This window comes from Garra rufa, chromosome 1, assembly GCF_049309525.1.
Source record: "Garra rufa chromosome 1, GarRuf1.0, whole genome shotgun sequence".
NCBI classification, from domain to species: domain Eukaryota; kingdom Metazoa; phylum Chordata; class Actinopteri; order Cypriniformes; family Cyprinidae; genus Garra; species Garra rufa.
In genome coordinates this window covers 4,819,395-4,891,483 of record NC_133361.1, presented here as the reverse complement: position 1 = coordinate 4,891,483, position 72,089 = coordinate 4,819,395, and the positions used below count along the sequence as shown (strand labels likewise).

General features: G+C 40.4%; 3 protein-coding genes across 3 annotated transcripts; 2 read left to right on the top strand and 1 right to left on the bottom strand.

The window, feature by feature from the left end:
- Nucleotides 1-4,089: 4,089 nt before the first annotated feature.
- LOC141333109 (uncharacterized) lies at nt 4,090-5,171 on the top strand. Its single transcript, XM_073838076.1, has 3 exons — nt 4,090-4,150; nt 4,407-4,724; nt 4,828-5,171. Exons 1-3 carry the CDS (start codon nt 4,090-4,092, stop codon nt 5,169-5,171), a joined length of 723 nt encoding a protein of 240 aa, XP_073694177.1.
- A 22,946-nt stretch (nt 5,172-28,117) lies between these two features.
- Nucleotides 28,118-28,858, bottom strand: LOC141333007 (uncharacterized). The gene has a single exon (XM_073837983.1). The coding sequence runs from the start codon at nt 28,856-28,858 to the stop codon at nt 28,247-28,249; it is 612 nt and encodes a 203-aa protein (XP_073694084.1). The 3' UTR covers nt 28,118-28,246.
- Nucleotides 28,859-33,191: 4,333 nt separating this feature from the next.
- Nucleotides 33,192-52,179, top strand: LOC141332919 (uncharacterized). The gene is made up of 9 exons (XM_073837908.1): nt 33,192-33,252; nt 33,701-34,018; nt 35,381-35,698; nt 35,803-35,889; nt 46,733-46,752; nt 46,906-47,065; nt 47,213-47,365; nt 51,818-52,057; nt 52,145-52,179. Exons 1-9 carry the CDS (start codon nt 33,192-33,194, stop codon nt 52,177-52,179), a joined length of 1,392 nt encoding a protein of 463 aa, XP_073694009.1.
- Nucleotides 52,180-72,089: the final 19,910 nt, after the last annotated feature.

Here is a 72,089-nt window from a genome sequence, read left to right as displayed (position 1 = left end):
ATGAGCACACAGTGAGTGAGCAGTGACCTCACAGTGACCACAGTATGAGCACACAGTGAGTGAGCAGTGACCTCACAGTGACCACAGTATGAGCACACAGTGAGTGCGCATTGACCTCACAGTGATCACAGTATGAGCACACAGTGAGTGAGCAGTGAACTCACAGTGACCACAGTATGAGCACACAGTGAGTGAGCAGTGACCTCACAGTGACCACAGTATGAGCACACAGTGAACACATTATGAGCACACAGTGAGTGAGCAGTGACCTCACAGTGACCACAGTATGAGCACACAGTGAGTGCGCAGTGACCTCACAGTGACCACAGTATGAGCACACAGTGAGTGCGCAGTGACCTCACAGTGACCACAGTATGAGCACACAGTGAGTGCGCATTGACCTCACAGTGATCACAGTATGAGCACACAGTGAGTGTGCAGTGACCTCACAGTGACCACAGTATGAGCACACAGTGAGTGAGCAGTGACCTCACAGTGACCACAGTATGAGCACACAGTGAGTGAGCAGTGACCTCACAGTGACCACAGTATGAGCACACAGTGAGTGTGCAGTGACCTCACAGTGACCACAGTATGAGCACACAGTGAGTGAGCAGTGACCTCACAGTGACCACAGTATGAGCACACAGTGAGTGAGCAGTGACCTCACAGTGACCACAGTATGAGCACACAGTGAGTGCGCAGTGACCTCACAGTGACCACAGTATGAGCACACAGTGAGTGCGCATTGACCTCACAGTGATCACAGTATGAGCACACAGTGAGTGTGCAGTGACCTCACAGTGACCACAGTATGAGCACACAGTGAGTGAGCAGTGACCTCACAGTGACCACAGTATGAGCACACAGTGAGTGCGCAGTGACCACAGTATGAGCACACAGTGATCACAGTATGAGCACACAGTGAGTGCGCATTGACCTCACAGTGATCACAGTATGAGCACACAGTGAGTGAGCAGTGACCTCACAGTGACCACAGTATGAGCACACAGTGAGTGAGCAGTGACCTCACAGTGACCACAGTATGAGCACACAGTGAGTGAGCAGTGACCTCACAGTGACCACAGTATGAGCACACAGTGAGTGAGCAGTGACCTCACAGTGACCACAGTATGAGCACACAGTGAGTGAGCAGTGACCTCACAGTGACCACAGTATGAGCACACAGTGAGTGAGCAGTGACCTCACAGTGACCACAGTATGAGCACACAGTGAGTGAGCAGTGACCTCACAGTGACCACAGTATGAGCACACAGTGAGTGAGCAGTGACCTCACAGTGACCACAGTATGAGCACACAGTGAGTGAGCAGTGACCTCACAGTGACCACAGTATGAGCACACAGTGATCACAGTATGAGCACACAGTGAGTGCGCAGTGACCACAGTATGAGCACACAGTGATCACAGTATGAGCACACAGTGAGTGCGCATTGACCTCACAGTGATCACAGTATGAGCACACAGTGAGTGAGCAGTGACCTCACAGTGACCACAGTATGAGCACACAGTGAGTGAGCAGTGACCTCACAGTGACCACAGTATGAGCACACAGTGAGTGAGCAGTGACCTCACAGTGACCACAGTATGAGCACACAGTGAGTGAGCAGTGACCTCACAGTGACCACAGTATGAGCACACAGTGAGTGAGCAGTGACCTCACAGTGACCACAGTATGAGCACACAGTGAGTGAGCAGTGACCTCACAGTGACCACAGTATGAGCACACAGTGAGTGAGCAGTGACCTCACAGTGATCACATTATGAGCACACAGTGAGTGAGCAGTGACCTCACAGTGACCACAGTATGAGCACACAGTGAGTGAGCAGTGACCTCACAGTGACCACAGTATGAGCACACAGTGAGTGCGCATTGACCTCACAGTGATCACAGTATGAGCACACAGTGATCACAGTATGAGCACACAGTGAGTGTAATGTGACCTCATATTTTGACCACAGTATGAGTGCACTGTGATTGTGCAGTGACCTCATGTTGTGAACAAAGTATGAGCACACAGTGAGAGCTCTGTGTGGTTACACTTTTAGTTCACTGTGACACACAAATCGTGACCGCACCATGAGAATATTGTGAGCTCGTAGTGACATCATTGTGAGATCAAATTGTTGACTGGGTTGTGTCATTTGAGCATGAATGCCCCTATCTGCACTGCAAAAAATGCTTTTCTAGCTTAGAATTTTTTTTGTGTTGTTTCCAGACAAAATATCTAAGAATTCTTAAATCAAGAAGAATTTTCTAGACGGGTAAAAATTATTGTCTTGTTTTCAGAAAATAAATAAATCAAATAAATAAAAATAAAAAAAATCTAAATTAAGTGCATTTTTGCTTGAAACAAGCAGATAATCTTTCAATAGGCTAAGACAAATGATCTTGTTTTCAGTTTGAAATAAGATTTTTTTGCTTACCCCATTGGCAGATTATTTTTCTAATTTTGTCCTGTTTTTTCTGAAGACAAGAAAATAAATTATACTCGTCTAGAAAATCCTTTTTGATGTAAGAATTTTTAGATATTTTGGCTGGAAAAATCTAAGCTAGAAAAGCATTTTTTTTTTTTTTTTTAGAATGGCCCTTTCTGTGGCAGATCTTGATTTGTCTTATCTCAACTCTCCAAAGCATTTGACCAATGCTGATAGATGCAAGATCACAGTAGATAGCCATTGTATTTCTCTCTAATCAAACACACCTGATTCAGACATCAGTTCTGAAACATTGTTGAGGAGACCACAGGAACTGGTTTGGGAACCACTGGTCATTGGAAACGTGCAACAATATATATATGTGTGCTATATCAAGTTCCTCCAGAGAGACTCTTTTCAACTAACTAAACTAAACTAAAACTAATTAAACTCACCTAAATCAACTAATTGAGGTCTTTGACTTTTGACTTCCAGTGAGTTGGATTGCAGCTAACATTTACACAAAGGAAAAAGTTTTAGGTCAAGAAAACCAAAAAAAGAAGAGGAACTTCGATCTGGCTGTGTGAAAATTCACAGCTATCTGTCCAAACTTGTGTGGGTTTAACCCAGTGTGGTCAAACTAACTGAGTTCCCACACCCAGCAGAAACACGCTTCTGAAAACACTAGCACACAAACCACAAGACAACGAGACAAAAGATGAACTTTAGTGCTAAGATTTGTATCGTGAAAAGTGTTATACAAATATTTAATATACTCCAATTGAGTTAAGAGGAGAAAAAAGCTTAAAGTGCTGTAAAATTGCACGTTTACACACAACGTCATTTACACATTTTGATTTTAAGCATTTTGCACTTGCAGATACATGTCTGTTATATAACTGTGTTTAGTAATTCTGGTGCTTCTAATATAGTGATTGAACAAAATGCATACATTCCATGCACTTTATACATCTTACATATTCAGTACATCTGTGCACCAATATATATATTAAGTTTTGCTACTTATTTATATGTCATCTTCTATTGAAATGAACGTAAAACGGCAATGTTTTACTTCCTGTCACATACACATGCTCTCAAGGGCTCATGACCACAAGTGCTGATGTTGAGACAGACACTAGTTTGGTGTCAACTGCAGAGATGAAATCATTTTGACATCATGCCATTCAAATTGTTATTGTGTTAAATGGTTTTCACGAATATCTATGGCAGGATTTTGGGTGCAGGAGCACCACTTGCGCTTCGCCGCGTCCCGTTTGGAAAGGCCTGAAGGAATTTGTGCTGTTTTGGGAAAGACATTGGTCACATTCAATTTCATTAAAAATAAACAAACCATAACAGAAATTTATTATATGTGTTCTTCTATTTATATTCTTCTATCTATATATAACAGCCCACGCTCAGCTCTCGAGGGAATTTAACTGATCGAGGCGTTTAGAGAACAAACACAGCTTAAAACTGCCTGAGCTGATCTCAGTTCTTCCACTTCTCCATTATGACTCACATTGTGACACTACAGCATTCAAACACTCAGCCAGAGATCAGTGGATGTTAAACACAGGAAGAGCTGCTAGTATTTAAAGACAGAGTTGTGAGCATATAATGAAGAGGAAGACTGACAGAAAGAGAAAATGGCTGATAAGTGTCATCTGTGTCTGCTGGGACTGATCTTTCTCTCTTCACTTCTCACAGGTAAACACAGCTGTACTTTCTCAGTAAGAAACATTTAGTGGAATTAGTCTTGGAAACACATAAAGTTTATTTTATTCTGGTGTTACATACAGAACATACTAGATTATCCCTGGATGCATTAAAACAGTTTTACACACATCTGATGCTGAATTATCTTCATATTAAGAGCGTGCTTGTGATTTAAACAGCTTTCTCTCGTTCTATATATAATAATGAATGTATAAATAATAATCACTCAAATGTTCTTGTGTTTCAGATACCAGTGGAGAGGATGATGTTCATGTGTTCATCAGTTCTGGTGAAGATGTCCGTCTGCCCTGTAATAATGCTCTTCCTGACTGTAAATCAACTACATGGATCTATAATAGCAGACATTCAGCAGCAGTTGAACTGATTGGTTTAGGGATAAAGAAGAATGACACAGAGAGACATGAGAGACTGAGTCTGGGGTCTGACTGCTCTCTGAACATCAAGAACATCACAAAAGAAGATTATGGATTATACAGCTGCCGACAATATGTGAATGGACAAAAACAAGGAGATGATACACGTGTTTATCTGCATGTTATTCGCGGTAATTTTATGATTATGTGGTCAATTTAAAAAGAGCAAATTCTCCATTTAATTTCCCATAAAGATTGAAAAGTGTGTGTTTTGTGTGTTATTTTGTGTTTCAGTCTCTTCATCATCCTCACAGACTGAGATCAGTCCAGGCAGCTCTGTGACTCTCTCCTGTCAGTTGTATTCATCATATGGAGTCTCTTGTGATGATTGGATACGTTTTCAGAGAATTGATCTGTTCTGGGTGAATCAGACTGGTGTTAAACGGACAATATCAGACTCCAGATATCAGGAATCAGCTCCAAGACGCTGTATCATCACTCTGACTACAACACTCCTGAATGAAGATGACAACAGAGAGTGGAGATGCAATGTCACTCACGGAGATCAAGTCAAGACCTCAGCCACATATACTGTCAAGAGTTCAGGTAAGAAAACAAACTCATCAATCAGTTTTTGACCCATATAATGCCAGTAACACTAAGGTCTATTAATATTGCTAAAGTAGAACAAGCTGAGATACAAAAGCTTATTTTAGTCTGAGAGAAGAGAAACTCAAAGCACTGCTGCAAACTCATGAACTGCAGTAAAGTTAATCAGCTGCTGTGTTTTGGTTTCTCCCTCATTGTCTGCACCTGTGTGTGTTACTCAGTCTGTCTGTTTAATGTGTGTTTTTACCCTCCTGCCTTGTCGGACCTTAACCTTACCTCCCTGTGTTTCCTGTGGATAATTAAAGACTGTTCGTTTCACCACGTCGTTGTTCGTCTGCTCCTGCCTGAAGTGTGACAAAAATATGATGGTCATATTCTACAGCAGGGGTTATAACAGCGATTTAAGCTAAACATAATGTGGCTGTGAGTGTTGATCCTTTTTAAGTAATAACTTTAAATGTATGCAATGATATAAATCCATTAAATGACAACACCATTTGATCTAAAGGATCAGATTTACTGTAAAATATTTAGAATTTAATGTCCTATAATGCAAAAGGCTTTTTTATTATATCTGTATTATTTTTACATGTGGTACTGAAACCATATTTTTATGTTTTATTGAACTGAACCCACTTAAATTAATTCAACTCTGCCACTGTTTGAGGTAAAGAAATCAAACCAACTGTAAAATGTGCAGAATATTATTCCCTAAAATGCACCAAGAGTGTTATGTTTTTTATATATCTTTATTATTTTTATATATGTGGTACTGAAACCATATTTTTGATATGTTTACTATACTGGACCACTTAAATCCATTCAACTCTGCCACCATTTAAGGTAGTTATCAAACAACTGCAAATTATGGAAAATATTATTCCTTATGCACAGGGCTAATTCATCGGATTATGACATTTAGTATTTTTCTATATTAAAAGCATGTGAATAGTTGAAATGGGAAAACACTTTTGTAAAATTTTAAACGTTCTTCTTAAATAACCATTTGTGTCACGCTCCGATGTTTAGATCCATTACTTTCACATTAATGGCCATCAATATTTTATTTCCTTTGCCATTAAAATGAAAGAGCTGAATTTAAACATACATTCTCAGAAACAAAAGTAACAATGCTGTCACCGAGGTGCAAAAGTAAAAATGCATTTTTGAACCTTATTTACCTTAAATGGTACAAATTAAAGAGTACAAGGCAAATACAGAGCAATTTCATACAGTTTAAAACATCTAAAACAGAATATATATATATATATATATATATATATATATATATACTGTGTAAAATAAAATATCGTAAATCTCATAAGATAAAAATAGGATAAAAAATACTATTATTAGGTCAGTTAATTATATTTCTGTTTATCAGAAAACAAAACATGGGTTTTAAAACAAAGTGAAACATGAAGGGATTTTTTATTTTTTAATTCATTAACTTATTGTTATTATTATTATTATTTTTATTTTTAAATGATTCAATATATTTAACTGATAGAGTTAAATATAACTGATAACTGATAAAGTTGATTTGATTACTTTAGCTGAAGTTGTGTTCATAATAAATGGTTTTAAATGTGTTCCAGGAGTGTCAACAACCCAAAAAATATAATGTATCATGTACAATAATATTCAGAAAAAAATATATATTTTCTGAATATTACAATAATATTCAGAAAAAAAAAATATTTTCTGAATATTACAATAATATTCAGAAAAAAAAAAATCTGAAAAAAAAAAGCTTGTGCATTATAGGGAATAATATTCTGGGATTTGTACAATAGGTTTGATACCTATTATATCATTATATCAAACAGTGGCAAAGTTAAAATAATTTAAGTAGGTACAGTATGTTAAAAAATATCAAAAATATGGTTTATGTACCACATATAAAAACAAAGGCATAATCAGAAAAAAAAAAGCCTTGTGCATGATAGGGAATAATATTCTGAATATTTTACAGTTGTATTTTAGGTGTTGTTGTTTAATGGATGCATATCATTGCATTCACTAAACGTTGTGTAAAGTTATTACAAAACACATAGACGGCTAATTCCAAGAACAGAGCCTTGTGCACCAAAAGGCGGACGCGAACTCGGGTATCCAGCATCAAAAACAATAAGTTATTCGTTTTATCACTTACGGCAGTGTTTCCCAAACTTTTTTTCTGGGGACCCACATTTTAAAGTCGATAAATCCTTGTGACCCAATAAACATTAGGCCCATATAGTTCATATATCACGAAGATAATTTATGCATTAACAAAATATGTATGACCATTTTTAAGGTCATGCTTCCACTTAACTATTTAAAAAAGATACAGATATTTGACAAAGCACATTTTTTTTTATTTAAGTAAAATGCAGATTTGCAGAAAATGCTGTTTACCACAAACACAATATTTATCTGTTATTTTGATTTCAAATCCAAAAGTGCTTTTTCAGCATTGTGATCGTCTTTTATCACAGTAAACTAATACAATAACAGACATATTCACGTTTAAATTCAATAAAAACAACGTATTATTCAATGCACTTGACTTCTAGATTTGTATATTAAGTTGCTCAAGCAAGTTGCAACACATTTAAACACAACATAGGGAAGCTTTAGCTTCCTTTTCTAATTGAAATTGGACTTTCAAAAATATTTTAATTAAAACTTACCACAGACAGAAACAGTCGGCTCTCATGCTTTTCTTTCGCACTAAATCTTTGTTAAAAACAATCCTTAAAAGAACTTTTCTACCTGGACAAGTGCACGTATTATGTTGCCTTTTTCTTTAAAACTGCACTTTTCCTTATTTTAAACCTAGCCAAAAAGCCACGTGTTGACTGTGAAACAGTGGACTTCATTTATATGCATTTTCGTGTCAATACATTTTTACAGCGAACAATGCGCTGTCACTTTAATTCAGCGCTTGCAGCACAGCAAAAAATAGACTCTGCCGAAACTATCGCTGCTCTGCTGCAAACGCACTGCTTCTGAGACGCACTGCTGGACAGCAACCGCGTGCAGTGTGAACGCTCTAATCCATTAACATGGGTGGGGGGGGAAATACGCAACGCATACGCACTGCAGACGGAGTATGAAACAGGCGATGCAGAGCGCAGCTAAAGAACAACAACAAAAAAAGAAAGCAGAAGAAAACGACGAGCTCCCTCGTGCGGCTTATAGGTGAACTACACATATAAATTTTAATCAAGAGTATATAGCGCACTGAAAAATAGTGCTCGACTTGGCGACCCATACAAAATCTCCCGCGACCCACTTGTGGGTCGGGACCCCGCCTTTGGGAATGACTGACTTACGGCACTGAAAATGTTGTAACATTTGTAAAGATGGCCTTTTTGCATTGTGTAAAAAGACACATTAAATGAAAGGCTCCAGACTATTTAAATTTACTTTAAGAAGTTTGATTGCATTGCAACACTCACTGGCCGCTTTATTAGGTACACCTTACTAGTATCGGGTTGGAACTTCTTGCCTTCAGAACTGCCTTAATCCTTCGTGGCATAGATTCAACAAGGTACTGGAAATATTCCTCAGAGATTTTGGTCCATATTGACTTTGTTGTTGCTGCAGATTTGTCAGCTGCACATCCATGATGCGAATCTCCCGTTCCACCACATCCCAAAGGTGCTCTATTGGATTGAGATCTGCTGACCGTGGAGGCCATTTGAGAATCACATTTGATTGAGATTCTTCAAGCCGTCGAGAGCTTCAGCCTGAGCCTCCCCACACTCCCCTTTCCTTCCCATGGCCGGCAGCGCCGCCATCTCACTCCAGCGCCAGTACCCCTTCACAGCCGGCGCAAGCCCCAGCGCCCGCCACTCCGCCCTCCCTCACTCTTTACAGGATTCGCGTCTGACGCGCGCATGCCGCCGTCAATGACGCAAGCCCCAGCGCCCCCTATCCCCCCCCTCCTTCTTTCTCTGCCATCAGTCCCAGTAATCGCCCCAAGCGTGAGCATGCCTCCGCAAACAGCCACTTTTTCTCACGCCCAAGCCCGCCCTTCTTTCACGCTCGCCTCAGCAACACCCTTGCCCGTTCCCCCAAACGCCTTAGCCCTGGAACCACCCCTAGTGCCAACCTCCATCAGGAACCAGATCCTATCAGGTGCGGATATCGACCTTTTTTGTCTACTTTCTCCTATCTCTCCTCCAACTTCCGATCGCCAAATCAATTGCGGCGATTTTTCAGTCACTCTCAAAAATTCCACTAACAATCCGTCACGCATCTTATCTTTTGCCGAATTCACCATCGCATTCACCCGCTACTTAGAAGTAATCTGCACCGTTTTTCCACACAGAAGGCGCGAGCTCGGCGATTACCTCACCATAATCGCTGAGCTCGCATTATCATAAGGGGGATCCCATTTCTACACCTACCATAAGCTTTTCGCCGCAAAATGTGCCATCCGGATTTCACAGTGGAATCAGTGCCCTTACTGGGGGGCTCTAGACACCGAATTACACAGCAGGGTATTTTTAGGCTGTCGCAACATTTCCTGCGCTGTCTGTCGTTCATTCAACCACTCCACTGTCATTTGCCCTTTCATAAATCCATCTATTCCCCCCTGCCCTGAACCTTCCCAGCCCAAATCCACCAGCTATGTCCCGCGGCTCATGGACAATCTCACTACGCCCTCTCACTCATTCCGCCGCCGCCCCCCCCCCCCATGCGGAATGCGCCAGCTTCAACAGCGGCAGATGCACAAGGCAACGCTGCCGGTTCATGCATGTGTGTAATTTTTGCGGCGGGGCCCATGCAAAGAATTAGAAGCGAACTTCATGATCGGCCCCTTCCCCACTCCTCCCTTCACCGTCTTTCGGGTCAGCCCCATTGGCGTAGCTACTAGAAAATTTTCTGGTAAGAAACGTCTTATAATCAATCTGTCGTCCCCGCATAATTCCCAGTTTCCGAGCATTAACAGCCTCATCCCGCTCGGCGAATTTTCTCTTCACTACCACGACATTGACCAAGCCATTACCCTGATCAAAAAAGCAGGCCGCGGTGCTTGGCTGGCCAAAGTCGACATCACCTCCGCCTTTAAAGTCATGCCCATCCACCCAGATTTTTGGCATCTATTCGGCATTTGCTGGCAGAATAAATACTATTTTGCCGTCCGCCTCACCTTCGGCTGCAGAAGCAGGCCAAAAATTTTCGACATGCTTTCAGAGGCAATTTGCTGGATTCTCTCCAACAATTACGGCATACCGTCGTTAGTCCATCTCCTAGACGACTTTTTGATAATCTCGCCCCCCGACTCCGTCCCAGTAGCTCATCTTCTGACCACCCAAAAAGTTTTCTCAGAGCTCGGGATTCCCCTCGCCCAAGACAAAACCTTAGGCCCAAGCACTTCCATTGAATTTTTGGGCATCAACCTGGATTCCCAAAAATTCCAGGCCTCGCTACCCAAAGAAAAAATTGATAGAACCATACTGGTTTGTTCCTCTCTCCTAGCCAATCCAAGCTGCTCGAAGCGCGAGCTTCTGTCCATTCTAGGTCATTTAACCTTCGCTATGCGCATCATCCCGCAAGGCTGCCCCTTCATCTCCCACCTCCTTTCACTTGCATCTTCCGCCCACGCCCTAGAAGATCAAATATCCCTAACAGACCCATGCCAAAACGAGCTCAGTCTGTGGATATCCTTCCTCCAGCAATGGAACGGATTATCTTTTTTCTATAATAATCTAATTTCTTCCCCGATCGACATCCAACTGTTTACAGACGCCGCCCCCTCTATCGGTTTTGGCGGTTTTTTCAAAGGCCGCTGGTTCGCATCCACATGGCCCCCCCAGATGGCCAACTTGCCGCCCCAGCTATCATCCTCAGCACTATTCGAGCTATATCCACTAGTCGTTGCGGCCTCTCTATGGGGTAAAGAGTGGTCTGCCACTAGCATCCTCGTCCACTGTGACAACGAAGCTACCGTGCATTGCGTCAATAAAGGCCGTTCCCACTCCCCTACCCTAATGCCTTTGCTAAGACGCCTAATTTGGATTTCGGCTCGCGACCAATTCATTATCACCGCTAAACACATCCCTGGGTCAAAAAACCAAATAGATGACTCTCTTTCTCGTTTTTCCTTCCAGAAATTCAGATCCTTGGCGCCGGAGGCAGACCCACTCCCGACCCCAGTACCTCCCTATTCAGAGCTGATATTCCCATAAACCACCCCCTGAGACCCCTCCTCGAAGCTTCCCTCAATTCCATTCTCCAAGCCGTTTCCCCCAGAACCCTTCAGTCCTACCTTACAGCTTGGAAATGTTTCAAAACATTTCACGCGGCTTACAAGCTATCGTTCCCCGACTTCTCCTTGCTAGCCATCACCTCCTTCATCTCCTATCTTAACGCCATCAAAAACCTCCAAGTCAGCTCCATTAAAGGATACCTTAGCGGCATCCAATTCTTCCACAAACTTCTATACGGCTCACCTTCCACCCAAATTTCCAATTCCCAGACAGCCCTACTCATTAAAGGTATACAAAAAACCCACCCCACCCGCCCAGACACCCGCCAACCGATAACACTCAAAGTGCTATCAAAGTGCATTTCCACCCTCCGAAAAGGCTATCAATCCATCCACACCGCCCGCACGCTAGACGCCATGTTTATCCTGGCTTTTTTCAGCTTCCTCAGGTGCTCTGAGCTCGCCATCACATCTAGCTTCAACCCAGCCATCCACCCAACCATTTCTGACCTAGCAGTACTAGGCAGTGAAGCTATTTCCTATTTTATCAAACAAAGCAAAACAGACCAATCCAAGAGAGGCCACTTCATTTACATTTTCAACCTCCAGTCGCCCATCCAACCCTTCCAAACCCTCCTAGCCTTTTTGCAGATCATGAAATCTAAATCAAAAAACCCATCTGACCCCCTCTTTACAGACGACTCCAACCGTCCTGTCACCCGTTTCTGGTTTCAGAAACACCTTAAGTCTGTATTACTCTTATCCGGCATCCCAGCCGACAACTTCTCCAGCCATTCCTTTCGAATCGGCGCAGCAACAACAGCAGCCCAAAAAGGCCTCTCCCAGCAGCAAATCCAAACACTCGGTCGCTGGTCGTCAGAAGCTTTCAAGAGCTACATCCGATCAGACCGCTCCCACATCAAAGAAGCCCACCAAACACTGCTAAGCTAAAGCAATCATCCCAGTCCAGTCCTACTCACCCCCACTATTTCGTACCCCGCAACACAAGCCCGCTTCCGCAGAAGCCTCTCGGGAATGGTTACCGAGCTCGAGGCCCTCTCCCGGACAGCACGCCAAATACGCTCAACCTTTCATTCAGTTCATTATCTGTAAGAGCGAACTCGTTAAGTGATGTTTTCTGAACAAATTTAGGGAGGAGCTCGCTCAGATAATTAACACGGCTGGTTCACCATCAGCAATCATTCCCCTTATCCAATCAACCCAGGAAATCCCTATAAATATCACAACATTCCTACCTTCACTATCTCTTGTTTCATCAAAGGCCCTCCTCCACCCCGTCTCCTCACCTTTTTCCCAAAAAGGGGGGAGCGCTTATAGGGTTCGGGCCAATGCTGAGCTCGGACCCCTCCCCCTGGGCGGGGGAGAGCCCTGGGCTCGGGAATGGCTACCGAGCTCGAGGCCCTCTCCCGGACAGCACGCCAAATACGCTCAACCTTTCACTCAGTTCATTATCTGTAAGAGGGAACTCGTTAAACACTTTCCACATAAATGACATAAATGTGGTTTCTCATTTTTATGAGATCTCAGGTGCTTTGTCAGGACTGAAGCCCACAAAAATATTTTATCACATTGATCACATGCGTACAGTTTCTCTCTACACTGAAAAAAGTTTTTCAAGCAGTTCCTCAATCAATTAATAATTTGTCTTTCAATTCAGTTTATAATTATTTGTTTTATTTTTCAAGTAATATTTTTTTAGTTTAAAACATTGCTCAATCTAAATATTTCTCATTATAAACTCAATCAAGAAATTTTTGTTTTGACGAATGTACAATTTTTAGGTTAGACATGCGCATGCGCTTTAAACACAAAGCTCCACCGCACCGTCATCACCAGAATGCACAAGCCAACGGTCAGTGGATTGCCGACGACGCACCAGTCACTCATTTATACGGTTTTGAAGGTTAGTAAAATACTTCCAAATCAAATATTCAGCTGATAATGGATGTAAATGCTTAATGTTTTAACGTTGTCTGTGTCAAAACACTACCGTTAGGCTAATATGAAAATGCATTGCCTTTTACTGCAGTAGTAATGGCGCCGGGAGACCACATGTGTAATGGCGGACAATTTACGCATAGTTTAGAAAAAGTTCTCGCTCCGAGTCAGTAAGGAGAACCAATCTAGACGTTTTTATGACTTTATGTAAAGCGTTAGACCCGCTCTCTATTCTCCGTGTTACACACACATAAGTTGCATTATGTGCAGCGTGCCCAACTAGAGTGGTTCTCGTTAGTGAGTCGGTTGCAATAGTTTTCGGTTCACCAGTAACGTTACACTGAACAGAGAATGGTTTCTTTGGGACACGTCTGAGCGTGTTTAAAACTGTTAAAGTCATAATAAATAATTTAAGATTTGGTTAATTTAAATGTTCTTTAATGAAAGTGTTTACTTAAAATGATCAAGATGATGATAATACACACAGCACTTTATGATATAGTAATATAAATCTTACGCTGTATTGTGAGACTGTTAAAATGGATTAATGTGTGTTGATTTAAATATAATCTTTTTCTCTCTGTCTTGTACTCTCTCACTTATCTCACTCTTATGCAGGATATTGGAGTTCTCAGGTGGAAACAAAAAAGGTATATAGTTTGAATAATGTATAACACATATGTATATGACCAAAATTGAGTATTTGGAGTCTCCTTTGCACTGTTATGAAAAAAAAAAATGTGAAGGCCAGTGTTAATTTTTACTATCTTGATGCAGGATACTGGCACCAATACAAAGAGGGAGATTGCACTTAAATGTCTCAACCTTAACATGGGAGAAGCAGTGGAGGACCTCTTGAAGGATTTCCTGGTAAGGCAGGATTACCTTACAGATGTAAAAATGCTAGCTAAGGCTGTCCACTTCAAAATTAGCCATGATCTTAGACATACGTCTGAACTAGTGTTGTCAAATGTACAGACATTCTTTATTCTTTATTTGTCACTATGCTGATTTGCACTGCGCCTGGTATACAGGTCCTTTTCCAAAAATTAGCATATTGTGATAAAGTTCATTATTTTCTGTAATGTACTGATAAACATTAGACTTTCATATATTTTAGATTCATTAAACACAACTGAAGTAGTTCAAGCCTTTTATTGTTTTAATATTGATAATTTTGGGCATACAGCTCATGAAAACCCAAAATTCCTATCTCAAAAAATTAGCATATCATGAAAAGGTTCTCTAAATGAGCTATTAATCAGCCGCAACACACAGATACATTGTTTTCTTTCAAACAAAACTTAAATGTAAAAAGCGTATCTGTGTGATTCGGCTGATACAAAACAGCGTAAACTCTTTGTGGTCAGTGGATACTCTCCAAAATGGTGCTAGGGTGATGCGGAAGAGATGAATTGTTGAATAAAATCATTATTTTAATTGTCTTTGCGTACAAAAAGTATTCTAGTAGCTTTGTAAAATTACTGTAAATTGATTAGTTTATCAATATTCTTGATATGTTTCTTAATTTTGTTAGCTGTCTATGGGGGGCCAGAGAGCTGAAAAATATCTTAATTTGTGTTCCGAGTAATGCCACACAAAATATAACGATGTGGATTTTTAAATAATGCAAGTATTTTATGGGTTTTATACTACATATTTCAGAAGGATACTTTTTTTACACCATATTAAGCCATACAAGTCCTAATACCCAGGGTTCTCTTTAGATTAAGAGGTTATTCTGGGGGGGACTCAAGCTCACTGTAAGAAATGATTCTGTGGTCATGTAGATTTGAATTAATGTTTTTGGTTAAAATGTATTCAATATAATTGTGTTTTGGATTTTAAGGGAAATATTTAATTAAATTTCAAATAAAAATGTTTGGAATAAAATCTACCTATTGTAGTTAAATAAAACTTAAGCATTATATTTATCTAATTCCAAATGGAGAGAATATTGAGTGAATTCAAATTAATGTAATCAGGCAAATTTTAATTGAAAAGCACTTCCTGTCAAGGCTCGACTTTTTAAAAAAAAAGAAAAAAAAAAAATGCAGCCGGCTAACGTTACCTAGCCACAAGGCATTTGAAGAGACAGTGAATGTTCGTCTTCTTCCACATTGCTTATCTTGCAAAATTTAACTGGTTGACTAAGGTAAGAAAACTTCTTTTGTTATCACTGGGCTAGTGAAGAACGCATGTAGTGGTATATTACAATATAAAATGAGTTATCACAGAAAAAGAGACTCAGCAGCAACACAAAGTTGGCTTCTGTTGAAAGGCTATATAACTAATGTAACGTAGAAACTTAGTGTGATTTTGCTGCGCTATAATATGAACACAGGATTATACATTTTGTAAGAATTCTTATGTATTGAAGTCAAACTTTTATATTGAAGGATGTGGGTTAGCATTTCCACTAACTTATCATGGTTCCTAGGTCCTTTGCGTGTTAATATCAAGAGCAGAGGTCAATTATCTGCCACCCTACCCAGCTGGTGAAAATGAGCAGAGCTTGGAGAAAGTAAGGGAAGAGCTGGTTACAGAGTCAAAAAAGAAGAACAATGAAAATGTAGTCAAAGATCAAATGAGCAAAACATTTGCCCTCAGACGGCATGAAATCATCAATCTGTGTCCAACTGTTCGAGCCATGAAGGACCGCTGGCCTGCCCTTTTTGACCCTTATCAAGTAAGTTGGAATTTGTAATTCCAGTTAAGAAATAATGAAAATGTGAAACTGACGACCCTGTATGGGATTGCTTCCAAATAATTTTGTCAAATTGACTTCAAGATGTAAAAAAAAATATTCTTACTTTGGTATTGAATGTTAGACAATTTATATGAAAGAGGTTTAAGAGGCTAAGAACTGATGTGATACCTTTGTGTTTCAGATCAATGCAGAATTTCAAAGAACAACTACTGTACTTCTGGAACCGAAATTTATGTCTGCGTTAGACCGTCACACTCCCAAGCTACTGACGCTATTTCGTGCCAAAGGTGGAGCACTTGGAAGAAGACTGGAGATCATAATGGAACTGCTGCAGGTACAGTAATTTTCAAAATTAGAAGTAGCTTTGTTCCATAAGATTTCCAAATTATATGAATAAGGACATCAAACTGAAAGATAGACCATTGTCCTTCAGAGCTGCTGCCCTATTTTAGAAAAGGAAAAACTAATAACAGCTCATGCCTTTAAGATGCTGTGTTTTGTTTTGTTTTGTTTTTTTGTTTTACAAATTGATCAGAGGCAAGGCAATTTTATTTGTATTTGTTTATTTAGTTTTTAGTGATTGACTTATCAGTTGTTGCATTTCTCCCCAGGACTCTTCGATTGAGAGGACCAGAGAGGTTGTTCTTCGGTGTCTTATAGAATACCTTGGAGAACAAGGGGGACATCTTATCAAAGAATTCAACGTAGGTGAACTTAATTTACATTAACTTAGTTCAAGGACCATATTTCCTTAAATCCTCTAGTAGGTGCATGATCTAGATATGTGACCTTTGTTTTTTGTAGTATCTTTTTTTTTTAATAGCTTCAGTGCTTCTTGTCATATATTCTCTAAATCTCTGAACTCCACTAGAGGGATGAAGATACTGTACATAGAGAGGGATATAATAGTAGAACAGCATAAATCCCTCATTACAATGGAAGAACATTTGTAGACTACAAAACATCAAAATAGAGAAGAAAACAAAGCAAAGAACAATTTGAACCCAAGGCCTGCGAGAAAATAAAATAAAAATTAAAAAAATAAAATAGATTTATAAGCTATGAAAACAAAAATGAATGTATTTTCTAGTAATGTGAAATGCTTGAAATATATTTCTGACAGTTTTATACTAAGACAATAACAGTTTCATGTTGCAGGACACTGAGAACTTAGAGGAACTTGAACGGGTCATAATGGCCATTACTGTGACCCCAAAGCCTGGAGCTTCTACAAGCAACAGCTCAAAGAACATTGGGATCGTCATAGAGGGTGTGGAAGTCATCACAGGACTTGGAGATATTGCAAGGGCTTGCTCTCTCCTCCTTGGCTTGACCAACGTGCTGAATCTCGATTATCCCAGACAGCTGAAGTACACCTTTGAGGTGTTCCAAAAACTCTTCTTGGAACTGGATGATTCAAAGCTTTCAAACAAAGTCCAGTCCCTCAAGAGCAAACTTCTGGCTTGAAATGAGACTGTATTACAGTGCAGACTTTGTGCTACACAATGTCCATCTTCTACAGAGCTTGAGAATTGCACATTTGAAAGTGCCATGTTTGTAAGTTGGCACTGATTTGTCCCACAAATGTCGAGACATTTCGATTGTTCTAAGTTCCAAGTACAAATGTATTTTACTCTCGTTCAATTTGCACTTTTATGATTTGTTTTGGCACATTCCATTATGGAGTATTTTTCTTTAAGATCAATATTGCTCTTTTTTTTAAATAGCTGAAGTTAGCATTTTGTCCTTTTCATAGTTCTGGTTTTAAATGCGTGAGCAAACTTCTGGCTTGAAAATGAGACTGTAGTTGCAGTGTACATGTTTAGCTACACAATGTTTAGCTTCTACAGAGCTTGGGAATTGCTATGTTATAGTGCTATGTTTGTAAGTTAGCACTGATTTGGACTCTTATCCCACGAATATCTTTGAGATTTCTAGTTACGAAAGGTACGAAATGTTTTTTACTCCGTACAAATTACACTTTTCTGCTTTTGTTTTGATACATGCACCTCTGGAGGATTTTTCTTTAAGATCATTATTGACCCAATTTAGTGGCTAAGTGAGGTGAGAAAGCATGGAAACAGGTTTATGGACACATCACCATTCTGTAATATGGCTTTTATTTTTGTTTTTACAAAATATTTTGAAGTTAGCATTCTGTCCTTTTCAAATATCTGGTTTGAAATGCAAGATCCAACTTCTGGCTTGAAATGAGACTGTGGTTACAGTGTACAATGATATGCTACAATGTGTTGAAAGCACAAAAGTGAATTGTTAATAAAATTCTTATTTGACTATTTAAGTTGTGTACTTTCTGGGCCATATTATTCATAAGAAAGGAATGTTTAGATTTAATTCATTGCATTGATTAAATTTAAATCAATGTGCAGATTAATGTAGATGATGATTACTCAATTATGATATGTAGAATTAAATTAATTTTTATTAGTACTATTTACACATTAGGGAGTTTATCTTTTAAATCAAATCAATATTTTTGTTTAGGTTTTAATTAATTCTGTACTGTTTTCTATTCAAATCTACTCATATTAAATGGATAACTATTAAGGGTCTCATTTAATTAATTTTTACTCAATACCAAACCTTGTGAAATTTAATTAATAATATTGCTTGTAATCTGTTGCCTCATTTTTATTAATTAGATATGGTGTATCTTTTCTTACAGTGTGTATCAGTTCTTGATTCTTTTTTTTATTTTTTTTCTCATTCCTAAATTCTTTTCCAGGTATCACAGAAGGGCTGAACAGATTCTCCAACGGTAAATCATGGCAGTCTTCATCATCAGAGATGCACAAGCTATACCCAAAGAAATTCATCATGGAGCTGGACCCAAAATGCATGACCAATAAAGTCAAGAGGCTCTATGACCAGGTCTACAATAGTTTAATTCAGCATCCCCAGCTCTACAAAGTTAAAAATCTGACATTTAAGTACTGAAATTGTTGATTTGTGGAAGTAATGTGTAAGCTGTTAATAAATATTGATGTAATAAATTATTGATGTCTCTTTTTTTATTGATTTAGTATAGTATATAATAATTTTTAGTCTTTTTATTTCAAACTAATAATTTATATTTATTTGTATTTTTAAAAAGAGAAATAATTGTTTAATTCAATCTATATCTGTTTGATTGATTAAAACAAATAAATTCTAATACATATTTCTTAAATAAGAATTTTTGTTTTGATCAAATCTATATATTTTTGTTTATATCAAAAATATAATTTAAATATATTGACTTTATTCAACTAGAAAAATATACTTTGTGCCAGGTTATATAAAATTGTTTTCTTCGACTTAGAAAATATTGTTTAGGTCAAGTTAATTATTTTTCATTGGCTAAAGTAAAAAAATATAGATGTGAACCATTACCCTAAAATTTTTTAGTTATATGAATGAAAATATTTTTTCAGTGTAGTGTGGATGTTCATGTGCTCCTTAAGATGTGACGATTGTGAGAAACTCTTCCCGCACTGATCACAAGTGAACGGTTTTTCTCCAGTGTGAATCCTCATGTGACGCTCACGATTATGTTTGTTTGTCAAACTCTTTCCACACTGAGTGCAGGTGAAAGATTTCCTGGCTCTGCTTTTCTTTAAATCTTTGTGTTTGGTTTGAGAGCGACTCATTTTGACACGATTTCTCTCATCAGCTTCACTCAATTCTTTGTTCTCCTCATTTTCATCAATAAACTCTGAAATAAAAGTAAAACAGTTCATTTTCAGAAACTCGTTAAAAGATAAAAGTGAGAACCGTGAACTTGATGTAACAGCAGAAAGTAGGCAATTGCCAAACAAAAGTTTGATCTTCAAATATGACTATTAAATATGTTTAATCAACTACATGGTTATCTAACATACTTTTTACATTATTGACTCACTATTTTACTAATTAATACTGTAAATCTGCTTTGACACAATCTGTATTGTTAATAGTCCTATATAAATAAAGGTGACTTGACAGACATTTTGTTTAAAGAAAAAAGTACCCAGTTCATAGAAAGTCTCTTATTATTTGCTGGTTCGTCGAGATTATTCAACAACTCTCAAGATGTTTCATATTACAAAAGAAGTTTAAAGAAAAAAGTAGGCTACCCAGTTCATAGAAAGACTTCATCTGTGAAACTATTGGTCCTAAACAACTCCGTCATCAAATAATCATTAGACACAACGATTGTTTTTGCCGGTTGAATGAGGAACATTTTTTTCCAAGTAAAAGACTCCTCTCTGCACTGAATGCACGTTATAAATAAAATTACACAGTTATTCATAAGCAAATCTGACATTTACCTCAAATTCCTGCTACACTCAAACCTATTGCGCAAAATAACATACGCAGGACAGCAAAAAGCAAATAATAGAGAAGAAAAAGAGGACTCACCGGACAACTCTCTCTCTCTCACGCAGCTCCGCTCTCTAACTCGCGCATGCGCACATCGAGTGATCCTCACGAGCGCTGAAGATGAAGAAAGAGCGTCTCGATCGCCCCCAGGAGACTGGAATCAGTATAGGTCACAAACCCCACTCTCTCCATCTAATCTAATGGAATGAAAGACAAAACTAATTTATTTACACTTTAACCTTTAAAAAATATGTTTAGAAAGATGTGTTTTGACATTGTATGTAGTTTTTATTGGGTATGTTGTTTTCTTAAGTCGAAGTTGAAACTGGTGTATTGGGGACGATATCAGAAAACTGCTGGGAACATGAATGTAAATATGAATACTTTTGGATGGAAAGCAAATAACGAGGCTCATCAAATTGTATTAAGTAAATGTGCTGTGGTTATTCCCAATGTCTGTCGTTGATTTTCGGCTTCAAGTCTTAAATCTTCAACTAGAACTAGACATTTTATCAGACATCTTGCAAAGTTTGTTCAGAATATAAACAAAAACCATTATCTCTTTTGTATGGATGCCTGCACATATACAAACAGAAGGAAATTAAGTGGTGGATCAAATAGTGAGAAAAAACAACAACAAAAACAACTTTAAAATAGCCAGACAGAGAGTTTAATGTTCATGGCTCAGTTTTTCAAAAAGTTTAATCTGGATCAAATTGGTCCGTATTTGGAAATTCTTATGTTTTGCTATCCAGGATTAACGGATCTCTCTTACTTTTATAACAGTTCTTTTTTGAAGGAACATTGAGTTGGATCACTGTGATCCAGATACCAAATTTTAGGATTACCAAATGCTGTTTACCAGGGGTCCGTTCTTCGTACCTCGCTAACTAAATTAGCTGGATTTGATTGTTGACGATTTGGCATGATCTTGGATTGTTTGGTTCTTCGAAGCTCATCCTGGACTTGCTATCATAGCAACAGCTCTGCAAGCTTAAACCTGCTCTGGAGCAGGTTTATTTCATGTAAACAGGATTTAGGCTGCGCTCCTGGCGGGTTATGATTGGTTGAAATGGCGAGGTCACATCTGATTGGTTAAAGAGCACGACTGACACGGACTGACTCACGTGGGAAAAGAAAAGTATCTTGCAAGAAAGTGTATATGACAGGTTCCAAAAAATATTTGGCAGCACAACTGTTGATATTATCCAACATTGATCATTCTAATAATAAATCAGCATATTAGAATGATTCCTGAAGGATCGTGTGACACTTAAGACTGGAGTAACAGCTGATAAAAATTCAGCTTTTCATCACAGGAATAAATTCTATATAAATTTCAAAGTATGATATATAAAATATATAAAAAAACAAAAACATTATTTTATTTTGTAAAAACAATTTGCAATATTACTGTTTTTTCTGTATTTTTAATCAAATAAATGCAGTCTTGATGAGCATAAGAGACTTCTTTAAAGACTATTACAAGTCTTACTGACCCCAAACTTTTGAACGGTAGTGTATAAAAAAATAAAAATATAAATAAAATAACATATCAAGGAAAAAACATGTAACATGGGCAGCATTAACGCGTTTAATTTGTTCACTACTTTTGCCAGCCCTCTCTCCTTGCTTTTCCAGCCTTTGCAGTGTTCCCTTGCGTTTTAATCAAACTCTGAAACTCCTGAAATCCCTCAATCAAGAGTTCTTGCTCTGCTGCAGAAAAATACTGAGCGCGCTCCTTCGTCATGTTCGCCGACCAATCAAAGCGTTGCCGATCAATGTTTCTACTATCGATACGTAGCCCCTTTTAAGCCACCCAGTGATCTCAAATAACTTCATCCAGCTATACTAATCATCAACAACAGGTGCGTTCGGAGAACCGGAATAGCGAGCTCATAGTTAGCGCGATCTTGGATGTGTCATTTGATCCTGGATGTAGTAAGCGAGGTACGAAGAACGGACCCCCGAGCCTTAAATGAAACCAACAGTGTAGCCTACTGGTTTAGCAAAGAACAACAGGTAGACAAGTGGCCACAAATTTTACAGAAGGATATTCAGTTTTTGGAGAAAGGTCTTGTAGTTAATAATGAGAGAGTACATAGTAATGTTTTAAATAAGAAAAAAACAAGAGTTAAGCTCCCTTTTAATGGAGCAAGCAAAAGGAGCATTGATAAGGGCTAAGTTTTGCTCTATTAAAGATATGGATGCCCCAAGTTCATTCTTTTTTAATCTTGAAAGAAAGTGTGTATATCAAAAACAAATGTCATCTTCGTCGTCAGGACGGGTCAGTAACATCAAACCCAAGCGAAATGAGAAAAATTGCAAGAGACTTTTATAAACAGTTATATAGTGCTGAGGACCTGTTCAAAGATCTGCCTCAGTTTAGGGATGAACAGAAAAGGACACTGGACACTTTAATTACTTTTAAAGAACTTACAGTTGCAGTGCATCAGTTAAATATTGGACGTAGTCCTGGAATTGATGGTTTACCTGTTGACTTTAATCAATGGTTTTGGGATGTAATTGGACAAGATTTTTATGAAGTGTTGTTGGACTGCATTAGAAACAAAAGCCTTCCGACAAGTTGTCGCCGAGCAGTTCTTTCTTTGCTCCCAAAGAAAGGGGATTTAGGATTACTTAAGAATTCGAGGCCAGTTTCTTTGTTATGTTCTGATTATAAAATATTTTCAAAGTGTTTAGCCAATAGAATTAAACACTGTCTAGACTTATTGGTTCATAATGATCAAACTTAATGTTTACCTGAAAGATCTATAATGGACAATATTTTTTTATTGCGGGATGTAATTTGTTTTAATCAGTCTAATCATGTCAACATTGGAATTCTGTCACTGGATCAGGAAAAAGCGTTTGACAGGGTTGATCATGAATATCTTTTTAATGTTTTGAAGAATTTCGGGTTTGGTGATCATTTTATATCTTACATTCGGTTGTTGTATAGTAATGTCTTTGCTATGGTTAAAGCAGGTGGTGGATTAAGTGCACCAATACCTGTCACGAGGGGGATTAGACAAGGTTGTCCACTTTCGGGGCAGTTATATAGTCTGATGATTGAACCTTTGTTGTGTAGATTGAGGAGGGTTCTCAAAGGATTTGCCATTCCTAACATAAATGATCATTTTAAATTGTATGTATCAGCATATGCTGATGATATTACAGTTTTTATTACTGGTCAGGATGATATTAAAGTTTTAACTCAAACTATTGAAATATATGAAAAAGCCTCCTCTGCAAGTGTTAACTGGGCTAAAAGTGAAGGATATATTATTGGTAGGTGGGAAGAAACTGGGTTTCCTAAACTTCCGGGTGGTTTACATTGGAGACAAGATGGTTTGAAAGCATTAGGTGTTTTTTTGGGTAATGACCATTTTCAAAAGAAAAATTGGGAGGGTCTGCTGGAGAAGGTGTCTGCTAAATTGTCGAAATGGAATTGGCTATTACCACAATTGTACCATAGAGGAAGAGTTCTGGGCCCGTTTCCATAAATATTCTGAGAATCCTCTCAGAGAGCTCCTAACTTAACCTAAACATTCCTTGCCAGGAGTTTTAGCTTAGAAGTGATTCCAGAACATTTTCAGTGAACTCTGAGCAAGGAATGGATGGGAAATCCTATCTTAGTGAGGAGGTGTGGTTGACCCCGTTGCTAGGTATGAGTCATCATTTCAAAAGCTGTGATTGGTTGATCCGACAAGTTTGATGAAAATGAACTTTTGGTGATAATGAGCAAAGGATGTACCCTCAAATCAATAAACATAATTATACACTCTAATCTTATGCAGATTGTAATTGTAAATAATATTTCACATTCAAGAAAATATCTGGAAAATGAATAGTAAGCTGTAGGGGTTATAGCCTAACATTAGAGTCTAAAATATGTGAAAACTTAAGCTCATTAAACCCTGTTCAAATAATGATTTGTGTCTTATTTGCTCATATTAATATCCTAGCTGGCATATTTTGTACTTTCACTCCCATATGGACCCCATTGAAAACAAGATGGGCTGTCCTTAATGAAGTAGAAATTGCAACGTTACAACTCAGTGTGGTCTTAACCAGGGTAACACGGCTCAGCTTTTATCAATGTCTGTGATTGCTGGCTGGTCTATTTATGAAGGCTTGTTAACAAATATCCTACAAACACAGAAAATGGCCATTTTGTGCAGCTGCTTAGAAGAACTCCTAAGCCACTAAAAGTCCTCTTCCCTGCTTTATATTAACTGGGATTTTCGTGTCACTTTTAGGGGAAATTCTAAGAAAACGTCATGACTCTGAGAATTTTCTTAGAATTTGGCCGCTAGGAACCACTTTTTGCACAACAATTATTTAAGGATACGAGCCCTGGTTATTAATACGGTCATCAATGTTGTGGCACAGGACCATTGTTTTGAAGCCACCTGAGGAACTAATTTCCAATATACAAAGGATGTTTGTTAATTTCTTTTGGAGTGGACAGCACTGGATTCGTGCAGCAGCTCTCTGTTTACCTGTTCGAGAAGGTGGTCAAGGCTTGGTGGATGTGAAGAGTCGGATCCGGGCATTCAGGATACAAGCTGTTCAGAGACTCCTTTACAACAAGGATGTGGAATGGGCCAAAACTGCAAGTATTTTTTGAACTGGGCAGGTGGGCTTGGTCTTGATAGACACTTGTTTTTAATGACATTGGAAGAGGTAAGCCTGTCAGAGCTTCCACCTTTTTATAAGTCAATGCTACAGGCATGGAGAGCTGTTTTGAAAGTGGAACGAGTTGTGGATGATGAAGGATACTGGACTCCAGAGGAACCATTGTTTTTTAATCCAGTGATTCAGACGAGATTGTTGTCTTCTGTAAGTGTGAGAGGATGCTTACTGAGGAAAGGTATTCAGAAGCTGGGACATCTTCTAGATGAGAAAGGATGGAAATCAACTGAGGCACTTCAAGAGTTGACAGGGTTAAAGTCCATACGCCTTGTCTCAAAATTCAAAGATGAAATCTGCAATGCATTACCTAGTGGCTGCAGGAATTGGATTGGATCAAGATCAGTACAGGATAAGGGGAATGTGCAAAGTTTTCCAGATTTAAAAATTTTACCTGCCATAATTGAGGAAGACGAAGGTGAAGATGTGGACTCTATTTTATCTTTTAAGACTCCCCAGTTACACCTTCTTAAAGATGCATCTTAGAAGGCTATTTATTACACTTCGGTGAGAGTTATCGAGAATCGTTAAAGAGACAAAAGAACTCTAGATGGCCAGGATTGTTGAAACCAGATTTTCTTGTTGGGGACAGGTGGAGGACCCTGTATAAGCCACCTCTGAAGAAGCGAACTGCTGATCTGCAGTGGAGGATTATTCACAAGGCCATAGCTACAGACGGACATGTGGCACACCTGAATCCGGCAGTAGTAGGGGAGTGTCGATTTTGTGGGCAGCACGAAGATATAGAACATTTGTTTTTGAGGCGCACTAGGTTGCAGGGTCTTTTTGATTTGCTTAAGATCTTGTTTAGTAATTTTAATGAAGAATTTTCTGATAAAGTGTTCATTGGGGGCATGAAATAAGTTTTTAGTGATTTTTTATTAAATTATTTAATTGGAACTGCTAAACTGTCAATTTGGAAAACAAGAAAGAACAAAGGTTTACAACTTGCTACAGTGGATCCTGAAATGATGTTTAGATGTTTGGTGAAAGGACGATTGAAAATTGAGTTTGCCTATTATAGGATTACAAATAATGTTGTATCTTACAGTATAAATAGTTAAAACAGACAAGAATCTAAAGATCGTGAATGGAATGTGCAGACGTTGCAGAAGTCACATACGGTGGAGCTCATATGACGAAGCTATAAGATTTGTTTTGACAATAGACACAATATATGTAGAGGCCCACTAGCTAGGCTGTGTCCCACTAGAGAGGCCAGGGTAAGGAAGAACTTATGTTAGGGGCCTCTAGCTTGTCCATGGTGGGGAAGAACATCTGTTTGTAATAATAATGGTAAATCCAAGGACCCCCAATAACTCAGTTTGACGTGTGTGCGTGAGAAGGCAGGTATAAGAACCCTTCCTTTTGAGGATCTTTTGGTCTATTTCACTTTGTCAGGCAGGTCCTATTTAAGTATTTCCCTTTATTAAAAAAAAAACAAAACCCTTTATTTAAAACTGCATGTTGAGTTTACTTGTGTAATCTTTGATCAAAACGTTAACGTGTGACAAACATGCAAAAAATAAATTATTAAAGCTGGTTTGCCAGATGCCATAAAATGTCAAAGAAGAAGAAGCTGCTTAATTGGGTCGAGGAAATGCAGCTATTGAGAACAGTCTTAGTAAGTTTAGTAAGTGGCAAGTCTACATCTAGACAAGACATATTAAAAAGCATGTTCAAAATTCACCAATATAGATTAAGTATGTCAGTTTTATGGCATGGACAGTGGATTGTGGTGAGGGCTATTCAACGACTAATTTCACTGTATTCAGAAAAAGACAATGACAATAAAAGCTTCCAATTCAAATCAATTCAAGAGCTTTGGGAAATTTAAAACAGAAAGCCCAAAAAGCAAACATAACACTACATGGCTTTCAGATATTATAACTAGAACTATAAAATTAGTTTTTGCCCTAAAGCAAATACAACCAGCAGACAATACAAGTTGTTAATACAATATTTAAAATGATTATGTATTATTAAAAAGGTAACATTCAGTCCATAATTACTCAAAGCAAAAGTAAATGGATGAGTAGCAAATAAAGATCAGTTACAAAGCTGCACAACAGTATATCTTGCATCTGCTTTTCCTAAATATATCATAAGTGAAATAATAGTTTTTTTTTTAAGGTAAAACAGTGAAGAAAATGTTTAAAGAGTCACAGCACAGTCTTCAGCTTCATGAGCAAGAACAATTTGTAAGAAGCTACTTTCCTTAATTAAAAAAAGAAAACTACACATGACACATATGCATTATATATTTGCCTGAATTGACAGAGAATAAGGTGAGTCAAACTGTATTTGAAACAACCCAAAATAGGCTTTAAAAGGTATTTCATTTCAGGGTTTTGATTACTTCTACATTTTTTTATTCTTTCAAATGCTTACAAAATTACCCCAATAATTCTTGAATTATTATTTGATTTTAAAGCAGTTCAAAACAACCTGATGAACATAAATTAATTTGTACACATCACAATATATATTGCAGGAAAAAAAAATATCTTAATGTAATTTTTCCCCAATATCGTGCAGCTCTGTTGTAATACAATCTAAATGGTATGGTGTCAAAAGACTTCAACTTACAGACGAACTTCAAAATTCAGATTGTGTCAAAGCAATGTTTATACAATATCACAAATGATAATGCATTACTAAAAAAAATAACATTCAATCAGTGATTACTCAAAGCAAATGTAAATGGATGAGTAGCAAAGCTGCATGACAGTATATCTTGCATCGCTTTTCCTAAATATATCATAAGTGAAATAACTTATTTTAGTAAAACAGTGAAGAAAATGGTTAAAGTGTCACAGCACAGTCTTCATCTTCCTGAGCAAGAACAGTTTGTAAAAAGCAACGTTCCTTCATTAAAAAAAGAAAACTACACATGACACATATGCATTATAAGACAATTGAACATAATATGAAAACACAGTATGATTTATATCATGAAGCAAAATCATATACAAGAATAAAACTTTTTGAAATTGTTCTTTAGAGAGGAACTTTATTTATCCAAGTTAAATCTGCAGGTTTTGAAGATGAAGATAAACTTTATTGACTGTGAAAACTTTAGATGATGTTTCTTTGATATGGTTCTTGATTGATCCAGATTATATTTTATTGATTGATTCATTATTGTGTGCAGCATCAGATCTGAAGATGATCTACTTACTGTGAATGTTTTTTGTGTGACTGCGTAGAGAAGATGAATGTCTGAAACAGATCCCACATTCAGTGCAGTGATACGGTTTCTCTCCAGTGTGGATCCTCTCATGCGTTTTCACGGTTTCTGACCGGCTGAATCTCTTGTCACAATGTGAACACATATAAGGTTTCTCTCCAGTGTGGATGCTCATGTGACTCTTAAGGTGTCCTTTTAGTGCAAAACTCTTCCCGCATTGATCACATGTAAAAGGTTTCTCTCCAGTGTGGATCATCTCATGTGTCTTCAGGTGTTCCAACCGGCTGAATCTCTGATCGCAGTGTGAACACATATAAGGTTTCTCTCCAGTGTGAATCCTCTGGTGATTTCTTAAATGGCTTGATGTAGTAAAAGTCTTTTCACACTCAAAGCACATGTAATCTTTCACACCAGTGTGCATTTTCTGATGTACCTTCAAACTTTGTAGTAATGAAAAACTTTTTCCACACAAATGACATGAATGTGGTTTCTCCTTTAAATGAACACTCAGATGCTTTGTCAGGTTTGAAGCCCACAAAAATGTTTTATCACATTGATCACATGCGTACAGTTTCTCTCTGGTGTGGATGTTCATGTGGTCCTTAAGAGTTGACGATTGTGAGAAACTCTTCCCGCACTGATCACAAGTGTATGGTTTCTCTCCAGTGTGAACTCTCATGTGAATCTCGAGGCTTTGTTTGTTTATCAAACTCTTTCCACACTGAGTGCAGGTGACAGATTTCTTGGCTCTGCTTTTCTTTAAATCTTGGGATTTGGTTTGAGAGCGACTCATTTTGACACTATTTCTCTCATCAGCTTCACTCAATTATTCATTCTCCTCAATTTCATCAATAAACTCTGAAATAAGAATGAAAACAGTTCATTTTCAGAAACTCGTAAAAAAAAATGAAAGAGAACCATGAACTATATAAAATAGCAGAAAGTAGGCAATTGCCATACAAAAGATTGATCTTCAAATTAAATACGTTTAATCAACTACACGGTTATCTAACATACTTTTTACATTATTAACTCACTATTTTCCTATTTAATACTGTAAAGCTGCTTTGACACAATCTGTATTGTTAAAAGCACTTTATAAATAAAGGTGACTTGATTTGACTTGACATACATTTTGTTTTAAGAAAAAAGTATCCAGTTCGTGGAGTCTTATTATTTACTGCTTCATTGAGATTATTCAACACCTCTTAACATGTTTCCTATTGCAAAAGAAGTTTAAAGAAAAAAGTAGGCTACCCAGTTCATAGAAAGACTTCATTTGTGAAACTATTGGTCCAAAAGAACTCCGTAAACAAATAATCATTAGACACAACGATTGAGTCTTCTCTCTTCACTGAATACACGTTATAAATACAATTACAGTTATTCATACGTGAAGGTGACATTTACCTCAAATTCCTGCTACACTCAAACCTAATTACGCAAATGAAGATACGCAGGACAGCAAAAAGCAAATAACAGAGAAGAAAAACAGGACTCACCGGACAACTCTCTCTCTCTCTCGCAGCTCCGCTCTCTAACTCGCGCATGCGCACATCGAGTGATCCTCACGAGCGCTGAAGATGAAGAAAGAGTGTCTCGATCGCCCCCAGGAGGCTGGAATCAGTATAGGTCATAAACCCCACTCTCTCCATCTAATCTAATGGGGCGAAAGACAAAAATAATTTATTTACACTTTAACCTTTAAAAAATATGTTTAGAAAGTTGTGTTTTGACATTGTTGTATGAAGTTTTTATTGGGTATGTTGTTTTCTTAAGTGGAAGTTGAAACTGGTGTATTGGGGACGATATCAGAAAACCATTATCTATTTTGTATGGATACCTGCACATATATGAACAGAAGGAAATTAAGTGGTGGATCAAATAGTGAGAAAAAACAACAACAACAACAAAAACAACTTTAAAATAGCCAGACAGAGAGTTTAATGTTCAGGGCTCAGTTTTTCAAAAAGTTTAATCTGGATCAAATTGGTCCGTATTTGGAAATCCCATGTTTTGCTATCCAGGATTAACTAATCTATCTTACTTTTATAACAGTTCTTTTTTGAAGGAACATTGAGTTGGATCACTGTGATCCAGATACCATATTTTAGGATTACCAAATGCTGTTTACCAGAGCCTTAAATGAAACCAACAGTGTAGCCTACTGGCTTAGCAAAGAACAACAGGTAGACAAGTGGCCACAAATAGCCATTGTTTGTTTTAGTTGTAAGAAATTGAAGCACTGCAATAAACAACCATTTTTTTACATTTTTTAATATGTTCTAATGTTCTTATTTACACTGCAAAAAAAAAAAAAAAAATGCTTTTCTATCTTTTAAGATTATTTTGCTTACCCCATTGGCAGATTATTTTGCTTGTTTTAAGCAAAAATGCACTTAATTTTGACTTTTTTTATCTGAATACAAGACAATAATTTTTAATTGTCTAGAAAATCATTCAAGAAATGTTTAGATATTTTAGCTGGAAACAAGACGCAAAAATTCTAAGATAGAAAAGCATTTTTTTGCAGTGTACTTCAGAGTAAAAAAAAAAAAAAATCATTTCATTTTTTCACCCAAACAAAAGCCATTTCTCAATATGCCTTCTTGTCTGTTCTTGTGGACTTGTGAAACGTGGTCAGTTATTTCCCAAATATTTAAACTAAAATAGTATTTATGTAAATGTAGTTTTAAGAGTTAGAATGTAACACTTTATCGCCAATCACTACTTTCCAGCAAACACCATGCCTTACGTTAAGGGTAATCTTGGCGGTGAAAACACAAGCTTTTATCAATCAGTGTGTTCCCTCCTGAATCGAACCGTACCATTCAGTGGAAACGAGCCTTTTTTCTTTGTAGTATTTCATGCTTCCTTAGGTGTGTCTCATCTTGTATTTATAGTACTTGTATTTCTCTTGCTGCTTTGTCAGTGGTTGATTGCAATGGTTGGCTGTTTGCTCGTGTTTCTTTCATGTCTTATGATCCTCAAACACTGGTGGCTGTAGAGCTTAGACTGCTTGGAGAAGTTTGCTATCCAGTGTGACTTGAATGTTGGGGCGGAGGCAGCATCCCAAGACTGGCAGTCCCAGAGTCCTCTGTGTTCCCAGTAATGGATTAACTGTAATTTTGTGTGTCTAAGCCACACACACTTTCCCAAAGGCAGTGGCATCCATGAAGGGCTGTACCTGAACTCGCTGTGTCCTCTGTTGGCTCTGTTTCAGCCACAGACTATTCCTGAACTCTGTGTGTTCTACAGTTTTTACATTCACGCTATTTCAGACTGGTTCTGGTAGAAACCACTGCATCGTAGTCATAAACATAGAGGAGTAGCTCTGCCATATGCAGTTCTGTGTATTAACCACTAGAGTGCCGTAAGTTATGGGACTGCAGCTTTAACTTCGACAGCTGATGACGTAGAACAAGTACTCAAGGGTGTAATTTTGCACTAGACAGCCATTGTATTTATCCCTTATCAAACAGACTTGATTTAGTCATCGGCTCATCAATAGATACTCCAATGGTAAAGACAGTCAGCATGTGCAGTGTTGAAGAGGTTCCAGGAACAGGTAAAGCATCACATAAACGTGAAGAAATGATTCACTGAACCAAGGAAACTAACAGCGAATTAGTAAATGGTGTGCAGCAAACATTAATATGAAAGAAAGAAGCTGAGTTGAAGTTGTAAACCGAGTTGAAGAAACAAGAGGAAATGATGTATGCATGTGTGGGAATTCACAACCATACGTCTAAACTAAGTTCAGAGGTGATCTCATATCTGTGTGGGTTAAAGCAGTTTGGTCAAACTAACTGAGTTTACGGCCAGCAGTAAAAGAAACACAAAGAGACAAAAGACAACCATTAGTGTTGAGAGGGGAAATAATGTGTGTGTTTGTGAGCTGATCTTATTCAAACTAGGATTGTACAAACGTCTTGACTCTGCAAAAGTTGCAAAAAATAGCATGATTGACTCTTTTAAGTAACAAACCAGTTTATGAACGGTGTACATTTTTTAGAATGTAATGGTGTGCAGTAAACTGCCAAAAGAATGGATTTAAACTAACAGTAATGTAGAGAACAGCCTATAGATCAACAATGAGCAACAATATGCAGGTCTCACAGTGAAGAACATGTTTCACATCCGCTGTCGTGTCAAAGTCTTGTGTTCACAGAATGACTGAAGGTTAAAACTCCCTGAGCTGTTAGCATTGTGCTCTTGAACATCAACCACCGGTTGATCTTGAGGGATTGTTCCTGTTACAGTATAAGTGTGCAGGAAATTACACATCAATGAAAAAGACATATTAGTAATAAGATCTATTTGAATTCAAGATAATATTTACAAAAAATAGGAAGCAGCAATATGACTGGCATAATGTCACTATATATCAGCGCAGCAGAATTTAAAAACTTGGTCGATGAGATCAGAGGAAGTTAAACACAGTGTCACAGGGAGGGTCAGAGACGTGCGGATCCATTTGCAGCATTTTATTGAAACAAAACAAACACAAAGGGGCAGGCAGAAATCGTCGTAAAAAAACAGGCAGAAAGGTCGGGGCTGGCAGCGAGAATCAAACACGGGAGGGAGTCCAGGAATCAAACACACGGGAAAACAAACACGGGAAGAAACGCTCAGAATTACGACCATTAGGAACAATAAGACTTCGCAAGGTGGCTGTGTGTGTGAGAAGCTTAAATGCAGTCAGTGTGATGAGGTGCTGCTGTGAGCGGTAATCAGTGCAGTGAGAAACAAGGAGCAGGTGAATGCAGTGATTAGTGCAGTGTCTTGTGGGGAATGAAGTCCATGATGTGTAGTGCAAGAGTTAATGATGACAAGACGACCAATACGTGACACACAGGAAGAGCTGCTAGTATTTAAAGATAGAGTTGTGAGCATATAAGGAAGAGGAAGACTGACAGAAAGAGAAAATGGCAGATAAGTGTCATCTGTGTCTGCTGGGACTGATCTTTCTCTCTTCACTTCTCACAGGTAAACACATCTCTACATGCTCTTTAAACTCATGTCAAAGAGTTCAGTTTATATCTGCATACAATAAAGTTTCATTCAATATAATAGTAATAATAATAATATAACATCTCTTCCGTCTTATATAACACTCTCTGTTCTATTTATATTTCTATTCTTTAAAAAATCCTTCTCTATTCTATCTTGTTTTATTAATTATACAATTAACAAAAATTAGCTCGCTCTATTCTTTTTCTATGCTATACGTTTCTTTTTAATTTCTATATAATAAAAAAAAAAAAAAGAATTGCTACTGTATGCTGCATTGAGCTAATCTGAGACTTGTCATAGCACTTACAAAGCATTGCTCTTTTGTTGATTTTGATTGTTTCCATTGTCCTCATTTGTAAGTCACTTTGGATAAAAGCATCTGCTAAATGTCTAAATGTAAATGTAATATATTGTGTTTCAGATACCAGTGGAGTGGATTATGCTCATGTGTTCATCAGTTCTGGTGAAAATGTCCATCTGCCCTGTAATAATGCTCTTCCTGACTGCAACTCAACTACATGGTACTATAATAGCAGACAATCAGCAACAGTTGAACCGATTGGGTTAAGGATAAAGGAGAAAAACACAGAGAGCCATGAGAGACTGAGTCTGGGGTCTGACTGTTCTCTGAACATCAAGAACATCACTAAAGAAGATTATGGATTATACCGCTACCGACAATATGTGAATGGACAACAACAAGGAACTGATGCATATGTTTATCTGCATGTTCTTCATGGTAATTTTGCTGAGTTGATGCTGCCTAATTTCGCGCGAAATTTCATGTCGCAGGAGGGGGCGGGGTGGAGACGCGAGTGGAGCAGGGGATTGGATGAGAGCAGTTAACCAATGTAAGCTGTCCGGCCGGACAGCTTACATTGGTCAATTTCTCTGCGGGTGTACACCCAATAGAGTGAATGGATTTTTTTCATTCTTTTTTCTCTTTATATTATTAGGATTGTACTGTAGAACCATAACCAGCATCTAAACGAGGTTATTAATAATGAACAATCTTTGAAATTGTAGATCATAGCTTTAAGGCAACGAGTTTGCACAATTTAATTAAGTAATGTTAACTTAACTTTATTTAGTGTAATTTAAGTATTATCTACTAATATAAAGTATTCCGTACTCACTTTGATTTAAATTAGCTTAAGTCATTTAAGTTTTGTTAACTTAATTGAATCTGTAATCTGAGCAACATTGAGAGCAACTATGCTAATTAGAATTACTGACTCCCAGAATGCATTGGGACATGCATAAATTATACAATTGTTTTGTTTTACCGTTGTTTTTGTATTTTATGATTTTATTTGCTTTTATTTGATTAGATTTTTATTTGTCTTGTGTCAGTAGCACAAGAAAAAGAGCAAATAAAATGAATATTGTTACAATTTATAAAAATAAATGAAATGGAATTGTTACCATTGTTGCGTTTAGTGTGCTGAATGTTAAAATCTGTGTCTGACTCAAGTGTGGCTGATTGCAAAATATTGCCACAATATGTTAAGGATTCTAACAACTGCATGTAAAACTTGACATGGTGTTGATCAACATCAAAATGATCAACATCAAAATTACACTAGCTACTGATTTATTTCTAAATTAGATTACCCTTTTAAAACAATCTTATTTATTAGTTCTCTTTCTTTGAAACCAAATAACTTTGACTTCATGTTGCATGAACAGAAAGAGAATTATAAACATTTTAATGTAGTTCCAAGTGCCCAACTAAAAGGATCACTAACCACTATAATGGTGAGATCAAAACAAATATTTTTGGAAAATTAACATCAATTTATGAAGTCAGCTCTCTCTAATTTTTCAGTTGTGTTGACAATTTATTAGGCTAAGAATTGCCCCGCCTGAATTTTCTTTTCTTCTTCTGTTGTTATGTCGCATATTAGCAACAAATTAGCGCACTGCTGCCTCTCACTGTTGTGTTAATGTCATTGGTTCCTTTGTGGCTACTTAATTATTTTAAGTAAGTGTCACTCAAAGCAGTAAGTAAATTGTTTTACTTGCATTGAAAGTAGCTGTAACTTTTTTTTTTACAGTGTGATTGAAAAGTGTGTGATTTGTGTGTTATTTTGTGTTTCAGTCTCTCTGTCATCCTCACAGGCTGAGATCGGTCCAGGCAGCTCTGTGTCTCTCTCCTGTCAGTTGTATTCATATTCATATACTGGAGTTTCATGTGGTGATTGGATCCTTTCTCATAGAATTGAGCTGTTCTGGGTGAATCAGGCTGGTGTTAAACTGACGATATCAGACTCCAGATATCAGATATCAGCTCCAGGACGCTGTATCATCACTCTGACTACAACACTCCTGAATGAAGATGACAACAGAGAGTGGAGATGCAATGTTACTCACAGAAATCAACTCAAGACCTCAGCCACATACACTGTCAAGAGCTCAGGTGAGAAAACAATCTCATGAAGTGGTTTTGGAAGAGTCTCTGATTAAATTATGATTGTCATATTCTACAGTATGATTAATCTGTACTAACATTCATCTTTACAGCTCAAAGTACAACAACGGCAGCAGTGATTCCAGTCCACACCACAAACTCTCAGAATCGCAAAACTACAAAAACACATGTAACTAAAGGTACATCATCACTGTCTTTCTCACAGTTGTTAGTTGTATGTTTGTAGTGGTTAGTTTTAATATTGTGGTCAGTATCGGTGAGACCCATTTTTGTGATCTTGCCTATGGGACGACACTGACTGAAAACAGCAAAACACAAACACAATTTATAGTATACAGTACAACAGTCTCACTAGTAGAAAACAGTAGTAGCTTTGTCTTGTTTTAAGGGAAGACGCTGCAGGCAAAAATGCTGTTTTTTCATGCAACTGTCAAGTTTGAATGTTTTTTTTTTTTTGACTTGTGGAAAGAAAACATCCAAAAACACTGTTAATTGTTTATTTTATAGCACTGTATCTATTTGTACCAATATATTTTTAATTACAATATCCAGTGCCTTGCAAAATTTTTTCATACCATTTGATTTTTTTCACATTTTGTTATGTTGCTGCCTTATGTTAAACTACTTTATATTACTTTTTTTCCCCCACATCAATCTACACTCCCTACTCCATAATGACAAGCCAAAACCAGATTTGCAAATTTTACAAATAAAATTTGCAAATCTGGTTTTGGCTTTGTCATTATTATGGTGTAGGGAGTGTAAATTTTACAAATGTATTGAAAATAAAACACTGAAATAAGTAGATTGCATAAGTATTCATACCCTTCACTCAGTAAATAGTTGAAGCAGCTTTACAGCTTCAAGTCTTTTTGTGTCTGATGTGACAAGCTTTGCACATCTGCATTTGTCAATTATCTGCCATTCTTTGCCTCACCTTTTCACCTCTCCATCTCTGTTAGCTTGGACATTTTCTAGAGTCCTAGTTGTTCCAGTCGTCTTCCATTATGGAGAATGCTTCTGTCAACTTTCAATGCAGCAGATTTGTTTCTGAACTCTTCTCTAGACCATTGCCTTAACACAAGTCTGTCACTGAGCTCTACAGGCAGTTACCCCTTCAGTCGAATCACTTCGACGTTACATTGGGATCTCGCTTGAGAGACTGATCACCTCTGAGCCTTATTAAAAAGGCCTATTGAAAATTGGCGAGTGGACGTGCGCGCCGGCCACGCCCCGTACATACGGGTATATAAGATGGCTGCGCGCACCACTCAGTCAGACTTTTGCTTTCAGAGCCGATGTGTCGAGCCTCTAAACAGCCGAGAAGAGTTCTTCAGAGTTCATGCTCCCTCCTGCTGCTGCGCTGCCATAACTAAAAGAGTGTTTCACAGAAAGAGCATTGTTTGGCGGCCGTCAGCGCGGTCCCGCGGGCGGCCGTTTTCACGGCCATATAAAGCCTTTTTGCATTCCAGCGAGCAGCCCCAGCGAGTGCATTGCCCCTCGGCGCCTCCCTGGGCAAACCGGGATCACAAAAGAGCAATTTCTGACGGCCGTTTTAGATGTTCTTTTCAGGATGTCTTTCGGCCGTGCGTTTCTGGATGTGGTAGTTTCCTCTCCTCAGCGAACGGACATGACGTGGCCTCACGTGTTTAGGCTTTGAGCACGCTGGGGTGGTGCTCATGAATGGTTCATGCGGTGAAAGCATGACCATGACCGCGCTGAAGTCCTGCCGCTCGTTCGCTAGCTGGCTCCCCCCGCCTCCCTCCCGTGGTCAGCCGTTGAGCCGCCTATACTCTTCGGCCACCGCGGTGGGGCGCGGGGGGGACATTCAAATTAAGATAGACAGCGTTCCGCCGGCTCAAAAAGCCCTGCGGACCTCTCTATCTCAGCGCGGTCCCGTTGAGTTTCCACAGCAGACACTTCCCCGCCTGGCGGGCTGAGCGTCCCCTTCGGTGCTCCTGCAGAGGATGAGATGTCTGTCACAGCATCAGAGGGAGAGTCAGACGGTGACACATCTCTTCCCGCGGCACGGCGCCCACCCGTGGTCGCTGCCCCCCGGAGGTTGATGTCGAACTGTCGGCTATGCTTCTCCGGGCAGCCGGGGAGGATCGGTTTGAGGGTTCCTCAGGGGCGCCGCGCTCCCCCCCACTCCCGTTCTGACCGGATGTGCATGAGGAGCTGACAAAATCGATGGTGCCCTATTCATTTGAAGCGCACTCCAGCTCCTCTCCCCTCGCCACTCTCCATGGTGGGGCAGCCAAGGGGTACGTGGCGGTCCCCCAGGTCGGGCGCGCCATCGCGGTGCACTTTTGCCCGCGGGCGCGGCCGCCTGGTGGGGCCGTCCGCGTCTCCCTTTTAGGGCATGTGAAATTTCTGCCGCCCTCATCGGCCAGGCCTTTTCTGCGCCTCCCGACACGCTGCCTCGCCCTGCAGGCCATGGCAACACTGCAAAAGTGCCAGGTGCAGGCACCTTAAGGCCTGCACGAGAGTGGTCCTGACCAGGGGGTACTTGAAGAACTCCGCGCCGCCACTGACTTCGCCCTTCGGGCCACTAGGTCGCAGCATGTCCCCTTGGTCAGGTGATGTCCACCTGCGTGGTCCAGGAACGCCACCTGTGGCTGACTCTGGCCCGGATGGCAGAGGCCGACAAAGTTCGCTTTCTCGACTCTCCCATTCCCCAGAGCGGCCTATTCGGCGACACCGTGAAGGGTTTTTGCTCAGCGGCGTCGAACGTATCGCCGGCCCCCAAAAGCCTGCGATACTCCGCCCATCAGCATACCCCGTCGAGATGCCAGAGCAGTACGCCTCCCCGTCGTTCGGGCTGGGCGTCTCCTCTGGCAATCCAACGGTCCAGAGGCAGACGGAGGCCGTCCAACATATCCTGCCCCGCCGCGAAGTTACCATTCCGCCGCCTGGGCCCCCGCCTCCGCCTGCCCGTCGCCGAGGGCGTCCCCCGCAGCTCCGTCCCCTGCTGAACCACACGATCCAGGCTCGCAGCCGACGTCGAGCCGCCCGTGGGAGAGGGACGCCACTCGCCTCTCAGGGTCCTGCGACGGAAGACCCTCGCAGGCGAGCTTCGAAGCGTCCCTGATGCGAGCACCCCCGGAGGTGGAGAGAGCTACTCTGTCGACACTCCCGCTGGAAGCGTGACTTAGCCGGTCATTTGAAATCACAGAAAGACCCAGCTTTCTCACCTCTGGGGCCCCGGCCCCGAGTTTCCTTCCTGAGCAGCACTTCCACTCCTCGGAACCAGACTCGGGACCGGATGTCGCCAGCGCGGGAACCAGGGAAGTAGGTAAGCACTGCTTAGTGCAGTTAGACACTTCTCCAGGACGTTTATCCTTCTGGGTTTTGTCTCCTTCCCTGTCTTTCCCCAGGCTGCCCCACCACGGTCACGCCGGTCAACGTTCCCTTGATACCACTACACTGGTTGATACGGACGGTACGGCCCGGCTCCAGGCGTCCGCCCAGACTCACAGGTACCCCTTACATTCTTTATTCGGAAACAGGCGTGCCTCTGTTCTGCCTGCGGAGGTTGCGTTCCTACTGGCGAAGGACGCGATCCTGCCTGTCTCTCCGGCCGGGACGAGGTCGGGGTTTGATAAGAGTCCTGACTTCACGTGTCCAGTTAGTGTGGTGGGTTAACATCCGCCCTGGATGGAGCTCTGTTCCGATCCCTTCTTAGGCTGTCGGCACACATGCTCACGACGACGCACATACAAGTATGTTTCCGTCTCCAGGGCTGGGTTGCAGCCATCTGCCTGAAGGGCACCCGCTGTCGCGTCTCGATCTTTCCCCGGTGCACACCCCTCCGGCGGTCTGCCCCGGGGGTCGAGCGCTCAGCGCGAGGTGCTTCCACTTGGCTAGTCCCTCTCCTTCCTGCCTTCTTTAGGCCATGGGAGCTCCCCTGTCCCCTCTTCGGCAGACAGGTACTCGCGTCTTCAACCGTCTCTTCGACTGGTGCTTACCAGCCCACTCGTGAGTTCCGTTGTGCGAATACAGGGACCTGGTGCCTCGGCACCCCCGCCATCTGGTCCTTCAGGCCCGCCTTGCTACCAAGAGCGTGCAGTTGGTGCTGTAGTCCCTGAGCTAATCAGGTACTATACAGCGGTCCTCTCAAAATCTGAGGCTCCTGGGGCACATGTCAGCTCTAGCCGCTTGCCGTTAAGCTGTTTCATGTGAGACCGCTGCAGCACGATCGAGTCCTATGATGGGCATGGCATCTCGGCTCTCTCCGGACTGGCGTTTTCCCGCAGTATTGCCGACAAGTCAGCCCGTGGCTTACCACGGGTTGGGTTGCCATGTACAACAGAGGCTTACAGCTCCTCCCATCTGCTCCCATGGAGTCCAACGTGGCAGATTTTGCTACTTGCCATTCATTTGAAGCAAGGAAACAGTCCACCCACCTGCAGAATGGCGACTCCACCCCGTGACGCAGCTAGTTGGAGTTATATCGGCAGGCCCAGCCACATCCGCTCGCCCTCCCGATTCCTCCCATTGCCAGAGTACTCTGGCACATAGCTACCTCCAGGGCCCAAGTACGCCCTTCCCCAGTGAGCCTCCTTGCGCAGACTTTGTGCGAGTCCAGGGAGGACGAGGAGTAAGTCTGGAGGTTGCGCTGCAAGGACGGCCCACCCGGACTTAGGTCTTAGTAACCATCCCCTCGCGGCAGTCCCTCCCTGTAAGGGCACGGCCTGACACCGTAGATCTCTCCGGCCTTTCACAGGCCGTGATACAAACTATCACTCGGTACTGGGCTCCCTTGGCAAAGGCTGGCTCACGCACTGAGATGAGGTCTATCGCTGGCTTTCCTCTCGCTGAGAGGCACAGAGATACACGATTGCAGTAGTGCTTCCTTTCCTGCAGGAGAGTTGGAGCGCAGACTGTCCCCTCGACTCTCGGAATATATGCCGCCGCTTAGCCGCATATCACATGCAGTAGATGAAGCAAAATAGGTAAGCACCCACTGGTCGTGAGGTCCCTCAGAGGTGCCAGACCGCGCCTCATACCCTCTTGGGACCCCCCCGTCGCCCTTCGGGGCCGCGGGGCGCTCCATTTGAGCCCCTGGCCTCAGTCGAGCTAGAATTTCTGTCATTTAGACAGCGCTCCTGATTGCCCTGGCCTCCATCAAGAGGGTAAGGAGACCTACAAACTTTCTCTGTAGGGAAACTTCCCCGTCGCCTTCTCAGGCCGCGGGGCGCTCCCTTGGAGCCTCGGGCCTCAGTCGAGTGAGAAAAACGCTCCTGACTGCCCTGGCTCCCATTGAACGAGCAAAGGTTCCCCAGAGGTGCTCAGTGGGCCTCAGTCGAGTCCTGTCATTAAGACAGCGCTCCTGACTGCCCTGGCTCCTATTAAGAGGGTTGGAGACCTACAAGCTTTCCTTGCCAGCAAAGTGTGTCAAGAAGTTCGGGCCCGGCGACTCTCACGTTACTACCTGAGACCCCAGCCCGGCTATTGTGCCCAAGGTTCCCCACCACGCTTTTCCGCGGTCAGGTGGTGAACCTGCAAGCTCTGCCCTGAAGGAGGCAGACCCAGCCTTGCGATGTTGTGTCTATGTGAAAATGAAATCACTCGGCACTTCAGACGGACCTAGCAGCTTATCTGCTTGGGGTTCAGCAGAAAGGGAATGCTGTCCCCAAACTGAGGTGGCTCATTGGGTGGTAGATGCCTCTCCCTCTCTTATCTATATCTGGGAGAGCCATGCCCCTTAGGTGTTCATGCCAACTCCATTAAGAGTGCTGCTTCATCCTATGCGTTGGCTCATGGCGCCTCACTAGCAGATCTCTGTGGAGCTGCGGGCTGGGCGACACCCATACCTTCGCTAGGTTCTTCAACCTCCGCGCAGAGGCCGTTCCTCCCGTGTCTTAACATAAGACTTCAGGCGAGCGGGGGGACGGCTGGTGTCGGCTTGCTGCGCCATTCCCACGTGGATCCGTGCGCTATCTCCCAGTATGTTCCATCCAGCGAACCTGGGTCCTCCATGCCCCGCAGTCAGGGCTAGATGCGGAGTAGTCCTTGGCTGTGATCCTGCCTGGGTCTCCTTCGCCCCGCAGGTTGTGGCCATACTTTCCAATATTTTCCAGCGGAGGAGACCGCTGTTTCCCTCGTGTATCCCTAAGAAGCCTTATGGATATATTGAATTATTCTCATTCCACATGCACAAATTCCATGTGCTCCGCCCCCTCAACCCATGCTTCAGTACAACTGGCATCCCTGCAGGCCCCCCTTATAAAAAAGGGGCCTCGGGGCGTTGGGAAGGTTACGTTCAATGACCGCCTGCGGACACGTCTGGGAAGACCTGCCGGCACGTGGCGTTGTGCGTAACGCGGCGTCAGGGTCGTGGCCTTTTCCATGGGTCTAGTTCCCAATGTAACGTCGAAGTGATTCGACTGAAGGGGTAACGTCTAGGTTACGAAGGTAACCCTCGTACCCCGAAGGAGGGAACGGAGACGTTACATTCCCCTGCCACGCCCCTGGCGTCGCGCTGACGCTGGGCTCTCCCGGCTCTTCAGCTAAAGCCTGACTGAGTGGTGCGCACAGCCATCTTATATACCCGTATATACGGGGCGTGGCCGGCGCGCACGTCCACTCGCCAATTTTCAATTGGCCTTTTTAATAAGGCTCAGAGGTGATCAGTCTCTCAAGCGAGATCCCAATGTAACGTCTCTGTTCCCTCCTTCGGGGAACGAGGGTTACCTTCGTAACCTAGACGTTATCTTGACCTCAGGACTTGGTTTTTGCTCTGATATGCATTTTCAGCTGTTAGACCTTTTCTGAGAGGTGTGTGTCTTTCTAAATCAGACTCATTCAAATGAATTTGCCACAGTTTAACTCCACTCCAAGTGTAGGAACATCTAGAAGCAATATGAATGCTCCTGAGCTCAATGTTGAGTGTCCCAGAATTATGCAACGGGATCTTTTCAGTTTTTTTATTTTTAATACATTTGCACAAATGTTAAAAACCTTTTTTTTTCTTTGCTTTGCCATTATGGAGTAGGGAGTGTAGATTGATGTGGGGAAAAAATTAATTTGAAGTAGTTTAACATAAGGCAGCAACATAACAAAATGTGAAAAAAATAAATAAATGAAGGTGTATGAATAATTTCGCAAGGCACTGTATATTTTCAAAGGCAGTTTTCTCAAAATGAATTTTTCTTCTACTCTGAGCCATCAATCTCCACTTCAGTAGCACTTACACACACCAAACTTTACATTTTTTATTGCCGTCTATATCTTGAAGGTTTTTAGAGGGATTTGTTCATATATGATTCACTTGATTTTATACAACATTTTATAAAAACATAAATAATAATAAATGTTGTTTTCTGTCTGTTCTAAGATTTTTTTTTTTCTGATTTTTGGCATGATGAAATGAGATACCCAAAATTCCCTCTGTAAAAACGTTTGACTCTATAATATGTAGGGGTGGGAATCTTCAGGCATTTCACGATCCGATCCGATTCTGGGAGTCACGATCCGATTCCAAACCGATTCTTGATCTACATTTTTTCCCCAATTAATTCTTCTGCTGTGCAAATACAACTTTACAATTTTAAAAACATGTAAAATTTGAGTTTATATGCTTTTTGTTAGTTGGAATCTCTGTAAAAGTGTAAAAGATAGCATTCGGCAGTCCCGAGTCCTGGCTGTTAAAAAAGAAGCGGGGTTAAATGTTATCGAACAAGGTCTACCAGGACAACTTGATCGGGATTGTGGTGGATCTCATTTACAAATTGAAAGAGTCACTTGGTAAACATACTGTAACGAAAAATTGAGCTATTCAATAGTAATCAGAGTATGTCAGCGGAGCGGTGTGATTTTGAATGGAGGGAGGAGCGGATTTTTGAAAAGTCGGAGCGTCGTGGTTTTCACTCGCTCCACCACCGCTCCATCATGAGTACAATTCATGCCAACGGTCCGTAATATAACTGCATATTAAGCAGGAATTCACATGTTAAACATATTTAGCTTGATAGAGATGGAACACTCAATTCAGAAATAATATGAATGGACATGAGCGGTAAATTATAGTTCACAAGAAGTTAGTTTGTTCCTTCTAGATACTGAATATTTTCAGGTGAAAGCCTCATTTAAACATGTGCAGCAGATTTCGAATGAGCAGAAATCTGTAAGAAATGCAGCGATCCATAGGTAAAATAACTGACGAAAATGTATTTTTATTTTCGTTACAAACTTTGCAGTGCAAAAAGCAGCAGTTATACTCTTTTAATGCTGACATGTTATTAGCTTGCTATGTGGTAGGAACAAAGTTTGCACACTAGTGTTCCAAACTCTCCTGTTGTTTTATTTTAGTATTTATTTTTAATATGTGTTATGAACAGGACCGTTATTACTCTGATAGTAATACAGTAGCCTAACTTGAACAGGACGATATGTCTCGCTGCTGAATGAAAAGCTAGCGTCCATCCACATATTAGTTGATAGTTAATGAATAGTTTGATCGGACCTAATTGTTTTATGAGGTTGATTCGGCTGCCGTGATTAATAGTTATTAATCTTGTCACATTGTTTATGTTATAACATTGAAATCCACTCTTATATGTTCACCGTCACTCTGGATACTCTTGGTGCCGCCCCTCGAGTTAGGCCCTTTTCATTGCTCGATGCCAGACCCTTAATCTTAATAGATTAGTCCAGGCTAGTTTGGGGTTTCATAACCCTTCAAAGGGATAGTTCACCCAAAAATGAAAATGTGATGTTTATCTGCTTACCCCCAGGGCATCCAAGATGTAGGTGACTTTATTTCTTCAGCAGAACACTGTTAGGACTGCCCTGTTTTGGTTTAGGTGTTTTTGTTTCTTTTAGGATTGAGATTGGGGCGTGACTTCAGCGCACCTGATGGTCGTCATCGCTCCTATTTAAACACCTTGACAGAGTTCGTCAGGGCCGCTGTTCTTCGGGCAGTTGGCCAGAGCTGCGCTCCAATTTGTAGCATTATGTTTTGTTTCGCATCCATTCACTATCACTGACAACACTTACTGCATCCATTCATTTGCTTTTCACACTGATTAGACCTACTGATACTGATATTTTGATTATGTTTACTTTAATTTTGTGATAATAAATGTTACGTTTAACTTTACTTCGCCTGTGTCGTCTCCCTTTATGTTACATCATTGAGCCGGGTGTAACATATGGGGGCTCGTCTAATTTAAATTGATTTGATTTCGTTAAACTGATTGTTTATTAAACTTTATTCGTTTAATTACTTGGGTGGGAGAGACCATGAGGCGAAAATATTTGTTGGAGCGTCGGTTTTGGTATTTCTAGTCAGCTCAGAAAAGGTAAGTTCTTGCGGTTTAAAGCTGTGTATTTGTGTATATTCCCCAGTTAGGTTGTAGCAGCGCTTTGCGTTGTTTTTTTGTTTTAGTTTATTATTTTTGTGCGGCTTCTGGGTCAAGTGCACTGCCGTGGTGTTGCTCCGAACTGTCTGTTCGGTTCCACGCCAGCGGTATTTGGGTGCTTCAAAGGGCTTGACTCTTGGGAGCGCATGAAGACTAGGAATAGTTAGTTAGAAGGTTTGATTAGGATTAGGTGGGGAAGTCGTGAAATTGTACACAGTTTGTGACCGTAAGAATTACCTGAGTGAATTGTAATTGGAAGTAGGTTATAGGTCGAATTATGTTATAGTAATTGATCATTTTTGAAGGTTTGATAATGACATCAATTGAGGAATTTTGTAAAGCTCCCTCGGATGAGCTATTGAATTTGTGTTCGAAAAAACAGCTATGGGAAATTGTCGATCGATATGAATTAAGGGGCGTTGATAAGCGATTGCGAAAGGATGAGGTCAGAGAAATAATTAGAGCTAAATTGTGTGAACTTCAGATTTTACCAATCACGCCAAAACGAGTAACAGCTGGGGTTAATCCCGCAGCTGAGAAGTCTATGTCATTTGTTGGTTTGTCGTTTGAGCAGCAAAAAGAGCTGATTGGGATGCAACAGTTGCACGAAAAAGAGATGCGTGATCGTGAAATAGAAATAGAGAAGTTTAAATTGGATGACTTGATGAAACAACGTGAGATGGAGTTTGAAAAATTGAAACATGAGCAAAAATTAGCTGTAGAACGACAAAATCAAGAGTTTCAGCTAAAATTTGAGAGTTTGAAACTTCAAAGTGAGAGCAGGTCACCTTCTGATCGCGCAGATTGTTCGTTTAATCTCATTAATAATTTGAAATTGTTGCCTGCGTTCAATGAGCGAGATCCGGATGTCTTTTTCTTATTATTTGAAAGCATAGCTGATGAACGGGAATGGCCTGAGACCGACCGTACAGTTATGCTTCAATCTGTATTAGTGGGAAAAGCTCAAGAGGCGTATACTGCTCTTTCCGTAGAGGAAAGGAAGAAATATGATAGTGTAAAATCTGCGGTGTTAAAAGCCTTTGAGCTGGTTCCAGAAGCTTATCGCCAACGTTTTCGTACTTGGAGAAAAAGTGAGAGACAAACACACGTGGAAGTCACAAGAGAGTTAAGTAATCATTTTGATCGCTGGTGTACAACATCTAACGTACAATCATTTAGTGAGTTACGCGAAATGATGATTATTGAGCAACTAAAAACATCGTTCCTGATCAAATTGCTGTGTATATTAATGAAAATAAACCTCGTACTGCCGTGGACGCTGCATCATTAGCAGATGATTTCGTTCTGACTCATAAAAACCGATTTGGTTATGGGAATCGGGGTAATGGAAACATTCATTTTAAGCAATCACAACAAATTGATCGTCGTTCACCTTCTCATAGAGTAATATCTGATTCTACATGTCGTTATTGTCTAGAGGCTGGGCACTGGAAGAATGAGTGTCCTGTACTTAAAAGTAAACAGGTACGTGGTAAGAATAAAAATTCTGCGCCTGTACTTCTGACTACTTGCTTGCCGCATGCGCCGTCTGCACGCTGTATGGAAGACCTGTCCATGATAAGAGAAAATTGTTCCGCAATTAAATGCAACACAGGTTATGCACCATTTATTTCTAAAGGGTGTGTTTCTCTTTTAGAGGGACATGAGAGTGTACCGGTAAGAGTTTTGAGAGATACTGGATCGTCAGAGTCCTTTATTTTGGATTCCATACTTCCATTTTCATCCAGTTCATATGTTGGTAAGAATGTTTTGATCCGAGGAATTGCACTCCAAACGTTGTCTGTTCCTTTGCACAAGTTTGTTTTACAGTCCCAGTTAGTGAACGGAGAAGTTATTATGGGAGTGCGCCCTTCTTTGCCGGTGGAGGGAGTGGAGATCATTTTGGGAAATAACTTGGCCGGGGAGTGTGTGTGGCCGGTAATGGCCCCTTCACCGATTGTCACCCCGTCTTTTTTCGATCAGGAATGTCGTGAGTTGCCCGAAGATGTGTCTTGTGTTGTGACGCGGTCTAAGACAAAAATGTTGAATGATGAGACCATTAACTTGTATGATACTTGCGTACCGGCTAAGTCGGTTGTTCCTGGATTGTCTCTCTTGTCCAAAATTTCTCGTGCAGAATTCGTTGACGCGCAGAGGGATGATCCTGGGTTGAAAAGTTTGGTCGCTGCTGTTCTCCCACCGGAGGAGGTAGAGAGTGCCGCGACTGGATACTTCATCAATGATGGGGTGCTTCTGCGTAAGTGGCTTGCCCCAAATGAGGATGGCGGTGGTGAGTCACTGGTTTAAGTTGTTGTACCTGAAAAATTCAGAGATGTTGTACTTAAATTGGCTCATGGCGATATAGCGGGTCACTTGGGTGTAAAAAAGACTTATGTACGAGTCTTGCAACACTTTTATTGGCCGCTTTTGAAAAAAGATATCTCGCGGTTTATTAGAACATGTCATACGTGCCAAGTGACCGGAAAACCTAATCAACCATTGAAACCGGCCCCATTGTGTCCAATTCCTCCAGTAGAGCAGCCCTTTGAATATCTGTTAATAGACTGTGTTGGTCCGTTACCTCCCTCTAAATCGGGAAGTAAATTTCTCTTGACTGTAATGTGTCAAAGTACTCGCTATCCAGCGGCTTACGCGCTGCGTAACATCACTACGCGATCCGTAGTAAAAGCCCTGTCTCAATTCATCTCAATCTTTGGCATCCCTAAGGTCATTCAAAGTGACCAGGGAACGAATTTTACGTCAAAAATGTTCGCAGAGATTTTAAAGCAGTTAGGAGTGCAACATAACCGTTCCAGCGCACAGCATCCTCAGAGTCAAGGTGCGTTGGAGAGATTTCACCAAACACTTAAGTCTCTTTTGCGTGCATATTGTGTCGAATTGAATTGAGACTGGGAGGAAGGGCTTCCGTGGCTTTTGTTAGCCGCAAGGGAGGTCACGCAGTCTAGTTTGGGTTTTAGTCCTAACGACTTAGTTTTTGGACACAAGGTGCGTGGTCCGCTTGCCGTTGTCAGCGATCAGTTAAAAGGTAAACAGCCACCAAAAAGTCTGCTTGACTATGTGAATGGTTTTAAAAGACGTTTGTTTTTAGCTGGTCAAGCAGCACGGAAAAATTTGGAGAGGTCGCAAATTAAGATGAAAAAGCTTTTCGATCGTCGGTCTGAACAGCGTGTATTCAATCCTGGGGATCAGGTCTTGGCATTGCTGTCCTTAGTGAACTCTCCATTCTGCGCAAAATTTGTGGGACCATTTACTGTTGTGCGTGCACTGTCTGATCTTAATTATGAAATTGCAACTCCAGATAGAAAGAAAACAACCCAAATCTGTCATATAAACTTGCTGAAACCTTTTTTCTCCCGTGATTGTCAAGCAGTTGGTGTTAAATCATCTGCGGTGGTCAGTCCTGTGACTGATGCGCTGGGACAGTCTTCTGTGGGAGACCGGGAAGGGGGTAAATTTTTAGACGATGCTGTAGTGCAACCTCGATTAAAAAATTCTGAGACTCTGGAAAATTTGGAGAGTTTGTTTTCTCACTTGTCTGTTTTGCAGCGAGCGGAATTGTCACAGTTGATACATGAGTTTTCGTCACTGTTTGGGGACGTTCCATCACAAACTCATTTAATAGAGCACGACGTGGATGTGGGTGATGCTTCACCTATACGCCAGCGTTTTTATCGAGTCCCTTTTGAAAAACGTGTTAAGTTAGAGTCGGAGATTCAGTATATGCTGAAGAATAACATTGCCAAATCGTCCTGTTCGAGCTGGGCCTCGCCATGTTTATTGGTTCGAAAACCGGATGGAACAGACAGGTTTTGTACGGATTATCGCAAAATTAACAAAATCACTAAACCTGACGCTTTTCCCCTCCCGAGAATGGAGGATTGCGTTGACCAAGTGGGCTCGGCAAGATATGTCAGTAAATTTGATTTACTTAAAGGGTACTGGCAGGTGCCTTTGACACCTCGGGCACAGGAAATCACTTCTTTTATAACTTCTTCAGGGCTATATTCTTATTCTGTCATGAGCTTCGGTTTACGTAACGCTCCTGCTACATTTCAGAGACTAATGAATCGTGTAGTCTCTGGTTTGGAAGGTTGCGCGTTCTATTTGGACGATGTTATAGTTTACAGCGATAGTTGGGATCAACACGTGACACGGGTACGAGATTTATTTAAACATTTAGCAGAGGCTAATTTGACCGTGAATTTAGCTAAATGTGATTTTGCACGGGCAACGGTTTCTTATTTGGGCAAGGAAGTGGGTCAGGGTATGGTGCGCCCTTTGCGTGCCAAAGTGAGCGCGATCGAGAATTTTCCTACGCCTTGTACTAAAAAAGAGCTCATGCGGTTTATTGGTCTGGCCAGTTACTATCGTGGGTTTTGTCCCAATTTTTCATCAGTCATTTGTCCCCTCACTAATCTTTTAAAGAACTCTGCTAAATTTGAGTGGACTCTACATTGTCAAAAAGCTTTTGAGAATGTTAAATTGTTGTTGACAGCTGCTCCTGTGTTAGCAGCGCCCTTAAGTGGCCTTCCTTTCGAGATTCAAGTTGACGCAAGTCATGTGGGAGCCGGAGCGGTTTTACTCCAGACTCATTCTGATGGTCTTAGTCATCCAATTAGCTATTTTTCACGTAAATTTAATTCATATCAGTTGAACTATTCTGTTATTGAGAAGGAAACTCTAGCACTTATCTGGGCACTTCAACATTTTGATGTATATGTGGGGGGAGGGTCCCCAGTTGTCATTTTTTCGGATCACAATCCCTTGACATTTCTTCACTCATTGCAGAGTCCGAGTCAACGATTAATGCGGTGGATACTTTTCCTCCAGCCTTACAACTTGACGATTAAACATATTAAGGGAATTGAGAATGTTTTTGCGGACACTTTGTCACGTGCCCCTCTGGCGGAGTGACGTGATGGTTTTTTGTCTCCAATTGATGTGACTTGACCTACTTCCAATCCATACGTATGTATGTTACAATGTAATTTTTTTTTTTATGTGGGATTTTTTTTAAGGGGGGTGTGTTAGGACTGCCCTGTTTTGGTTTAGGTGTTTTTGTTTCTTTTAGGATTGAGATTGGGGCGTGACTTCAGCGCACCTGATGGTCGTCATCGCTCCTATTTAAACACCTTGACAGAGTTCGTCAGGGCCGCTGTTCTTCGGGCAGTTGGCCAGAGCTGCGCTCCAATTTGTAGCATTATGTTTTGTTTCGCATCCATTCACTATCACTGACAACACTTACTGCATCCATTCATTTGCTTTTCACACTGATTAGACCTACTGATACTGATATTTTGATTATGTTTACTTTAATTTTGTGATAATAAATGTTACGTTTAACTTTACTTCGCCTGTGTCGTCTCCCTTTATGTTACATCATTGAGCCGGGTGTAACAACACAAACCAAGATTTTAAACTACAGCTTTTTTTTTAACTGCTTACACACATTTTCAAAACTTTGCCTCTGTTTTTCAGTACTTTACTCACAAATCCAAGAATTGCACACCCAAAATGCAAAATGCCTCAAATCTTTTGCAAAATGAAGCACAGCATTCAAAATATCACATCATGTCTCAAAAGCAAACATTTGTCTTATACTGCAAACACCATTGCCATAATATGATATTTTTGGATATATCAGTTATTCAAAACCTAAAGCTTTTTTTTTGCATGAGCTCCTATGTACATTTCAGTACAAGATTGAAAGTAGTTGGCAGTGAGATGTTGAAAAATCAAGAAAATTGTCGTAAAATAAAAAAAGCAAACGCTGATCAATCAAAATAGCAAGATGAAACGATTTTTTTTACTGTAAGCATTTGTGAATTTGTGGTTGTGAATACAGTATTTCACAGTACGAAAGAAAATAAATACAATATCAGTCAAAAGTTTTAATTGTTTTTTTAAAGTTTTAAAGTTTATTTTGCTCACTAAGCCTGCATTTATTTGATCCAAAGTACAGCAAAAACAGTAACATTTGGAAATAACATATCACCATATTACTGCTCTTTCTGTATTTTGAATCACATAAACGCAGGCTTGGTAAGCAATGTTTTATGAAATTGAAAACTGAGTCAAAAAGCTGAGAATTATATGGTTTTGCAGATTTGGTGTAGGGTTCTGGTCTTTGAGTATCAGGTTACAGGAATTGTGTGTCTAGTTAAGATTTTGTGTGTAAGCAGTTGAAAAAAAACTGTAAAACCGGTGCAGTCTGTCAGCCATATCATGGAAGTGGATGGGCACCAGACCTTTAAAAGTAAAAAAAAAAAAAAATGCACAGACAAATCCAAATAACACCCTGTGGCTCGTGACGACACATTGATGTTCCAAGACACGAAACGATCATTTTTTTTGTAAGAAACTTTATTTATATCATTTTTTACCTTTGATACACAGCCACGTCCAACTGTCCTGAGCACGAACTCACCATCCAGCTCATTACTTGTTACATTTTTTTACTTTTAAAGGTGTTTTGCCCATCCACTGCCTTTATATGGCTGGAAGACTGCACCGGTTTTATTTCAAAATCTCTGTTTGTGTTCTGCTAAAGAAACAAAGTCACCTTCATCTTGGATGCCTTGGGGGTAAGCAGATAAACATCACATTTTCATTTTTGGATGAACTATCCCTTTAAGTGCTTTCTTCATAATGAAACATCTGAAGAGAAGAGTGTGATGTTAAGATGTTATGTTTATATGTATATTATGTTTGATCTGAACAGACATGATTACAGGTCCAGGAGAAACTGAAGTCAGTGGGACTGCTGGATCATTATTATTCAGAGGTACGAAACATCTGTACACGCAGTTCAACAATGCTGAAACAGTCAATCTGCTGTGCATTTTCAAGATTGCATCTTTCCCCACGTCTTCTTTCGTAGAGATTTTGATTATTCTTGAGACTGCAGCGTTTGTTGCTCCTACTGTGATTCTTCTTCAGATCATCTGTGCAAGAAGAGCTGGTGAGTTTTTGAGCATCTCACAATCTGATGATTCACAGTCTGCACTCATGAAAGCTCAATAAACACTTTTGTTGAATTATTTTGCAGGAAGGAAGGACTCACAGCACAGAGAGGAAATATGAATACAGTATTAGAATAAAATACTCTCTACTAATAACAGGCCAGATTGCAGCAAGATTTATCTTCTTCTCAATGATATTATGGATATTTGCTTTCAGCTTTCAAAGATTTTTGCTACATATTCTGCACTGAATGGTTTAAATGCAATATTAAATACAGTGGTCAACATAGCAAGACAAATAGCTTTAATAACCATAAATTATTATTATAATATAAATACATGACAATTCTATGGAAGTTTTCACTCTTTCTTATAGTATATGTGACTGCTATGAAATTGAGACCATTTTACCAATCGCACAGAGACCATTAGACTGATTCCAAACATGAAGGGAAAAAACAATATATTCACAAGATATAACATGTGGCAAAAGCTTTTAGGGAGAAAAGTGTGAGATTGAGAGGTGGGGAATTCAAAGTAGAGAAGGGGGTAGGGTTGTTTGCTTTCTTTGAAGATCCCTTCTTCAGATTAGTTTTATTGTTCTGTTGCATGCCATCTGTTCGTACTGTATTTTAATTCAATCAGGAGATAATTTCACTCCTTACACCGAATACTTATTTCAGTCTATTTCACAGTCTTCTTCATCACGAGACAGAACATCTCCGTGTCTTTGTATAAGTTGGAGCTGAATCAAGCAACTGACTTCTGTTTTTCTCCAGCAGTCCAGTCTGTTTTTCTCCAGTCTTCCTTAGTAGTGCTGGCCAGAAGATGTTTCCACTGAAACTGAACCAGGGTTGAAGTCTTTATACCAAGGGTCACCAAACTTGATCCTGGAGGGCCGGTGTCCTGCAGGGTTAAGCTCCAACTTGCCTCAACACTGCTGCCTGGATGTTTCAAGTACACCTATTTAGACCTTGATTAGCTGGTTCAGGTGTGTTTGATTAGGGCTGGAGCTAAACTCTGTAGGGACACCGGCCTTCCAAGACCGAGTGTGGTGACCCCTGCTTTATACAGACAGACATTCTGTAAACTTGTGGGATTATGGCGCCCCCTGGATAAACTTTTTAATTGTTACTCTCCAGACTGTCTCAATTCAATTCAATTCAAGTTTATTTGTATAGCGCTTTTCACAATACAAATCGTTGCAAAGCAGCTGTACACAAATGTAGACTATTACTATATATTTAGTAGCTTATTAGTGGTGACTACTGTATGTCAAGTCAATGTACATATGATGAACACTAATAGTAATGATTATGTGTTGCAAGTAAACTTATAGAAAAATTATGTAGTGCTGTATGTTGTTTCAAGGCTGGCAGCATCGGCGGTCCTCTGGGGGGTTGGCATCATCTCTTCTCGGGTATTTTGAATCCAGACTGAATCTTGTGTAATTCCTAGTTACAGAAACAGAGAAACAAATAGAGAAATAATTAGCGTAGCTGCTGTTCCAACCAAACAAAAAATGATGTTGTGTTTAGCCAAAACTGAAGAATGTTGATGTGCATGTGATCAGATGTAACTGAAGTACAACGATATGAGATACATTATGTCAATGCTTGGCTAAAGAGATGAGTCGTTAATCTAGTTTTACCCAGTGTAGAGTCCGTAAAATTGGGGTAATATGATCATATTTTCTTGATCTGGTAAGGACTCTAGCAGCTGCATTTTGGACTACCTGTAGCTTATTTATTGAAGAAGCAGGACAACCACCTAGTAGTGCATTACAATAGTCCAGTCTAGACGTCATGAATGCATGAACTAACTTTTCTGCATCAGAAACATGTTCCTTAGCTTAGCAATGTTTCTAAGATAGAAGAATGCTGTTTTTGTAACATGAGAAATATGATTTTCAAAAGACAGGTTGCTGTCTAATATAACACCCAGATTTTTGACTGTAGAGTAAATAACAGTACATCGGTCTAGTTTCAAATTGCTGTTCAAGAGATTCTGTGTATTGTTTTTTGGTCCAATAAGTAATATCTCGGTCTTATCTGAATTTAATTGTAGAAAATTATTGGTCATCCAGTCTTTCACATTTTTAACACACTCTGTTAACTTTGCTAAGTTAGAAGTTTCATCTGGTCTTGTTGAAATATATAGTTGAGTATCATCAGCATAACAATGGAAACTAATCCCATATTTCCTAATAATATTACCGAGGGGTAACATGTAAATTGAAAACAGCAGAGGACCTAGGACAGATCCTTGTGGCACTCCATACTTTACTGGTGTTAGCTGCGATGACTCCCCGTTTAAATACACAAAGTGATAGCGATCGGACAGGTATGATCTGAACCATCCTAAAGCCTGCCCTTGAATACCTGTATAGTTTTGTAATCGATCTATGAGTATTTCATGATCTATAGTGTCGAACGCAGCACTAAGATCAAGTAAAACTAGCAATGAGACGCAGCCTTGATCTGACGCAAGTAGCAAGTCGTTTGTGATTTTTACAAGTGCAGTTTCTGTGCTATGGTAGCGCCTGAAACCTGACTGAAATTCTTCAAAGATATTATTTTGCAAGAAGGAGCACAATTGAGCAGACACAACTTTTTCTAGGATTTTAGACATAAATGGAAGATTAGAAATGGGTCTGTAATTTGCCAGTTCACTAGGGTCTAGCTGTGGTTTCTTAATTAGAGGTTTAGTAACCGCTAGTTTGAATGGCTTTGGGACATGGCCTAAAGATAACGATGAGTTAACAATATTAAGAAGCGGTACTTCTGCTACAGGTAACAACTCTTTTAGTAATTTAGTGGGTACAGGATGTAATAGGCATGTTGTTGGTTTAGATGTGGTGATAAGTTTATTTAATTCTTTCTGTTCTATAGTTGTAAAGCACTGGAGTTTTTCTTTGGGTGTAATGACTAATGTTGAAGTATCAGTTGCTGTAGTATCTATATTAGTTATTGTTTTTCTAATGTTGTCTATTTTATCAGTAAAGAAATTCATAAAGACATTACTATTAAACTGTGCAGGAATATTCAGGTCAGGAGTTGTTTGTTTATTTGTTAATCTAGCCACTGTGCTAAATAAAAACCTTGGATTGTTTTGGTTTTTTTCTATGAGTTGGTGGATATACTCGGCTTTAGCAGCTTTTAAAGCCCGTCTATAGCTGGACATACTGTTTTTCCATGCAATTTTAAAAACTTCTAAGTTAGTTTTTCTCCATTTACGCTCAAGATTACGAGTTTCTTTTTTGAGAGAATGGGTATTACTGTTGTACCATGGCGCAGTACGTTTTTCTCTAACCTTTTTTAGCTTGATTGGGGCAACAGCTTCTAATGTATTAGAGAAGATAGTGCCTATGTTACTAGTCATTTTGTCTAGTTCATGTTTATTTATGGGTGCACAGAGCAGCTGAGATAAATCAGGCAGGTTATTTGCGAATCTATCTTTGGTAGCAGGAACAATAGTTCTGCCCAGACGATAGCGCGGAGCTATATAGTTAACATCAGTGATACGCAGCATGCACGATACGAGGAAATGATCGGTAACATCATCGCTTTGAGGTACGATATCTATATCAGTAAGACCAAGTCCGTGCGATATAATTAGATCTAGTGTATGATTAAAACGATGAGTGGGCCCGGTGACGTTTTGTTTGACTCCAAAAGAGTTTAACAGGTCATTGAACGCAAGTCCTAACGCATCATTTGTATTATCAACATGAATGTTAAAATCTCCAACAATTAATGCTTTATCAAAATTAACCAATAGGTCAGAAAGGAAATCTGCAAATTCTTTTAGGAAATCTGTATACGTCCCTGGAGGTCTATACACAGTAGCCAGAGCAAGAGATAGGAGAGATTTATTTTGCATATCTGACAGAGTAACATTAAGTAGGAGTACTTCAAATGAATTAAACCTGTACCCTGTTTTCTGAGTAACATTGAAAATATCACTATAAATTGTTGCAACACCACCGCCACGGCCAATCTGACGGGGCTCATGCTTATAACAACGTTCCCTGGGAAGTTGTACTCTCGAATTAAACTTGGCACGCTCATAGATGATGTTACGTTTCGGGATGAAATGTTCGTCAAATTTGGCCATTACCACAGAATATCTGTTGCTGTCTTCCTCATTTTGAAAAGTAAACGACCTGAAAATGTGCTCAGCCTCCGCTCCAATCGAATAAATCAGGGCATTTACCTGGACATCTTCACTCTCCTCTGTAAGCAGTGATGCAACTCGATATCTTGCAAACCTCTGTTTCCAGTCCGGCCACGCTTCTGGCTTGGAAAAGTCAAACTGCTTCGGCGGAGTGAACTTTGCTATGGCGATGCACCCCTCAGATCTCGCGACGAGTCACGTTATACATTCAGTCTTCTACTCCGTTTTTGCTTCTGACACCATGTGGTGTTTGTCACCGATTAACTTCACAAGTCGACAGGTATCAGTTTTTACTGTGTACCAGGTTTATTGAACAGCTCTTCAACCCTTGTCTGTTGCATCTCCTGACCACAACACCCAGAGCCCCCCCTAGTGGCCACACACAGTATACATCAAAATCAACTTGAACATTTCCATTACATATGACACGTTTCATATAATTAACTACCCTGGAAATCCAGAGGTCTCGCGAGAGCACAATTTGAATTGTCTCTGCAAGACACTCTGGCATTGAGCAATGATGCAGGTTACTGAATTACGTAAGCAGTTGTGGGAACCAATCAAATCGGTGTATCTGATGTTGGCGGGCCAGAGGCGAGCTAAGCTGATGACGACAGCGACGTCCGAATCATTTTGTAAACTTTGAAAGATCGCTGTCACTATAGATGAACACCAGTTGTTTAAAACGGCTTTGGCCGCTAGAATGAACGAGTTAGACTTGGCTTTCCATATAAAAGAGGAACAAAAAACCGAAAACTCGAATCGTTCCTTTGCGAGAAGGACATTTTTGCTGTCTTTCCGATTTGTTTAATCAGTTCACGAGTTCACGCTTACATATAATTCTATAATTAGCCGGAGAATAGTAGTGCATGTTTGGCGTGCTGTCCGGTGAAGGGCTCCGAGCTCGGGAGTGGCCCGAACCCAGAGTACGTTACCCCCCAATAGGAGTAGCGAGAACTCGGAGTGATGAGATGGGGTGGTGGAGGTTTACTGATAAACCATCGAGTGAATTGAGGTGAGTCAGCTGTATTTAAACCTATGGCGCTGATTGACTTGAGTGGGCTCTTCTTGTGATGTTTACACTAAGTATCTGACACGCTTCTCCCGAACTTTGTTAATGAAACATCATTTAGCTCTGCTGGTAGCTAAGCGTGTATTGTTGTGATTGGTCGTGGCGTTATCCAATTGCGTGCAGTAAGAGTTTCAAATGCATGCTTGTTGCCGCCCCTCGAGCAGTTTTCATTGCTCGATGCCAGACCCATAATCTTAATAGATTAGGGTCTGGATTTTTTCCAGGCTAATAATTACCCGATTTGTTCTTCGAAAACCATGAGAGAAAAAAAGTAAAAAAAAGTAATTGTACTTACACAAGTTATGAAAAAAAATAATCTGTGAATAACCTTATGAAAGTATAAGCATGGTTCATGTAAACATATATGATCAAACTAAATGAAGAATATTAAGTTGATTAATATTATTATTAATCAGAAATGCTTGTGAAGCCGGGATTACTACAAAATGAAGATGCTTGAAAGAAAAATACACATGTACATATTTATTTGTATTAAGATTTTTTTATTAACAAAGAGGTGAATGACACTTGACACAACAGATGCGCTAAACTACACGATTTACATTACATTCAGAGTAAAAGTGTCACATCATGCCTTTATGACAGAAGACAAACCAGCTGTTAGCGTTTGATGTTCAGATGTATCGGACATTTATATATGAGTTTCTGTTTTTCATTGTGCTTTTGTTTATTCAGATTATGAGCTGTTTATTCAAATGACTGATAAATAACTTCTTAATTATCACATTTGCTTGGCAAAAAATATATATATATATAGGATATAGGCTATTTAAGCGTGCAAGCGTGTACTATGCAGGATTTATTTATAAGTGAAACTTTTTTTTTATCATCGGAAAGGCATTTTCAATATATTTTCAATACGAATAAACAAAATAATAAAAAAGTGGAAAATAAGGTTTTAGATACGGATAAAGTATTGGGTAGAGGTTAAACTGTGCAAATAAGGTGGCATCCATTTAAAAATTCTAATTAAAATTAAAAATTACATTTAATATGTTATTGCTGAATTCTGTTTTATAATGTACTGCAATACTGAGATAATTGCCAATAAAGAGATTAAGCTAAATAGCATCTATTTTCACAGCCTCTATCGCTATTTATGTTTAATGCAAATAGATGCATTGTTTTGAAATTGAATTGTTGATATTATTGTTCTGTTTTTATTATGGTTTGCATGATTCATGAATGAATTTAGTAAGTCAGATTGTTTCTGATGTTCTTTCATGTTAATTTGCTGCTGTAACTCATAGTAAAGAAGAAGACCATGGCTTCACCACACATTAAAGAGCAGAAACAAAAAATACTGTTTGGATCTTATAAAACTGACATTTGAAAGCTAGAGATCGAGATGATAATTCTGATAATTAAATGTGATTAATGGCATTATGCGTTCCAAACTAAAAATATTTGGTAAAAAATACCTGTACTGTTAAATGTACACTCGAGTTCAAAAATGACCAACGAGTTTCCATATTTGTCCAATTTAAAGCCTGAAATTCGGTCACAGTTTCAAAAAGCCGGTCACATTGGCAGTTAACTAGCTGGGAACTAATTCCAGGTGCTGCGTGATATACTGCTCCTACTTCGGCCATATTACAGCAGCAAACGTCCTTGACCATTACACCAGAAAAGGAGTGTAGTTCCTAATTTTATCGGCCTAGAAAATCATAGCTTTACATTTTCTGCTGGTATTAGTGCACAATATAACTACAGAAGAGTCAAGTTTTAAATAGGATAAATATCAAAACTCGTTGGTCATTTTTGAACGTGATGCTATTGGTCTCATAAGATTCAATGATCTATGCTAAGCTATGCTAAAAGTGATATCGCCAGAACAGGAGAACGTTGTTGGAGAATGAGCCTATTTCCAAAAAAGTGGAGTGTTCCTTTAAATCTGTACAGACTAGAAGATCATTTGTTTTTGTAAGAGGCCTGATTAAAGATTTTGGGTCAGTGAAGCGCATTCAGAAAAAAAGTCTTGAACTGATTTCTGAAGGTGATGAGAGTCTCAGCAGATCATCTGAAGGTCAACAGAGAGGAACAAAGACGGTGAAGGGTCTGGAAATACACATTCTGCTTCAATGTGAAGGTATCGCTCTTTTCATTTGAGCAGATATTAAAATGAGCCGTGATGTTGATTCAAACCATCAGATGGAGATCATACTCTAGACACTGAACTGATTCATTGAACCGATTCCTGGACAGATACTGGAACAGATCCGACCATCACCAGATCCTGCGTGAAACACACATTCACACGACATCAGACACAGATTCAGCTCTTAAATGTTGATGTGATTCAGTGAATCAGGGCCCATATTCACAAAACATCTTAAAGCTAAAAGTAGCTCATAACTTGCTGATTTAGGAGAAAATCTTAAAAATATTTGGCGTGTCAGTCCTAAATTTAGGACTCCATATATTTGTGTTCTAAGAGTATTTCACAAAGAATTTTAGCGCTAAAACTAGCTCCTAAATCTGTGACACATTAGGAGTAGTGAAGAGGACTCTAAGTCACTAAAACAAAATCACAAACTAGGCCTATCCTCTCTGGTAAAAAAACAAAACAAAAACAACCATCACAGAAAGTCTAATTGTTTCCACTACAAATTCCATTACAAATATTACAAACCATCAACTTTTAACCATTAAAAACATTAATAAATGGTTTCCTGTACTGTTTTTTTTTTTTTTGGGGATATATTCCATCAGGATTTAGTGGTTTTAACAAGCCACCAATAGAAGTTGACCAATTATCAGTAGAGATAAACAGGCACCATTACATTTACCTTTAAAATAATACTTTTTCTATTATAAGCAGAAAAACATTAAAAAGTTTGTTAAGGTTTTTTGTTGTTGTTGTTTTAGCAGGGCTGAAATGGCTGTTGCCAGCAATCTGTCTCGAAACGTAAACATTTTAGGAACATGTTACATTTATTGGCACACATATGCTTTCCCTGTAACAGAGGAGGAGGCTGAGGTGGATCCAAATACAAGCTTTTTATTGTAGACATGGTCAAAACTAGCAGAGTTCAAACACCAATTATGCAGGCGAGGGTCAAAATCCGAATGAGCAGTCCGAAGTGATAAATGACAAAGAACTATGAGCTAGGAATAACTATGGCTATGACTAAGAAACAAAACTGAACTGAGACAAGGCTAGGGAAAACAAGGAAACTAGAACAAGGATAAATGCAAAAGCTAAACATTAAACAATGATCAGTAAACAAGGAGGGGGAGGAGAGGCCTTTAATACAAAACACTAGGGGTCACATGACAGAAAGAACCAATGGGAGACGGACACATGGAACAGGGTGACCAATGACAACATGACACAGACAAGAGTGAAACATGGTTGGGTGAGACAACACATAACATAAAGTGTTAAGTGTCCTTTAGTGGGGCTGCAGGGCACTCCGTAACATAGCCCCCCCAAAGAGGAGACGGCGCAGGAGCCCACCAGGGCGGAGCAGACGGCGCAGGAGCCCACCAGGGCCGAGAAGACGGCGCAGGAGCCCACCAGGGCGGAGCAGACGGCGCTGGGGCCCACCAGGGCAGAGCAGACGGAGCAGGAGCCCACCAGGGCAGCGCATATGGAGCAGGAGCCCACCAGGGCGGAGCAGACGGCGCAGGAGCCCACCAGGGCCGAGAAGACGGCGCAGGAGCCCACCAGGGCGGAGCAGACGGCGCTGGGGCCCACCAGGGCAGAGCAGACGGAGCAGGAGCCCACCAGGGCAGCGCATATGGAGCAGGAGCCCACCAGGGCGGCGCAGACGGAGCAGGAACCCACCAGGAAGGCAAAAATGGTTCACATAAGGCCTCAATGGCCATAACAAGGCAGACATGAACTTCAGGAACAGCCTCCATAGCCGTGGCAGGGCAGACAGGAACTTCAGGAGCGGCCTCCACAGCCGTGACAAGGTAGACAGGAACTTCAGAAGCGGCCACCATTGCCATGACAGGGCAGACAGGGACTTCAGGGACGGCCTCCATAGCCGTAACAGGGACGACAGGAACTTCAGGGACGGCCTCCATAGCCGTGACAGGGCAGACAGGGACTTCAGAAACTGCCTCCATAGCCGTGACAGGGGCGACAGGGAGCCTAGGCGGTGCAGGCAGAGAAGGGAGCCTTGGCGGTGCAGGCAGAGCAGGGAATTCCGCCATAAACGCCGCCTCGAAAAGAGGCATTGGCGCAGCGGACTCTTTGACTGGCGAGGCTTCTGAAGCACAGTGTGCAGCCCACACACTCAAAATGGCGATGGCCATCGTGGGCAGTGCAGTGGTTAATGGAAGGTACACCGGGTTTGAGGGTGTAAGGCTTGGAAGCGCAAGCTCTGCGTGGCTTGAGGGTGTCAGTTCTGCGGGTATGCCTGCAGCCTGCACTGACACTAAAGGAGGGTCCATGATGCTGGCAATCAAGACATGCCAAGGCTCTGGCAGGTCAGATTAGGCATGGCATGGCTCAGGACGCTCAGGCGAGACCTGATTTGGCTCTGGATGCTCGGGTGAACCTGTGACCTTTCTTGACCTTGAAGGAGCAACTGTGACTTGACTTGGTTTTAGTGGAACAACTGTGACTTGATTTGGCTTTAGTGGAACAGCTGTGGCTTGACTTGGCTCAGGAGGTACTATAGTGTCTTGATGAGTAACTTGCTTGGATTCTGGAAGTGTTGAGATGTCTTGACTGGACTGAGGGTGTGAAACTCTGTCTTGGCTTGACTCAGGGAGTACTTTTATGTCTTGACTTGCCTCAGAAGGTAAAGCGTTGTCTTGGCTTGACTCAGGAAGTGCGGCTGGATTTTGACTTGACTCGGGAAGTGAGGCTGGGCCTTGACTTGACTCAGGAAGTGAGGCTGGGCCTTGACTTGACTCAAGAAGTGAGACTGGGCCCTGACTTGACTCAGGAGGTGCTGCTGTGTCTTGACTTGACTTTGAAGGAACATCTGCGACTGAACTTGGCTTTGAAAGTACGCCTGCGACTTGACTTGGTACAGGGATCGTGGCTGTGATGTGACTTGACTTTGCAGGAACAGCAACCGTGACGTGAACAGGCTGTGGCTTGGCTGATGTGATGCTAGCGAGTGCTGGCTTGGCAGACGTGACGTTAGCAGGCGCTGGCTTGGCTGACGTAGCGTTAGCAGGTGCTGGCTTGGCTGACGTGGCATTAGCAGGCGCTGGCTTGGCTGATGCTGTGATGTAAGGTGGCCATGGCTTGACAGACATAGCGTGATCTGGTTCTGGAGCAGCAGACTTGATGTAGGCTAGTTCTGGCATCAGGATTGTGGCTTGGCGAGGGTCCGGCATGGCGGCCATCTTTGTGACAGACTCTGGTGTGGTGGCCATCTTGTAAGTAGGCATTGAAAGGATGGCCATCTTGTGAGCAGGGTCTGGAAGAGCGGCAATCTTGTGAACAGTCTTAGGAAGGGCAGGCATTTTGTGAACAGGTTCAGGAATGGTGGCCATTTTGTGGATGGCAGACATATTGTGCTGTGGCTCTGGGCTAGCAGATATCTTGTGCTGTGGCCCAGGGCTAACAGACATCTTGTGTTGTGGCTCAGGGCTTATAGACCTGACATGAGGCTTGTGACAGTTGGCTGTGATTGGAATTTTCTCAACTGACCCCTCAACAGCGCCCACAGTGAATGAGGAGCCAGTGAGCAATAAAGCAAAGTCCAAAAATTCCACAAGCGACCCTTGAGGACCACTAAGTATAAGCATGGTGCGTAGTGGTTAATTTAGTCCATGTAAAAATAAATCTATCAGTGCACAGTCCGGGAAAGCAGAAAACTGAATAATGTCCAGAAAGTCTTTGATTTGGTCCTCGAGGGAGCGATTACCTTTAGTGGTGAGGGCGAAACTGATGACTGATGACCATGTTGGTGCTGGTGGTGGAACAAAGCTGCTGGATCCGGGTGTGGCAAAGTATTCTGTTAAAGAGACAGTGAGATGGATCCAAATGCAAGCTTTTTATTGTAGACGTGGTCAAAACTAGCAGAGTTCAAACACCGGCAAACAGGAGCAAACAAGGTAATCCGAAAGAAGAATCCAATTATGCAGGCGAGGGTCAAAATCCAAACGAGCAGTCCAAAGTGATAAATGACAAAGAACTATGAGCTAGGAATAACTATGGCTATGACTAAGAAACAAAACTGAACTGAGACAAAGCTAGGGAAAACAAGGAAACTTGAACAAGGATAAATGCAAAGGTTAAACATTAAACAATGATCAGTAAACATGGAGGGGGAGGAGAGGCCTTTATACAAAACACTAGGGGTCACATGACAGAAACAACCAATGGGAGACGGACACATGGAACAGGGTGACCAATGACAACATGACACAGACAAGAGTGAAACGGTTGGGTGAGACAACACATAACATAAAGTGTCCACACTGGAGTGCCATCTAGTGGGGCTGCCGGGCACTCCGTAACATTCCCACACATCTTTTTTTGATTTTGGAGGTTATTTATACTCCAAATTTTTCTTTGATTATATTCTTGTTTTTATTAACAGGTTGGGTAAGAAGCTGTTCTTGAGTCCAGGTTGATTTTCTTTTACGTTTGCATTTCTTACCATCAGCTATGGTTCTTCTCTTCGGTTAATTAAAATATTGTTTATATGCATATCTGCTAATTGTTTTTTTTTTTTTTTCTGAGTGGATCAGTCTGTCTACACTGATGATATCACTTCCTCTTTGTTATTTATTTATTTTTTTAATGGATCATTTTGTCTGCGCTGATCACATCACTTCCACTTTTTTTAAAATAATATTTAAATGTGTCTATGAGCACCTGTTTTTACACCAGTGTGAATGCTTGTGAGTACACCTTTGTGCACACCTGTCTATGTGAGCGTGCCCCGCAGGACATGAAGCAGAAGCCCAGAGGGGGTCTTCCAGCCGCCACACTGCAGAAGCCCCAAGGGGCCACGGCGGCAAGCCTGCAGGCTCCGCCAGCAACCGACCACACCAGGGCAGGCCGGCCCCTGGGCCCGGAGATCCGAGGGCCCCTCACCCCCAGCCGGGGCCCAGCAAAGCCAGGAGGGCCGGGCCCAGCAAAGCCAGGAGGGCCAGGCCCGGCCAAGCAACCGAGACAGAGAACAGAGAACAGGGGTGTAAGCGGAAAAAAAAAGAAAAAGGAACACCCCATGCCTCACCTCACCTGCTCTAATGTAGTGTTGGTGTATGTTGTTCTAAAGTGCTTTAAAACAGGGGAGGGACAAGACACTAACCACTCTCCGCCAGTTTGTGTCAGCTCGACCCCTCCCAAGAGCCCTCAATGCCTATGTGCGAATTAAAAAGTGGGCACCTGCATCAGAGGGAAGGCTGAATGAACAGCCCACCCTCTGGACGCTGTTCAGTGTGCCCTCCCCCAGAGCCCATATGTATGCGTCATGTGATAGTAAGTAATGAGTGTCTAAGTTGTAATGTATGATTGAGATGCAGGAGGCCACGAGGAGACAGATGAGTCCCAACTCCCCCGCATCCCAGAAACACACCCGCACCCCAAAACCCTACCTGTATGTTAGTGTGATGGAGCGGGAGATGGGAAGCATTAGGGAAGGGGAGGGAAGCATCGGAGGGGGTCCGACAGGGCCCCAACAGCCCGGAGTGGCCCACCAGACCCCACAGTTAAGTTAGCTTAACACTTCTCTTTATTTCCTAGTAAAAGTGTGTCTCAGCAGCTTTGTGAATAGGTTTTAAGAGAAAACTCTTAGCTAAAAACTTTTACTGCTATTTAGGAGAACTCTTAGTGTTATGATTAAATGTTTTGTGAATACGGGCCCTGATCATTTATCAGTTTGATTCACTCACCTGTTGTCTTAACTGTGCTTCCCTATGAAAACATCTGAAAACAGAATCTGATTACATTATATTATATTCAAAGGAGTTCCTTTAAATGAATGAATGAAAACGTGATTGAAAACAGCTCTTGTGAACTATAAGATGTAATGACTATAATCGTGTTCGAGAGATCAGCCTCAACTCACCTGAAGATCCTTTTACGCAGAAAGAAACAGATCAAGACCAGAGGAACAATAAGGATCAGGACAAAAAGATACCGCAGCTGAACTGTAGATGTGGGAGACAAACATTTAACTAAATGACTGAATACATAAACTGATGAAAACAGCTGATCAATAAAAATGATAAATATTGAAACACAGTGTTTCACTGAGTGCTGGAGATCAGGAGTCACTTCATTCATCAGATTTTAGCAAAAACAACGATGACTAATATGAGAGAAAAGACATTTATCAGCTGAAACTCACCTCCGACTGGAATCTCTTTAGCCCTTACGAATGGTCCATCCCAAAACACTGAAACACATTCACAATCATCATCATTCACTGAAGATTCAGTTCAACACAGAATTTACTAAAGTAATTCTCTCACCACTGAAGAAGCCTTCGGTAATAAACTGTGACGATCAAAAAAATTATTAAAGCAGCATTAATAGTTTTAATAAAGAATTAAATATGAAAAAAAGATAAACATGATGCTAAAAGAGAAATTATTTACTCCAACACGATCATCACAGTAGATCTGATGAGTCACATTCACACATCGAGACGTAACCAGACGATCAGATGAGACAGAAATCACAGGATCAATCAGTTTGTGAGGAGCTGATGAATCTGCTATCAGATGATTATCCTGATCAAATAAAGCATTATTATGAGTTTAATTCTGAATAATGGTATGGTTTGAGAGGACAGAAACACTCTCACCTGATACCAGAGCTGTTTGCAGCCTGACTGACGGAAGGGAACTCTGAACTCAAACCCGTTTACAATCTGAATATCTGCACATTTCACGCTGCTCTCCATTATACTTCTCTCCATCATACTACACGGACAAACAGAGAAATATCTGTGTTAATGTTCAGATGAATTAAATTATTGATAAACTAGGAACCTCATTGATTTCAGTGAGAAAAAGGTGTATTGTCCTGTAATTATTCTTTAGGTAATAATTTAACATTATGACAAATATACTGGAGCATGATCACACTGTCCACATCTCAAAAAAAAAAATTAAAAAGTAGAGTGACCAGCCGGCTGTCACGTGAATAACAGGGAGGTCTGGGTCCAAAAGCAGGTAAATGATTCTTTTAATGAAAGTAACAAAACTAAACAAACAAAAAGGCCAACACGGCACAAACTAATCACTAGAACACAACATAAACAAGATCAAGAACACAATCTAAACCAGGGAATTCAGAAACACAAAAGAACACAAGTCAATGCAGACATGAATGCAGTATGAGTAATGAAGATACTTATAGTCCTAATAGTAATTGTGAACAGGTGTGCGTGTAATCAGTGCAAATGACAAGACAAACGTGAACGACTAAAGGGAGTGTGGTGTAAGACAGCGACCTCAGGTGGCTGAGGGAAACCCCACAGCCCCGATCATGACACCGGCAGAGGATTTTTCAAGGTCTTAAAGCCTTCATCGAGCGACAACGTTCAAAATAATTTACACTTTTTGTCCTAAACATACAATCGAGTCAAATACACAGTTTTGGAAGTAGTAGTAAAAAGTAGTAAATTTAAAGTAGTAGTAAATTTCTTATTTCAATGGGAGAAAAGGCTTAACGCGCATTAATAATAAGGTTATATACATTTAAAATGTTATTAATATTAAGAATATTTATTAATACAGAATTTGGGCCTCCAATGTCATTGTTTTAGTGCATAAGCCCTTAGGAGGAGGGTGAATAAATGCATCAAAATATATGAACTTGGCCTAAAATTTCATAAAAGAATGAGATATGTGTGTCATGTAGGCTAAAACACTATTTTAATTGACTGCTGCTAAACTTACTGCAGGAGGAATAATAGAAATACACTGTTTTAAATGTTTTTTTGTTTTTATTGTAGCGGCATGTTTAGGATTAATCTCCAATCTTTCAATATAATGCTATCCAATAATTGCACTCAGACCCAGAGGATATGACTCGTTTAATATCTAATCAAATCAAATAATTTAACACCAAATCGAATTACGAACATAAAACAATAAACATAACTGACGAACTGTTTGATTTTATTATTATTATTAATATGCTATTGTTATTACTATTATCTCGTTTTGTTTGAAAAACAGAAATTAAGATTTTTTTCGTTTGTAAAAAGAGCTTTGATATTTTTGGTTGAGCGGCCCTGAAACGGTCTGCAAATTACTCACAATAACGTTTCTTCATATTGTTTGGCTGTTGCATTGGCTATATTTCTTGCAAATATATTTCTGCTTTGTTATCTCTAGACAGCTTGAAAAGTCTTAAATAAAACGATTTAATTCGTATAAATCCAACAAGTGGTACAGTCTGTGTCTGTTCTCTGTTTAATAGGCCATAACACAAAATAACAGACTGCAGATCTCCTCACCAGATGAGTAACTTATGTAATATATAGTTGCAACTCATGATTTCTGGTTAATTTGTATGCACCAATTTTACGCTTTATAAACTAATGTTCCGGAACATTTCAGGATGTTTTTGTGTGACAGAATGATTTCTAATATATATATATATATATATATATATATATATACAGTACAGAAACACGAATGATCTAAACGAGTGATATACTGATATCTACACACCTGGAAAAGGCCATGATGCTGCTATCAGATGCACACTGACGGGGTTTTTGTTGAGTTTTGCTGGTTTTGTTTTCAGTTCGTTTTTAGTACGGACTCGCGCATGCGCAGAAGCGGAAGATCAAACAAGATCAGTGGCAGTTTGACCGCAGATCACTGACGCCTCTTGTCGGAGAACATCAGCACAACAACACACTTTAGATTACATTCAGAGCTGGATCAGTAGAGTAAATGTGTCACATCATCAAGCCTTTATAAGAAAATACAAACTGTGTTTGATGTTAACCCCTTAATTATCACATTTGGTTGTCAAAAAAATAGGATAGGCCTATAGGCTATTTAAGCGTGCAAATAGATATGGTTAAAGTATTGGGTAGAGCTTAAACTTTGCAAATAAGGTGTCATCCATTTAATAATTCTAATTAAAACTAAACAATTACTGAATTCTGTTTTATAATGTACTGCAATTGCCAATATTTGGAATAAGTAGTATAAATAGCAGAAAATCCTTTTATTTTAACAGTGTAAATAGATTAAGCTAAATGGCATCTGTAACAGCCTTCCATTGCTGTTGTCGCTGGTAACAGGAGTGAGCACGTATTTAACGCGTGCAATCAGAGTCCATGAATGCTAAAGCTGATTATAGCAGAATGTCTTTATTTTGTGCAGGTAAGTAAACAAAGCCTCAATCTGCCTTTTCTTTCTTTGTGAACATGTGCATATAAAATTCGTAACTTGTACACAAAGCACATATCTAAATACTGCATTATTACCAACAGGGATGGACTGGGGTTAAAATTCAGCCCTGGAAAAATCCAGCCCATCCGGCCCATGAGTTCCCCCACGAATGAATGAATTGCTGGATAGGGCCTTCAATTGGAGTGAATAAATGAATAAATAAAACAGGACAGAAAAAAATAGCCTAGATATATTGAATTCATGGCAAATGCAACAAATTAATGATGCAATTTTGTCACATAGAAATGAACTTAAGAGTAAAGCATTGATTTTATTGCTAATAAATCCTGTAATTTCCTCACCCTCGTGTTGTTCCAGACCGGTATGAATTACTTGCTTCTGTGGAACACAAAATATATTTTGTAGAATGTTACCAGGTGTAACCCATATTAGGATTGAGCTGGTTAGAGGAAATTAAATATAAAGTAGTATAAATTTATTTTTACAAAAGAATATTAAATTCTTTTAAAAACAGTCTAAAAATAAAGGCTATTCTGAATAGTGAAAACTAAAAATAATTTTTTACTAAAAGGAAAGCACAATGTTTTGTCATGTGATCGGCGCTCTGTGTGATGTCACTGTGATGAGACGCATAACGAGAGAAGAGAGACAAGCTAGCAAATCGCGGGTGCCACAAGAGAGATTAAAAGTGTGATGATTGATGATTGAAGCGGATGCTAGTGGATTGTGAGGCCTGTATCTCCAGATGCGATTTATAAATCGATATTGATATCACCCGGATCTGGTCAAGTTTTTTTTGTGAGATTGAAACTGTGATCTGAGATGGCGAGCCACCCAGAACCGTAGGCAGAGACGAGAGGGATTTCTGTTCTACAATGTGATCTGTGCCTTATTTGCTGTTACCAACGGGACTCATCTACTGTGTGGTATTTCTCATCCGTTACTCCACCACTAAGAGCTGTTCGTGCCTGGTTGGACATTACACCACAAGAAATTGCACTACCATTACTGCACCAAGAGACTTTACATTCATTGGATTCATTCGATCTCAAGGAACTTTTGTTACACTTATACACGTATATACACGCACACTAACACTCACTCATTTCATGGACTGAAATTGTTTACATCGAATTACTATACGTTTTTCCAGTCAAGTGTTTTCATTTATTTATTTTTGTTATACAAACCTGGGCTGCGTTTCCCGATAACGATTGATCTTAGCACTTAAGAGTGTTTTCTACGAGTCATTTTGCGAACGTTCATTATTGTTTCACGTGCGTTTCCCAAAAATGCACTTAACACAAAAAAAAAACATTTTACAAAATGTAGAATTTACTATCAGTCAACTAGCGGATACTACTGTGTTTTCCAGTCGGGATAGCAAAATAAAGGAGAGGGCTCCTGCAGATCCTTAAAATCTCTTCAATTTAGTTGTATCAAATTCAATGTCACAAAAAGTTTTAAATTTGTTAAATAGTAATAAGAAAAGTCTTAATTATAATTTAATAATAAGAGGTCTGGTAGTTGGGGACGGAAAGACGAGAATAGTGATATGGGGTTGGATTAAACTTTAGAAGGCAATGCTATTGACTGAATAGGCACACTGCATATTTCAAAGTCAAAACGCGGCATGGATGTGTTTATATGAATGTATCTGAAGGAACCGACTGTCCTTAGAAACGACTTTGGCATTTTCATTTCATGTCTGATAAAACTGTGTTAATGCTGCTTTGTGTACAGCCTTTACTATGGAAACCCTAATATTTCCATCATATATTCAACGCTGCCAGAGCCATTTCTAAACATGTTCATGGTCAAATTATTGCAGTTATCGACCCATGTTTTTATGCAGCAAACACACAGAGTTGTAAATGTGAAAGAAGTTAATGTGGAGTTGTCATCATTCAGTTTGGAATGCGCACGATTTGGGATGAAGTCTGGAGAAAATCTAAGGATGCTAGGGTCTGCAAAGATCTTCACATCAGCTTCAAGGAAAGACTTTTCCAAGGTGGACAGACTCGCCCGTGCCAAACTGTGGCCATTGGTGCAGGAGGCCCGAAAGAGGGGCAAGCGTACGTACCTGAAGGAGGGCTATGCGCTGATTGACAATAAGAGAGTGGACCCAGATTGACTTTTCTTTTTGCACTACTGTTATTAGTGGTGCTTGAAATAGGCAAAGCATCACTAATACTATTCAACATACTTATTATTATTTTTCTTCCGTACAAATTTCGGTGCATAACTAGTCCCGCAGTTGTTGTCGTACACCCTCGAAACGGGCGTCAAATCGTGCGGCCTTTATGGGAATGGTGTGCTATGACTTTTATAAGGGATCGAGCGGACCATGTTCGAATCCGGGCCAAAATTCTGGTCAAAAAATCCCATAGAGAATGCATTACGTCCGACTTTGATGGGAAGTGGCTCCGGGTACGAGTTTCGTACAAACACAAAATTCGCCACATTTGGAGATGCTATCAAGCTGTGTGAGACCCCACCTCGCAAAGGGGTATAAATTTTACCCCTGGGGTGCTAGAGCCCCCCAAAGTGGCCCTATTCAAATAAATCGCGAGGGATCACCCATGAAATATTTTTTTTTTCCTACTATGGTAGTTTCCATATACATTTGAATTGCATCACATTGGCCTAGAGCAGGAGTTCTCAACTCTGGCCCTCGAGATCCATTTTCCTGCAGAGTTTAGCTCCAACCCTAATCAAACACACCTGAACAAGCTAATCAAGCTCTTCATCATTACTAGAAAGTTACAGGCAGGTGAGTTTGATCAAGGTTGGAGGTAAACTCTGCAGGAAAGTGGACCTCGAGGGCCAGAGTTGAAAACCTCTGGCCTAGAGACACGGGGGAGGGCTTCTTTTACTCAGACAACCAATCAGACTCTCAGGATCACCTCGCAATGGGGTATAAGTTGTACCCCTGGGGCGCTACAACACCCCAAATTTGCCCCATTCAAATACATGGCAAGGGTTTTTTCTTTACTATGGTAAAGTCCATAGGGATTTTGCATTGGACATAAATCAGCATCACATTGGCCTAGAGACATGGAGGCGGGCTCATTTTACTCAGATGACCAATCAGACTCTCCAGATCATCATGAAGGTGTCAAGCCACGCCCTAGCAACCATTTAGGCCACCCTAGCAACTGATCCCCTAGACTTCCATTTTAAGGGCCCAGATGCATATCTCTGGATCACAGTGTCATAGAGACGTGGGGGTGGACTCCTTTGAGTCGGGGCAGCAAACGACCAATCACCAATCACCATTGACACTCCCTAGCAACTAAACAGATTACCCTAGCAACCCAAAGCCACACAGGCATATCTTCAGATCTGAATGTCACAGAGACGTGGGGGTTGGTTTATATCACTCATACTGGTAAATACACTTTAGAGTGTCGTCATTGGCCACTCCCTAGCAACCAGAGTACCCTAGAAACCAC

Coding starts and splice junctions, on each gene's coding strand:
- LOC141333109 (XM_073838076.1), top strand. CDS start 4,090: ATGGCTGATAAGTGTCATCTGTGTCTGCTGGGACTGATCTTTCTCTCT. Junction 4,151..4,406: donor TCTCTCTTCACTTCTCACAG/GTAAACACAGCT, acceptor CTTGTGTTTCAG/ATACCAGTGGAGAGGATGAT. Junction 4,725..4,827: donor TTATCTGCATGTTATTCGCG/GTAATTTTATGA, acceptor TTTGTGTTTCAG/TCTCTTCATCATCCTCACAG.
- LOC141333007 (XM_073837983.1), bottom strand. CDS start 28,858: ATGAACATCCACACCAGAGAGAAACTGTACGCATGTGATCAATGTGAT.
- LOC141332919 (XM_073837908.1), top strand. CDS start 33,192: ATGGCAGATAAGTGTCATCTGTGTCTGCTGGGACTGATCTTTCTCTCT. Junction 34,019..35,380: donor TTATCTGCATGTTCTTCATG/GTAATTTTGCTG, acceptor TTTGTGTTTCAG/TCTCTCTGTCATCCTCACAG. Junction 52,058..52,144: donor CATCTGTGCAAGAAGAGCTG/GTGAGTTTTTGA, acceptor ATTATTTTGCAG/GAAGGAAGGACTCACAGCAC.